Here is a 72089-nt window from a genome sequence, read left to right on the forward strand (position 1 = left end):
CGTCCACAGGGAGTCCGGTCACCACTACAGGTGATTACGAAGTCTGTCACGACTACGGACTAAGTCCTGTCTCACCACTACAGGCGATTTACGAAGTCTGTCACGACTACAGAATAATAAGTCCTGTCACGACTACAGGCGATTTACGCAGTCTGTCACGACTACAGACTAATAAGTCCTGTCACGACTACAGGCGATTTACGAAGTCTGTCACGACTACAGACTAATAAGTCCTGTCACGACTACAGGCGATTTACGAAGTCTGTCACGACTACAGACTAATAAGTCCTGTCACGACTACAGGCGATTTACGCAGTCTGTCACGACTACAGACTAATAAGTCCTGTCACGACTACAGGCGATTTACGCAGTCTGTCACGACTACAGACTAATAAGTCCTGTCACGACTACAAGCGATTTACGAAGTCTGTCACGTTTACTGACACGATAAGTCCTAGCACGACTACAGGCGCAGCATAGGTAGTCTATCATGACCTTAAGCTCGTCCTGTCATAGCAGTAGGCATTGTGTGTACATTATGTCTTCATTATAGGCACGCTTACTTCATCTTCAAACTCAGGCTGAGGGTGTTGGTGTTGCACCTTGTACCGGTCCATCTTCAAGTGAGAGGTACAACAATAAGGCGCAATATATATATAGTCTGTCACGTCTACGGACACAAGTCCTATCACTATCACAGGCGCAGCATACATAGTTATCATGACTTTAAGCTTATTTCCTGTCACAACTGCTAGTATAGTGGGTATGTTTTTTCCTCAGTGCAGGCGACATTAGCTCGTTAATTTCAACCAGCCATGTATTCGTGCTTATGGTTCCCCAGGCCTGGTGAGTCTACACATTTCACTTGATCCATTACTAGAGTTAAACGGCATACGCCATCTTCTAACTTTTGGGTCCTTTATAAAATAATAATAATTAAAGCGGTCGCCTGGGGAATAAGTATAGGTGAAGTATTTGCCACCAGTAACAGTTGGTGTCCAAGCAGGACCCTTAGCGAATGGTTGGACTTCATTTAAGCCCTTCCATCAGATTCACCATTGTTGTTTCAGTCCGCAGCTCTCGGGATTCAGACCTCCTCGTAATATGTTCATATGTTTGTCAACATAGGAGTAAATCGTTCCTGATTACCGACCACTCTTTCAAAAGCATCAACTTTAGCTACCTTCAAGAACAATGTGCCGTCGCACGTGACAAAGAGGTAACGTATATAGAAGTCTCTGATATGTACGGTATTTTCCGCACCTTCATCGTGTAGTGTCTTTTGAGTGCAAAGCGGGTGTCGTAATGGTATGTATATGTTTTACTCTAAACTAAGGTCTACGCTTTTTGGCCACTTTAGGCTGCCCTACCGCAGCAGTTATGGCACAATTCTACTGCTTGTTGTAGATGGGTGTACCCATCCTATCTAACCCGTTCTGATAGCCGATCCGACCACAAGTGTTAAGCAAAGAAGTTTGCTGAATTTGTGGGAGGGGAGGGTCATTACAAGGCTACTTACATGCACCTGTGAGCCCAGGCTGGCTGGTTACTAGGCTATTTATAGGCACCTGTGGGTCCAGACTGACGCCGATGCAGCTGATTTCACCCACCCACCCACTCCATCTTACAGTCACTTCATACTAGGGTGGCCCACTTTAGGCTGCCCTACCGCAGCAGTTATGGCACAATTCTACTGCTTGTTGTAGATGGGTGTACCCATCCTATCTAACCCGTTCTGATAGCCGATCCGACCACAAATAATTTTAAAGAACCAGGCTCCAAGCTGAAGGGAAGGACCTCCAAGGTAGTGTTCTCTGGAATACTGCCTGTGCCATGCGCTACACAGGACAGTCAGCGAGAACTTAGGGAGTTAAATGCATGGCTTAAGTCTTGGTGTAGAGCAGAAGGGTTTGGGTTCTTAGACCACTGGGCTGACTTTTCACTTGGGTACAAACTGCAGATAATTTGCACCTCAAGGGAAGGGGAGAGGTGGGGGAGAGAATTCTGGCTGGGGTGGTAATGCATTTAAACTAGGGACAAGGGGGAGGATATGGCTACAAATATGGAGATAGACAGGTTAGAGAGGGGTCAGAATATATTGGTGGGGAGAATGGATAGTTGGGGGGAGCATTAGAAAAGTGGATAAGGAGATCCGCAAACTAACTCTGAAGGAGGAAAACTAACTCTGAAGAAGGAAAAAAATGATCATAAAAAAAAATAATAATACATTTCCTAAAAGTGAAAAATTTGATGACAACTTAAAATGTATGTTCACAAATGCAAGAATTCTAGCAAGCAAAATGGTACGTGTGGCGAGAGAGGGAGAGGCGCTCATAGGATATTAAGAGAATAAAAGGGTAATTTAAAACAAAAGGATTGCAAGTTAGCGTTCTCCTCGTGCTGCTGAGGCACCCGCCGCGCCGCCCGTATCGCTGACATCAGGTGTACTAACGATCACTTTTGACTTGATCAAACTTTTGACTTGACAAAGTGGTCAGAAGTAGAGTTGAGCGAACACCTGGATGTTCGGGTTCGAGAAGTTCGGCCGAACTTCCCGGAAATGTTCGGGTTCGGGACCCGAACCCAACCCGAACTTCGTCCCGAACACCATTGAAGTCAATGGGGACCCGAACTTTTCGGCACTAAAAATGCTGTAAAACAGCCAAGGAAAAGGCTAGAGGGCTGCAAAAGTCAGCAAAATGTAGTTAAATCCCCTGCAAACAAATGTGGATAGGGAAATGAATAAAAATAAAAATAAAATAAATAAAAATTAACCAACAATATCAATTGGAGAGAGGTCCCATAGCAGAGAATCAGGCTTCATGTCAGCAGAGAATCAGTCTTCATGTCATAGCAGAGAATCAGGCTTCACGTCAGCCAAAACTGGAACAGTCCATTGTCAGATATTTAGGCCACGGCACCAAGACAGAGGAGAGAGGTACCATAACAGAGATTCAGGCTTCATGTCAGCAGAGAATCAGTCTTCATGTCATAGCACAGAATCAAGCTTTATGTCAGCCAAAACTGGAACAGTCCATTGTCAGATATTTAGGCCACGGCACCCAGAAAGAGGAGAGAGGTCCCATAGCAGAGATTCAGGTTTCATGTCATAGCAGAGAATCAGGTTTCACGTCAGCTAAAACTGAAACAGTCAATTGTCAGATATTTTGGCCCCGGCTCCCAGACAGAGGAGAGAGGTCCCATAGCAGAGATTCAGGTTTCATGTCATAGCAGAGAATCAGGTTTCACGTCACCCAAAACTGGAACAGTCCATTGTCATATATTTAGGCCCCGGCACCCAGACAGAGGAGAAAGGTCCCATAACAGAGATTCAGGCTTCATGTCAGCAGAGAATCAGTCTTCATGTCATAGTAGAGAATCAGGCTTCACGTCAGCCAAAAATGGAACAGTCCATTGTCATATATTTAGGCCCCGGCACCCAGACAGAGGAGAGAGGTCCCATAACAGAGATTCAGGCTTCATGTCAGCAGAGTATCAGTCTTCATGTCATAGCAGAGAATCAGGCTTCACGTCAGCCAAAACTGGAACAGTCCATTGTCATATATTTAGGCCCCGGCACCCAGACAGAGGAGAGAGGTCCCATAACAGAGAATCAGGCTTCATGTCAGCAGAGAATCAGTCTTCATGTCATAGCAGAGAATCAGGCTTCACGTCAGCCAAAACTGGAACAGTCCATTGTCATATATTTAGGCCCCGGCACCAAGACAGAGGAGAGAGGTCCCATAACAGAGATTCAGGTTTCATGTCAGCAGAGAATCAGTCTTCATGTCATAGCAGAGAATCAAGCTTTACGTCAGCCAAAACTGGAACAGTCCATTGTCAGATATTTAGGCCCCGGCACCCAGAAATAGGAGAGAGGTCCCATAGCAGAGAATCAGGTTTCACGTCAGGCAAAACTGGAACAGTCCATTGTCAGATATTTTGGCCCCGTAACCCGGACAGAGGAGAGAGGTCCCATAACAGAGATTCAGGCTTCATGTCAGCAGAGAATCAGTCTTCATGTCATAGCAGAGAATCAGGCTTCACGTCAGCCAAAACTGGAACAGTCCATTGTCATATATTTAGGCCCCGGCACCCAGACAGAGGAGAGAGGTCCCATAACAGAGATTCAGGCTTCATGTCAGCAGAGAATCAGTCTTCGTGTCATAGCAGAGAATCAGGCTTCACGTCAGCCAAAACTAGAACAGTTCATTGTCATATATTTAGGCCCCGGCACCAAGACAGAGGAGAGAGGTACCATAACAGAGATTCAGGCTTCATGTCAGCAGAGAATCAGTCTTCATGTCATAGCAGAGAATCAAGCTTTATGTCAGCCAAAACTGGAACAGTCCATTGTCAGATATTTAGGCCCCGGCACCCAGAAAGAGCAGAGAGGTCCCATAGCAGAGATTCAGGTTTCATGTCATAGCAGAGAATCAGGTTTCACGTCAGCTAAAACTGGAACAGTCAATTGTCAGATATTTTGGCCCCGGCTCCCAGACAGAGGAGAGAGGTCCCATAGCAGAGATTCAGGTTTCATGTCATAGCAGAGAATCAGGTTTCACGTCACCCAAAACTGGAACAGTCCATTGTCAGATATTTAGGCCCCGGCACCCAGAAATAGGAGAGAGGTCCCATAGCAGAGAATCAGGTTTCACGTCAGGCAAAACTGGAACAGTCCATTGTCAGATATTTTGGCCCCGTAACCCGGACAGAGGAGAGAGGTCCCATAACAGAGATTCAGGCTTCATGTCAGCAGAGAATCAGTCTTCATGTCATAGCAGAGAATCAGGCTTCACGTCAGCCAAAACTGGAACAGTCCATTGTCATATATTTAGGCCCCGGCACCCAGACAGAGGAGAGAGGTCCCATAACAGAGATTCAGGCTTCATGTCAGCAGAGAATCAGTCTTCGTGTCATAGCAGAGAATCAGGCTTCACGTCAGCCAAAACTAGAACAGTTCATTGTCATATATTTAGGCCCCGGCACCAAGACAGAGGAGAGAGGTACCATAACAGAGATTCAGGCTTCATGTCAGCAGAGAATCAGTCTTCATGTCATAGCAGAGAATCAAGCTTTATGTCAGCCAAAACTGGAACAGTCCATTGTCAGATATTTAGGCCCCGGCACCCAGAAAGAGCAGAGAGGTCCCATAGCAGAGATTCAGGTTTCATGTCATAGCAGAGAATCAGGTTTCACGTCAGCTAAAACTGGAACAGTCAATTGTCAGATATTTTGGCCCCGGCTCCCAGACAGAGGAGAGAGGTCCCATAGCAGAGATTCAGGTTTCATGTCATAGCAGAGAATCAGGTTTCACGTCACCCAAAACTGGAACAGTCCATTGTCATATATTTAGGCCCCGGCACACAGACAGAGGAGAGAGGTCCCATAACAGAGATTCAGGCTTCATGTCAGCAGAGAATCAATCTTCATGTCATAGCAGAGAATCAGGCTTCACGTCAGCCAAAACTGGAACAGTCCATTGTCATATATTTAGGCCCCGGCACCCAGACAGAGGAGAGAGGTCCAATAACAGAGAATCAGGCTTCATGTCAGCAGAGAATCAGTCTTCATGTCATAGCAGAGAATCAGGCTTCACGTCAGCCAAAACTGGAACAGTCCATTGTCATATATTTAGGCCCCGGCACCCAGACAGAGGAGAGAGGTCCCATAACAGAGATTCAGGTTTCATGTCAGCAGAGAATCAGTCTTCATGTCATAGCAGAGAATCAAGCTTTACGTCAGCCAAAACTGGAACAGTCCATTGTCAGATATTTAGGCCCCGGCACCCAGAAATAGGAGAGAGGTCCCATAGCAGAGAATCAGGTTTCACGTCAGGCAAAACTGGAACAGTCCATTGTCAGATATTTTGGCCCCGGTACCCAGACAGAGGAGAGGTTCATTCAACTTTGGGTTGCCCCGAAATATAATGGTAAAATGAAAATAAAAATAGGATTGAATGAGGAAGTGCCCTGGAGTACAATAATATATGGTTAAGGGGAGGTAGTTAATGTCTAATCTGCACAAGGGATGGACAGGTCCTGTGGGATCCATGCCTGGTTCACTTTTATGAACGTCAGCTTGTCCACATTGACTGTAGACAGGCGGCTGCGTTTGTCTGTAATGACGCCCCCTGCCGTGCTGAATACACGTTCAGACAAAACGCTGGCCGCCGGGTAGGCCAGCACCTCCAAGGCATAAAAGGCTAGCTCTGGCCACGTGGACAATTTGGAGACCCAGAAGTTGAATGGGGCCGAACCATCAGTCAGTACGTGGAGGGGTGTGCACACGTACTGTTCCACCATGTTAGTGAAATGTTGCCTCCTGCTAACACGTTCCGTATCAGGTGGTGGTGCAGTTAGCTGTGGCGTGGTGACAAAACTTTTCCACATTTCTGCCATGCTAATCCTGCCCTCAGAGGAGCTGGCCGTGACACAGCTGCGTTGGCGACCTCTTGCTCCTCTTCTGCCTTCGCCTTGGGCTTCCACTGGTTCCCCTGTGACATTTGGGAATGCTCTCAGTAGCGCGTCTACCAACGTGCGCTTGTACTCGCGCATCTTCCTATCACGCTCCAGTGCAGGAAGTAAGGTGGGCACATTGTCTTTGTACCGGGGATCCAGCAGGGTGGCAACCCAGTAGTCTGCACACGTTAAAATGTGGGCAACTCTGCTGTCGTTGCGCAGACACTGCAGCATGTAGTCGCTCATGTGTGCCAGGCTGCCCAGAGGTAAGGACAAGCTGTCCTCTGTGGGAGGCGTATCGTCATCGTCCTGCGTTTCCCCCTAGCCACGCACCAGTGATGGGCCCGAGCTGCGTTGGGTGCCACCCCGCTGTGAACATGCTTCATCCTCCTCCTCCTCCACCTCCTCCTCATCCTCCTCCTCCAGTAGTGGGCCCTGGCTGGCCACATTTGTACCTGGCCTCTGCTGTTGCAAAAAACCTCCCTCTGAGTCACTTCGAAGAGACTGGCCTGAAAGTGCTAAAAATGACCACTCTTCCTCCTCCTCCTCCTCCTGGGCCACCTCCTCTTCCATCATCGCCCTAAGTGTTTTCTCAAGGAGACATAGAAGTGGTATTGTAACGCTGATAACGGCGTCATCGCCACTGGCCATGTTGGTGGAGTACTCGAAACAGCGCAACAGGGCACACAGGTCTCGCATGGAGGCCCAGTCATTGGTGGTGAAGTGGTGCTGTTCCGCAGTGCGACTGACCCGTGCGTGCTGCAGCTGAAACTCCACTATGGCCTGCTGCTGCTCGCACAGTCTGTCCAGCATGTGCAAGGTGGAGTTCCACCTGGTGGGCACGTCGCATATGAGGCGGTGAGCGGGAAGGCCGAGGTTACGCTGTAGCGTAGACAGGCGAGCAGCGGTAGGATGTGAATGCCGGAAGCGCGAACAGACGGCCCGCACTTTATGCAGCAGCTATGACATGTCGGGGTAGTTGTGAATGAACTTCTGCACCACCAAATTCAGCACATGCGCCAGGCCAGGGATGTGCGTCAAACCAGCTAGTCCCAGAGCTGCAACGAGATTTTGCCCATTATCGCACACCACCAGGCCGGGCTTGAGGCTCACCGGCAGCAACCACTCGTCGGTCTGTTCTTCTATACCCCGCCACAACTCCTGTGCGGTGTGGGGCCTGTCCCCCAAACATATGAGTTTCAGAAAGGTCTGCTGACGTTTACCCCGGGCTGTGCTGAAGTTGGTGGTAAAGGTCTGTGGCAGACTGGATGAGCAGGTGGAAGAAGAGGAGGAGGAAGTCGAGTAGGAGGAGGAGGCAACAGGAGGCAAAGAATGTTGCCCTGCGATCCTTGGCGGTGGAAGGACGTGCGCCAAACAGATCTTCACTTGGGGCCCAGCCGCCACTACATTTACCCAGTGTGCAGTTAGGGAGATATAGCGTCCCTGGCAGTGCTTACTGGTCCACGTATCTGTGGTTAGGTGGACCTTGCCACAGATGGCGTTGTGCAGTGCACACTTGATTTTATCGGATACTTGGTTGTGCAGGGAAGGCACGGCTCTCTTGGAGAAGTAGTGGCGGCTGGGAACAACATACTGTGGGACAGCAAGCGACATGAGCTGTTTGAAGCTGTCTGTGTCCACCAGCCTTAATGACAGCATTTCATAGGCCAGTAGTTTAGAAATGCTGGCATTCAGGGCCAGGGATCGAGGGTGGCTAGGTGGGAATTTATGCTTTCTCTCAAATGTTTGTGAGATGGAGAGCTGAACGCTGCCGTGTGACATGGTTGGGATGCTTGGTGACGAAGGTGGTGGTGTTGGTGGTACATCCTCTGTTTGCTGGGCGGCAGTTGCCAATGTTCCTCCAGAGGCGGAGGAAGAAGCCGAGGCGGCGGCAGCAGCAGAAGAGGTAGCAGGGGGAGCCTGAGTGAGTTCCTTGTTTTTAAGGTGTTTACTCCACTGCAGTTCATGCTTTGCATGCAGGTGCCTGGTCATGCAGGTTGTGCTAAGGTTCAGAACGTTAATGCCTCGCTTCAGGCTCTGATGGCACAGCGTGCAAACCACTCGGGTCTTGTCGTCAGCACATTGTTTGAAGAACTACCACGCCAGGAAACTCCTTGAAGCTGCCTTTGGGGTGCTCGGTCCCAGATGGCGGTGGCCAGTAGCAGACGGACTCTCTTGGCGGCGGGTGTTCTGCTTTTGGCCACTGCTCCCTCTTTTGCTATGCTGTTGGCTCGGTCTCACCACTGCCTCTTCCTCCGAATTCTGAAAGTCAGTGGTACGACCTTCATTCCATGTGGGGTCTAAGACCTCATCGTCCCCTGCATCGTCTTCCACCCAGTCTTCCTCCCTGACCTCCTGTTCAGTCTGCACACTGCAGAAAGACGCAGCAGTTGGCACCTGTGTTTCGTCATCATCAGAGACGTGCTGAGGTGGTATTCCCATGTCCTCATCATCAGGAAACATAAGTGGTTGTGCGTTAGTGCATTCTATCTCTTCCACCCCTGGGGAAGGGCTAGGTGGATGCCCTTGGGAAACCCTGCCAGCAGAGTCTTCAAACAGCATAAGAGACTGCTGCATAACTTGAGGCTCAGACAGTTTCCTTGATATGCATGGGGGTGATGTGACAGACTGATGGGCTTGGTTTTCATGCGCCATCTGTGCGCTTTCTGCAGAAGACTGGGTGGGAGATAATGTGAACGTGCTGGATCCACTGTCGGCCACCCAATTGACTAATGCCTGTACCTGCTCAGGCCTTACCATCCTTAGAACGGCATTGGGCCCCACCAAATATCGCTGTAAATTCTGGTGGCTATTGGGACCTGAGGTAGTTGGTTCACTAGGACGTGTGGCTGTGGCAGAACGGCCACGTCCTCTCCCAGGACCAGAGGGTATACTAACACCACCAGGACCATGTCCGCGTCCCTTACTAGATGTTTTCCTCATTGTTACCGTTCACCACAATAAGAAAGAAATTATTTGGCCCAATGTATTGAATTCAAATTCAGGCCTTTTTTTTACAGGCACCTAACACTATCTGGCTATCTATTTAGGTACCGTATTACACTAATACAGGCACAGCAGTAACGACAGATTTAGCTGAATATAAATTGTAGGCCTAGTATTTAGGCGCTGGATGACAGGTATCCCTTTTACGGACAGAATTAGACTTGGAAATGCACGGTAGCGTGTGAAGTTATTGAGGATGACACTATCCGCACCTTAAATCTAATATACCCTTTTATGGATCGATTTAAACTTGGCCTGATACAGCAGAAAAAAATTATTTAGGGAATTGCTAAGTTGGGAATTGTATTCAACCCAGAACAAAAACTGTGCTTTGGCGGACACTAAATAAATTGACCAGCCTCAGCAATAAACACAGATTTAGCTGAATATAAATTTTAGGCCTATTATTTAGGCGCTGGGTGACAGGTATACGTTTACGGACAGAATTAAACTTGGAAATGCACGGTAGCGTGTGAAGTTATTGAGGATGACACTATCCGCACCTTAAATCTAATATAGCCTTTTATGGATCGATTTAAACTTGGCCTGATATAGCATAAAAAAATTATTTAGGGAATTGCTAAGTTGGGAATTGTATTCAACCCAGAACAAAAACTGTGCTTTGGCGGACACTAAATGAATTGACCAGCCTCAGCAATAAACACAGATTTAGCTGAATATAAATTTTAGGCCTATTATTTAGGCGCTGGGTGACAGGTATACGTTTACGGACAGAATTAAACTTGGAAATGCACGGTAGCGTGTGAAGTTATTGAGGAAGACACTATCCGCACCTTAAATCTAATATACCCTTTCATGGATCGATTTAAACTTGGCCTGATACAGCATAAAAAAATTATTTAGGGAATTGCTAAGTTGGGAATTGTATTCAACCCAGAACAAAAACTGTGCTTCGGCAGACAGCAGACAGTATTACAATTGGCTAGCCACAGCTGAAACACCAGATTTAGGGTACTGCTATTTTGGCAATTGTATTTTACCCCTCAATAAAATAGCAAGCACAGCCAAGCCCCTGATGTAGGATATAGCAAAAAAATAACCACACTATTGATGGTTAAATGGACTTGGTGGCAGCTTGTGCTGGCGCACCACAAGACACAAAATGGCCGCCGATCAACCAAGAAAAAAGTGACATAAAAACGCTCTGGGCAGCCTAAAAACAGTGATCAATTAAATAGCAGCAGTTCAATGATCCACAGCTGTAGATCTATCACTGAATTAAGCGTTTTTGCTGAGTTAATCCCTGCCTAATCTCGCCCTAACAGCAGCTGCAACCTCTCCCTACACTGATCAGAGCAGAGTGACGTGCGGCGCTACGTGACTCCAGCTTAAATAGAGGCTGGGTCACATGCTGCACTGGCCAATCACAGCCATGCCAATAGTAGGCATGGCTGTGATGGCCTCTTGGGGCAAGTAGTATGACGCTTGTTGATTGGCTGCTTTGCAGCCTTTCAAAAAGCGCCAAGAAAGCGCCGAACACCGAACCCGAACCCGGACTTTTGTGAAAATGTTCGGGTTCAGGTCCGTGTCACGGACACCCCAAAATTCGGTACGAACCCGAACTATACAGTTCGGGTTCGCTCATCCCTAGTCAGAAGCACCCCGAAATGCGTTGTCGATCATCATCAAATAAAAATATTAGTAATACCCACATCCAGTGAAGTCGTGATTTGCACCAAAAAGGTACCGTGTCTATACTTATCTAGTACATATCCTTCCACTAAGCAAGCAAAATGGGAGAGCTTGAGCTACTGGAGAAACTTATTGATGTAGTTGGTGTTGCTGAGGTTTGGCTGGACTCTTCTTATGATTGGGCTGTAAATCTTCAAGGTTTTACACTCTTTAGAAACAATCGGGCTAAATGCAAAGGTAGTGGTGTATGTCTGTATGCCAGGAGTGATATGAAAGTAATTGATGAAAAAAATTATGAAAAAATAATTCTTGGTGTGATCTATACACCCCCCAATATCACTGAGGAGATAGAAGATCAACTGTATGTGCAAATGGAGCGGGCGGTGCAGGCTGGCACAGTAGTGATAATGGGAGATTTTAACTATTGTAGGAGAGTACCTGGGGTGGTGATAGACGGGAAGTATGTGCCACCGGGGGTCCTGGCCCCGGTGGAGTAAGAGCCGGAAAAGTGCATTTTGCAGCGGTTATGCTGTTAACACAGCGGATCCTGGCCGGCTCTTACTGGGAGCAGGCAGAGATGCGGGTGGGTGCCAGTCTCCCGACGGTCCAGGCCAGGTTTTACAGGAAAGGGTTAAAACCAGACCAGCAACAAGGGTGTGGTGTGTAATGTGGAGGTTTTTGTTCTCTGGCTGTGAGAATGAGAGGTGGAGGTGAGCTGGGCTGTGTGCTGAGGCCTGTAAAGGACTGTGCGGGAAACCGCAGCTGAAGACAAGAGGGATCCGTGTTCCGTGGCTAGAAGCCGGACCCAGGGACTTACTTCACCAAGGAGAAAAAGGTGACATTACTCCTAGCTTTAAATAGATTTTGCTTTATGTGACGGAAACAGGCCTCAAGTAGCCTGCAGCATGTTTGGGGCCCATTCAGGGAAATGCTGTAATTGAGCTATTATTTTGCTGTTGTGTGTGACCACCCTCCCTATAAACTGCACTGCCTTTCACTTGTATGCAACGTGTGAATAAACAAAGCATCGTGTTTTACACCAAGACCGGTCTGTGTTGCCTCTATACTGCACTCGCTACTACTGCCTACCAGAGCGGATCCCCACACTATCCAAACATAGATTGGGAACATGGTTGTTCCCCCCATTGTAGAAACTACACCCCTCAAGTAACTTAAAACTGATTTTACAAACTTTGTTAACCCTTTAGGTGTTCCACAAGAATTAAAGGAAAATGGAGATGACATTTCTAAATTTCACTTTTTGGGCAGATTTTCCATTTTATTTTTTTTTTTTTCTTTAACACATTGAGGGTTAACAGCCAAACAAAACTCAATATTTATTACCCTGATTCTGCGGTTTACAGAAACACCCCACATGTGGTCGTAAACTGATGTAAGGGCGCACGGCAGGGCACAGAAGGAAAGGAACGCCGTATGGTTTTTGGAAGGCAGATTTTGCTGGACTGGTTTTAGATGCCTTGTCCCATTTAAAGCCCCCCTGATGCACCCTTACAGTAGAAACTCCCAAAAAATGACCCTATTTTGGAAACTAGGGGATAAGGTGCCAGTTTTATTGGTACTATTTTGGGGTACATATGATTTTGAATTGCTCTATATTAAGTTTTTTGTGAGGCAAGGTAACCGAAAAATGGCTGTTTTGGCACCGTTTTTTTTTTTTTTTTTTTTTTTTTTTACAAGATTCATCTGACAGGGTAGTCATGTGCTATTTTTATAGAGCAGGTTGTTACGGACACAATGATATCAAATATGTCTATTTTCTTTGTTGGTTTGTTTCAGTTTTACATAATGAAGCATTTTTGAAAAAGAAATTATGTTTTTGTGTGTCCATTTTCTGAACGCCATATGTTTTTTATTTTTCTGCCGATCGTCTTGTGCAGGGGCTCGTTTTTTGCAGAAAGAGTTGAGGTTTTTATTGGTACCATTTTTGGGTACATAGGATTTTTTGATCATTCATTATTACACTTTATGGGGCAAGGTGACCCAAAAATTGGCTGTTTTGGAACAGTTTTTATTTATTTATTTTTACAGCGTTTATCTGAGGGGTTGGGTCATGTGACAGTTTTATTAAGAAGATCATTACGGACGTGGAAATACCTAATATGTATACTTTTTTATTTTTTTTTATTTAAGTTTTACACAATAATAGCATTTCTGAAACCAAAAAAATGATGTTTTAGTGTCTCCATAGTCTGAGAGCCATAGCTTTTTTATTTTTTGGGCGATTGTCTTAAATAGGGTATCATTTTTTGCGGGATGAGGTGACGGTTTGATTGGTACTATTTTGAGGGTCGCTTGCAGTTGCACTTTTTGTGATGTAAGGTGACAAAAATGGCTTTTTTTACACAGTTTTTTTTTTATGGTGTTTATCGGACGGGGTCTATCATGTGATATATTTATAGAGACGGTCGTTACGGTCACGGTGATACCTAATATGTGTATTTTAATTTTTATTTTTTATAGGAAAAGGCAATTTTTTTTTTTTATTTTACATTTTAATTTATTTATTTATTTTTACTTTTATTATTTTCACTTTTTTTTTATCAAGTCCCTCTTGGATCTTGAAGATCCAGTGGGGCTGATGGCTGTACTATACTTTGCAATGCTCTTGCATTGCAAAGTATAATACAATCAGATGCCCTGTAGGTGGCAACAGCGGACGCTTTTGGAAAGTGTCCGGTTGCCATGGCAACCATCGGGCGCTGCAATCGCAGCGCAGCAGCCCCGATGGTGGAGAGAGGGAGCCCCCTCCCTCTATTAACCCCATGGATGCCGCTCCCGCGGCATCTATGGGGTCACAGCAGAGTGTCAGCATAGAGCTGACACTCTCTGCTGATGGCGGCGGCTCAGGAATGGAGCCGCCGCCATCACACACAGCAGGGGGATCGGGGGCAGCGCTGGAAAGGGGGGGGGGGTCGGGGGTGATTCGGCTGCCAGCATTGAGGTAGGCTGGGGCAGGACTAATGTATGGGGCAGGGAGGGGGCAGACCGCATCAGGACAGGAGGCAGAAGATGAGCGCAGGAGGCAGGAGAGGGGCACAGATCAGGGGGGCACCAAGGGCTTGGAGGGGCACAGATCGGGGGGCATGAGGAACACTACCTGCTTTCAGGCTCTGATCTGCAGAGCGCAGATCAGAGCCTGAAACCGGCATTTTTTCACTGCTGCGATCCGATTGGTTAGTCTGCACAGACTAACCAATCGGATCGATTGTTGGCAAGGGGCCACTCTGATTGGTCCCTTGCCGGCATTACTGAACTGTATGCTGTCCGTGACAGCAGCAGTGCAGGGGCAGAAGCTTTAATCCAAGCGCTTTGCAGCGCTTGGATTAAAGAACTGTCTTGACGTTTATAGACGTGATAGCTGCACGGGGCATGTGCAGCTATCACGTATATATACAGATTGCAGTCGGGAAGGGGTTAACATCCATAGTGGGAAAAATGTTTGAGGGCCTTCTACGGGATTACATACAGGATTATGTAACTGTCAATAATATAATAAGTGATAGCCAACATGGTTTTACAAAGAACAGAAGCTGTCAAACTAACCTGATTTGTTTTTATGAAGAGGTGAATAGAAGCCTGGACAGAGTGAACGCTTTTAATATTGTGTTTTTTAGACTTTTCAAAGGCATTTGATACTGTTCCACACAGACGATTAATGGGTAAATTGAGATCTTTTGGTTTAGAAAATATAATTTGTAATTGGATTGAAAATTGGCTTCATGATCGTTTCCAAAGAGTTGTGGTCAATGATTCCTACTCTGAATGGTCCCCGGTTATAAGTGGTGTACCCCATGGTTCTGTGCTGGGTCCGCTATAATTTAACTTATTCATTAATGGGCAAAAAAAATCACAGAAAAAACTAAGATAAAAACATCCTGCACGGTATGATATACAAATGTGCGGATGTCCCTGGCCATATTATTGAAGAAAATCACAGAAATAAGATAATAATGCACTTAGTAAAGTAGATCCAAGCATTATATATGGACAAAGTCCTCACTGTGATATGATAATATCTGAGACACTTAGCCAATATATTTTGATCAAAACACATCTGAGCCCGCCTACCAAGCACCAAGGTGGTCTCAGGTCAGGCGGGTCCTACGCTAAACCTACCTAAGCCATTGGGCTTCTATGTTCAGGAGCACAGACGCTGCACATATGGTGTGCTGCTCCTAGTCACCTCCATGTGGATCAAGCAACCAATGGGAGGAGCAGCAAGCACACCCATATGTTCCACCTAATCAAGGCGCTCTATTGGATAGGAAGGGCAAAAGTGCAGAGGAATGCTACTCCCAAGATAAAATATGTGCGCATTCACACTTGAAGGTGCCACTCCCTCAAGCAAATACTACATAAAATAGACAAAAAAAATCACAGAAAAAACTAAGATAAAAACATCCTACACGGTATGATATACAAATGTGCGGATGTCCCTGGCCATATTATTGAAGAAAATCACAGAAATAAGATAATAATGCACTTAGTAAAGTAGATGCAAGCATTATATATGGACAAAGTCCTCACTCTGATATGATTATATCTGAGACACTTAGCAAATATATTTTGATCAAAACACATCTGAGCCCGCCTACCAAGCGCCAAGGTGGTCTCAGGTCAGGCGGGTCCTACGCTAAACCTACCTAAGCCATTGGGCTTCTATGTTCAGGAGCGCAGACACCGCACATATGGTGTGCTGCTCCTAGTCACCTCCATGTGCATCAAGCAACCAATGGGAGGAGGAGCAAGCACACCCATATGTACCACCTAATCAAGGCACTCTATTGGATAGGAAGGGCAAAAGTGCAGAGGAATGCTACTCCCAAGATAAAATAGGTGCGCATTCACACTTCAAGGTGTCAATGGCTGTAAACAAAGATAAACTTGTAAATAACTCATGAAAGAATAAAGTTACGTTAAAACCAAGCACACCGTTGTTTTTCTTATGAAATTACCAATAAGTTTGATGTGTCACATGACCCTCTTCCTATTGAAAAAACAAAAGTTGGATTCAAAATGGCCGACTTCAAAATGGCCGCCATGGTTACCATCATCTTGAAAAGTTTCCCCCCTCACATATACTAATGTGCCACAAACAGGAAGTTAATATCACCAACCATTCCCATTTTATTAAGGTGTATCCATATAAATGGCCCACCCTGTACAACTAATTAACACTCACACAAAATCAAGGACTTCCTGACTTGCAGCAGCGTAGGTGAGATATATCTAATACAATGTCCCTGTGATGAACAATATATAGAAAGAACAAAAAGAACATTAAAGAAGAGAATATCAGAACACATCAACAATATCAAAACAGGTTTCATGAATCACTCACTAATATTCATGGCAATAGAAAAAGTAACAGAATACTGGAGAGGGGGCAACTACATCAAACATATGTCTCGCTCGGAGTCTAAACACATTTTTGAATTTAACACACTTCTACCAGGTGCCCCTGATTGATGGCGGATAGAGGTCCGGCTGCTTATCAGCACCTCGATCGCCCCTCGAACTTGGGCCCCCACCCCTACTCACCTGCAAGCAAGAACTTTCATAATCTAATTGAATTTTCATCAAATATACCCCCAATCAATTGCTTGCCCGTCCGTGAACAGAAAGACAGCTGATATCTCTCCAATACAAACTTTGACTTGTTTCGTTTTGTATCATCTATACTCAATACAGGGGGAACTTAAACCCCAGCCCATATAGATTCGGTAGAACCAATACACCTATTGGACATACAACATTAATAACAGATAAAACGCACTGATACCGCACCCCAAACAAATCAACTGTAGCGCATCCCTTAGCCTCGATGGGGAGACCCAACTTCCATTTAAGTCACTTGATACCTCTACCTAATGATATCGTTCACCTTTTATTGCCCATAGATGTATGTCTCAAATCAACATAAGAATTCAACCACATCTCCTCCACACATATGGTTATAGTACAAGCAGCTATGATAGAATTACCTCAACCTTTGATAAAAAAAAATGTCAATCACCAATTGTCAACCATAGAGAGAACGCAATGATATATACCTCCAATATAAATGAGGAGATACCTCCTCTATTAACCCTATCCCCACACTGGTGTATCTCACAAAACCAATATTCCATATATCTCCATATACATACTAAGAGACATTTTATGGCACATACTCTTGATTATAATATTTTTGTTGCCACTCCAGACAATATATATATATTTTATTAATATATCAATATATTTTTATAGTGGCCCGCAACCACTATTCATTTATTCCGCACTGTGGTCTGTCTATTTTTTTATCTATAGGCCAAAGCATTTTTTCATAGGCTGAAGCACTTCTAATCAAAATTGTGTACTGCATGCCAAGTGAACCTACTGGGACATGCTTTTGGCAAACACAGGACATCGCAGTTAAGCAGCCAGAAGTGGCTGATTAACGAACCCTCATACCCTGTGACATTACAAGGATTTGCGTGTTGTACCTTCCAAACTACCTTGTCTGGTGTTTGCCTGATGTAAGCCCAATACCTATTAGAATCACACTAAATTCACTCTTTCCATAGTGAATCTGTTCACACCAAATCGTTCTATACATGGTAGTCTAGTGTCTCAATTCAAGACAGCCCAGTGCCAACTTGCTACAGCGCTGCCACCCTCTACACAGGGTCATTTGATGTGCATACCAACACATCCATCTGATATTACTCAAGACCCACAGTATTGAGCAACTTATTTTTAACTACTAAACATTTTTCTAGTTTCTACTAGTTTTTTTAATTTTATTGCTATTCCCGTTACCCATATGGTTAACCATTTTTTTTTTGTTTATTTTAGCTTTAATTATGGATGAGCGAACCCGAACTGTATAGTTCGGGTTCGTACCGAATTTTGGGGTGTCCGTGACACAGACCCGAACCCGAACATTTTCATAAAAGTCCGGGTTCGAGTTCGGTGTTCGGCACTTTCTTGGCGCTTTTTGAAAGGCTGCAAAGCAGCCAATCAACAAGCATCATACTACTTGCCCCAAGAGGCCATCACAGCCTTGCCTACTATTGGCATGGCTGTGATTGGCCAGTGCAGCATGTGACCCAGCCTCTATAAAAGCTTGGGTCACGTAGCGCTGCACGTCACTCTGCTGATACAAGTGTAGGGAGAGGTTGCAGCTGCGACGTTAGGGCGAGATTAGGCAGTGATTAACTCCTTCAAAAGACTTCATTCAGTGATCGATCTACAGCTGTGGATCATTGAACTGCTGCTATTCAATTGCTCAGTTTTTTTAGGCTGCCCAGAGCGTTTTTCAGTCACTTTTTTCTGGGGTGATCGGCGGCCATTTTGTGGCTTATGGTGCGCCAGCACAAGCTGCCACCAAGTACATTTAACCATCAATAGTGTGGTTATTTTTTGGCCATATACTACATCAGGGGCAAGCTGAGCCTGTCACCCAAGTGCATTTAACCATCAATAGTGTGGTTATTTTTTGGCCATATACTACATCAGGGGCAAGCTGAGCCTGTCACCCAAGTGCATTTAACCATCAATAGTGTGGTTATTTTTTGCTATATCCTATATCAGGGTCAAGCTTTCATCAAGTGCATTTAACCATCAATAGTGTGGTTATTTTTTGGCCATATACTACATCAGGGGCAAGCTGAGCCTGTCACCCAAGTGCATTTAACCATCAATAGTGTGGTTATTTTTTGCTATATCCTACATCAGGGTCAAGCTTTCATCAAGTGCATTTAACCATCAATAGTGCGGTTATTTTTTGGCCATATACTACATCAGGGGCAAGTTGAGCCTGTCACCCAGTGCCTAAAAAATAGGCCTCACAATTATATTCATCCAAATCTGTCATTACTGTTTTAGCTGGTCAAGTTATTTAGCACAGTTTTTGTTCTGGCTTGAAATACAATTCCCAATTTTGCAATTCTCAAAATTAGTGGTTTCTGCTGTATCAGGCCTACTTTAAATCTATCCCTAAAAGGGTATATTAGATTCAAGGTGCTGATAGGGTAATTCTCAAGAACTTCACACACACGCTACAGTGCAGATCCAAGTCTAATTCTGTGATTAAACGTATACCTGTCAACCAGCGCCTAAAAAAAAAAGGCCTCACATTTATATTCAGCTAAATCTGTCATTACTGTTTTAGCTGGTCAAGTTATTTAGTGTCTGTCAAAGCACAGTTTTTGTTCTGGCTTGAAATACAATTCCCAATTTTGAAAATTCTCAAAATTTGTGGTTTCTGCTGTATCAGGCCTACTTTAAATCTATCCCTAAAAGGGTATATTAGATTGAAGGTGCTGATAGGGTAATTCTCAAGAACTTCACACACACGCTACAGTGCAGATCCAAGTCTAATTCTGTCCGTAAACGTATACCTGTCACCCAGCGCCTAAATAATAGGCCTCAAATTTATATTCAGCTAAATCTGTCATTACTGGTGTGCCTGTATTAGTGTAATACGGTACCTAAATAGATAGCCAGATAGTGTTAGGTGTCTGTAAAAAAAAGGCCTGAATTTGAATACAATACATTGGCCCGAATAATATTTTTCTTATTGTGGTGAACGGTTACAATGAGGAAAACATCTAGTAAGGGAAGCGGACATGGTCGTGGTGGTGTTAGTGGACCCTCTGGTGCTGGGAGAGGACGTGGCCGTTCTGCCACAGCCACACATCCTAGTGTACAAACAACCTCAGGTCCCAGTAGCCGCCAGAATTTACAGCCATATTTGGTGGGGCCCAACGCCGTTCTAAGGATGGTAAGGCCTGAGCAGGTACAGGCATTAGTCAATTGGGTGGCCGACAGTGCATCCAGCACGTTCACATTATCTCCCACCCAGTCTTCTGCAGAAAGCGCACAGATGGCGCATGAAAACCAAGCCCATCAGTCTGTCACATCACCCCCATGCATATCAGGGAAACTGTCTGAGCCTCAAGTTATGCAGCAGTCTCTTATGCTGTTTGAAGACTCTGCTGGCAGGGTTTCCCAAGGGCATCCACCTAGCCGTTCCCCAGGGGTGGAAGAGATAGAATGCACTAACGCACAACCACTTATGTTTCCTGATGATGAGGACATGGGAATACCACCTCAGCACGTCTCTGATGATGACGAAACACAGGTGCCAACTGCTGCGTCTTTCTGCAGTGTGCAGACTGAACAGGAGGTCAGGGATCAAGACTGGGTGGAAGACGATTCAGGGGACGATGAGGTCCTAGACCCCACATGGAATGAAAGTCGTGCCACTGACTTTCACAGTTCGGAGGAAGAGGCAGTGGTGAGACCGAGCCAACAGCGTAGCAAAAGACAAAGAGGGAGCAGTGAGCAAAAGCAGAACACCCGCCGCCAAGAGACTCCGCCTGCTACTGACCGCCACCATCTGGGACCGAGCACCCCAAAGGCAGCTTCAAGGAGTTCCCTGGCATGGCACTTCTTCAAACAATGTGCTGACGACAAGACCCGAGTGGTTTGCACGCTGTGCCATCAGAGCCTGAAGCGAGGCATTAATGTTCTGAACCTTAGCACAACCTGCATGACCAGGCACCTGCATGCAAAGCATGAACTGCAGTGGAGTAAACACCTTAAAAACAAGGAAGTCACTCAGGCTCCCCCTGCTACCTCTTCTGCTGCTGCCGCCTCGGCCTCTTCTGCTGCTGCCGCCACCTCGGCCTCTTCCTCTGCCTCTGGAGGAACGTTGGCACCTGCCGCCCAGCAAACATGGGATGTACCACCAACACCACCACCTGCGTCACCAAGCATCTCAACCATGTCACACGGCAGCGTTCAGCTCTCCATCTCACAAACATTTGAGAGAAAGCGTAAATTCCCACCTAGCCACCCTCGATCCCTGGCCCTGAATGCCAGCATTTCTAAACTACTGGCCTATGAAATGCTGTCATTTAGGCTGGTGGACACAGACAGCTTCAAACAGCTCATGTCGCTTGCTGTCCCACAGTATGTTGTTCCCAGCCGGCACTACTTCTCCAAGAGAGCCGTGCCTTCCCTGCACAACCAAGTATCCGATAAAATCAAGTGTGCACTGCGCAACGCCATCTGTGGCAAGGTCCACCTAACCACAGATACATGGACCAGTAAGCACGGCCAGGGACGCTATATCTCCCTAACTGCACACTGGGTAAATGTAGTGGCGGCTGGGCCCCAGGCGGAGAGCTGTTTGGCGCACGTCCTTCCGCCGCCAAGGATCGCAGGGCAACATTCTTTGCCTCCTGTCTCCTCCTCCTCCTACTCAGCTTCCTCCTCCTCTTCTTCCACCTGCTCATCCAGTCAGCCACACACCTTCACCACCAACTTCAGCACAGCCCGGGGTAGTTCATTCGCAACTACCCCGACATGTCAGAGCTGCTGCATAAAGTGCGGGCCGTCTGTTCGCGCTTCCGGCGTTCACATCCTGCCTCTGTTCGCCTGTCTGTGCTACAGCGTAACTTTGGCCTTCCCGCTCACCGCCTCATATGCGACGTGCCCACCAGGTGGAACTCCACCTTGCACATGCTGGACAGACTGTGCGAGCAGCAGCAGGCCATAGTGGAGTTTCAGCTGCAGCACGCACGGGTCAGTCGCACTGCGGAACAGCACCACTTCACCACCAATGACTGGGCCTCCATGCGAGACCTGTGTGCCCTGTTGCGCTGTTTCGAGTACTCCACCAACATGGCCAGTGGCGATGACGCCGTTATCAGCGTTACAATACCACTTCTATGTCTCCTTGAGAAAACACTTAGGGCGATGATGGAAGAGGAGGTGGCCCAGGAGGAGGAAGAGGGGTCATTTTTAGGACTTTCAGGCCAGTCTCTTCGAAGTGACTCAGAGGGAGGTTTTTTGCAACAGCAGAGGCCAGGTACAAATGTGGCCAGCCAGGGCCCACTACTGGAGGACGTGGAGGACGAGGATGAGAAGGAGGTGGAGGAGGATGAGGATGAAGCATGTTCACAGCAAGGCTGGCACCCAACGCAGCTCGGGCCCATCACTGGTGCGTGGCTGGGGGGAAACGCAGGACGATGATGATACGCCTCCCACAGAAGACAGCTTGTCCTTACCTCTGGGCAGCCTGGCACACATGAGCAACTACATGCTGCAGTGCCTGCGCAACGACAGCAGAGTTGCCCACATTTTAACGTGTGCGGACTACTGGTTTGCCACCCTGCTGGATCCACGGTACAAAGACAATGTGCCCACCTTACTTCATGCACTGGAGCGTGATAGTAAGATTCGCGAGTACAAGAGCAAGTTGGTAGACGCGCTACTGAGAGCATTCCCAAATGTCACAGGGGAACAAGTGGAAGCCCAAGGCAGAGGAGGAGCAAGAGGTCGCCAACGCAGCTGTGTCACGGCCAGCTCCTCTGAGGGCAGGGTTAGCATGGCAGAGATGTGGAAAAGTTTTGTCACCACGCCACAGCTAACTGCACCACCACCTGATACGGAACGTGTTAGCAGGAGGCAACATTTAACTAAAATAGTGGAACAGTACCTGTGCACACCCCTCCACATACTGACTGATGGTTCGGCCTCATTCAACTTCTGGGTCTCCAAATTGTCCACGTGGCCAGAGCTAGCCTTTTATACCTTGGAGGTGCTGGCCTGCCCGGCGACCAGCGTTTTGTCTGAACGTGTATTCAGCACGGCAGGCGGCGTCATTACAGACAAACGCAGCCGCCTGTCTACAGCCAATGTGGACAAGCTGACGTTCATAAAAATGAACCAGGCATGGATCCCACAGGACCCGTCCATCCCTTGTGCAGATTAGACATTAACTACCTCCCCTTAACAATATATTATTGTACTCCAGGGCAATTCCTCATTCAATCCTATTTTTATTTTCATTTTACCATTATATTGCGGGGCAACCCAAAGTTGAATGAACCTCTCCTCTGTCTGGGTGCCGGGGCCTAAAAATATCTGACAGTGGCCTGTTCCAGTGGTGGGTGACATGAAGCCTGATTCTCTGCTATGACATGAAGACTGATTCTCTGCTGACATGAAGCCTGAATCTCTGTTATGGGACCTCTCTCCTCTGTTTGGGTGCCGGGGCCTAAAAATATCTGACAGTGGCCTGTTCCAGTGGTGGGTGACATGAAGCCTGATTCTCTGCTATGACATGAAGACTGATTCTCTGCTGACATGAAGCCTGAATCTCTGTTATGGGACCTCTCTCCTCTGCCTGGGTGCCTGTGCCTAAATATATGACAATGGACTGTTCCAGAGGTGGGTGACGTGAAGCCTGATTCTCTGTTTTGACATGAAGCCTGATTCTCTGCTGACATGAAGCCTGAATCTCTGTTATGGGACCTCTCTCCTCTGTCTGGGTGCCGGGGCCTAAAAATATCTGACAGTGGCCTGTTCCAGTGGTGGGTGACATGAAGCCTGATTTTCTGCTATGACATGAAGACTGATTCTCTGCTGACATGAAGCCTGAATCTCTGTTATGGGACCTCTCTCCTCTGCCTGGGTGCCTGTGCCTAAATATGTGACAATGGACTGTTTTAGTGGTGGGTGACGTGAAGCCTGATTCTCTGCTATGACATGAAGACTGAGTCTCTGCTGACATGAAGCCTGAATCTCTGTTATGGGACCTCTCTCCTCTGTCTGTGTGCCGGGGCCTAAAAATATCTGACAGTGGCCTGTTCCAGTGGTGGGTGACGTGAAGCCTGATTCTCTGCTATGACATGAAGACTGATTCTCTGCTGACATGAAGCCTGAATCTCTGTTATGGGACCTCTCTCCTCTGTCTGGGTGCCGGGGCCTAAATATGTGACAATGGACTGCTCCAGTTTTGGGTGACGTGAAGCCTGATTCTCTGCTATGACATGAAGACTGATTCTCTGCTATGACATGAAGACTGAATCTCTGTTATGGGACCTCTCCCCTCTGCCTGGGTGCCTGGGCCTAAATATGTGACAATGGACTGTTCCAGTGGTGGGTGACGTGAAGCCTGATTCTCTGCTATGACATGAAGACTGATTCTCTGCTGACATGAAGCCTGAATCTCTGTTATGGGACCTCTCTCCTCTGTCTGGGTGCCGGGGCCTAAAAATATCTGACAGTGGCCTGTTCCAGTGGTGGGTGACGTGAAGCCTGATTCTCTGCTATGACATGAAGACTGATTCTCTGCTGACATGAAGCCTGATTCTCTGCTATGGGACCTCTCTCCAATTGATATTGGTTAATTTTTTTTTATTTTTTTTTTATTTTAATTCATTTCCCTATCCACATTTGTTTGCAGGGGATTTAACTACATTTTGCTGCCTTTTGCAGCCCTCTAGCCCTTTACTGGGCTGTTTTACAGCCTTTTTAGTGCCGAAAAGTTCGGGTCCCTATTGACTTCAATGGGGTTCGGGTTCGGGACGAAGTTCGGGTCGGGTTCGGATCCCGAACCCGAACATTTCCGGGAAGTTCGGCCGAACTTCTCGAACCCGAAAATCCAGGTGTTCGCTCAACTCTAGCTTTAATACATTCCTGCTGTTTCCCCATATCTGAGTGCCGGTCTATACTTTCATTAACAGTTGTCAATCAGTGAGGTTGTTGTTAGGTCAAAAAGTCAGGAGGATGACCAGAGTGAGGAAGTGGAAAAGGAGGTGCTAGCTGATGTAGTCACTGACCCAAACCTGGGAAGGTGGGAAGCCGAGCGAGAACAGCAGTACAGAGGGGGAGGGATCTGCAGCACCGCAACATTCTGGAAGAGGCAGTGGGGTGGCAAAAGGGAGAAGGCAGGCCACACCTAACCTAACCTGTTCCCCGTAGCACCCCCTTGAGGAAATCATCCTTGTCAAGGCGTAGGTGTTCTGCAGTCTGCCGCTTCTTTTAGGAAAGTGCAGACGATAAAAGAATTGTCATTTGTAACCTGTGCCGTACCAAAATGAGCAGGGGCGTGAACACTAGCAACCTTACCACCACATGGCATCAAAGCACCCTAATAGATGGGCTTAACACCTGGGTCCAGAATCAGTGTCTGCGGGTCACACCACTGCCTTCTCATCCCCTGTGTTACTTGCTGGCCAATCCCCTGTCTAAGATGCAGAACCAGATGCATCCCGCCCTGCACCTGGACTTTAGCAAGCACCATCAGCTAGTACATCCACTTATGTCTCCCAGCGCAGCGTACAGATGTCCATACCCCAGGCTTTTGAATGAGAGCGCAAATCCCCAGCCACCCACCCACAGGCCATAGCACTAAATGCGCACCTTTCCAAATTGCTGGCCCTGGAAATGTTGCCATTTAGGCTTGTGGACACTGAGGCTTTCCGCAGCCTGATGGCAGAGGCCGTCCCTCGTTACTCAGTCCCCAGCTGCCACTATTTTGCTCGGTGTGCCGTCTCCACCTTACAGCATGTGTCCCGTAACATCACCCGTGCCCTGACCAATGCAGTTATTGGGAAGGTCCACTTAACGACTGACACATGGACAAGTGCTTTTGGCCAGGGACGCTACATTTCCCTGATGGCACACTGGGTGAACATTGTGGAGGCCAGGAGTGAGTCGTACCCTGGGATGGAACAGGTGCTACCGACGCCAAGGATTGTGGGCCCTACTTCCATCAGGATTTCCGCCACCACCTACATTAGTGGCTGCAACCCCCCCTTCTCCTCCTCCACCTATTTCCCAACTTCCACCTCTGAATTGTCAATTTGCAGCACCAGTCAGCCATCAGTCAGTAGCTGGAAGCAGTGTAGCACTGCAGTGGGGAAGTGGCAACAGGCCTGCTGAAACAAATTTGCTTAGGTGACAAACAGCACACCGCCGCAGATATGTGGCAGTGTATAAGGGACCAGACTGAGCTGTGGCTCTCGCCACTCAACCTACAACTAGACATGGTTGTGTCTGATAATAGCTGCAACTTGGTGGCGACTCAGGAGATTGGCAAGCTCACACACATACCAAGCCTAGCCTACGTGTTAAAATTAGTGGTTCAGCGGTTTCTCAAACCCTACCCCAATTTGCCTGAGCTACTGGTGAAGGTGCGCCGCGTGTGTGCCCATTCCCGAAAGTCACCTACAGCTGCCGCCGTTCTGGCAGCGCTTGCAAATGCTAGCTCACCGACTGTTGTGCAGACCCTCAACCATAATTCTTTCGATGGTCAGCTCAGCAGCAGGCGCTCGCCCCTAATGTTTTAGAGAGTCAGCTCAGCAGCAGACCCTCAACCATAATTTTTTCGATGGTCAGCTCAGCAGCAGGCCCTTGCCCATAATTTTTTCCATGGTCAGATCAGCAGCAGACCCTCGCCCATAATGTTTTAGATGGTCAGCTCAGCACCAGGCCCTCACCCATAATGTTTTAGATGGTCGACTCAGCAGCAGGCCCTCGTCCATAATGTTTTAGATGGTCAGCAGGCCCTCACCCCTAATGTTATAGATGGTCAGCTCAGAAGCAGGCCCTCGGCCCTAATGTTTTAGATGGTCAGCTCAGCAGCAGGCCCTCGCCCGTAATGTTTTAGATGGTCAGATCAGCAGCAGGCACTCGACCCTAATGTTTTAGAGTCAGCTCAGCATCAGACCCTCACCCCTAATGCTAGCTCACCGACTGTTGTGCAGACCCTCAACCATAATTCTTTCAGTGGTCAGCTCAGCAGCAGGCCCTCGCCCCTAATGTTTTAGAGAGTCAGCTAAGCAGCAGAACCTCAACCATAATTTTTTCGATGGTCAGCTCAGCATCAGGCCCTCACCCATAATGTTTTAGATGGTCAGCTCGGCAGCAGGCCATCGCCCATAATGTTTTAGATGGTCAGCTCGGCAGCAGGCCCTCGCCCATAATGTTTTAGATGGTCAGCTCAGCAGCAGGCACTCGACCCTAATGTTTTAGATGGTCATATCAGCAGCAGGCACTCGACCCTAATGTTTTAGAGTCAGACCCTCACCCCTAATGTTTTAGATGGTCAGCTCAGCAGCAGACCTCAACCCCTAATGTTTTAGATGGTCAGATCAGAAACAGGCCCTCGCCCCTAATGTTTTCGAGGCTCACCAGCAGGCCATGAATCATAATTTTTCAAGGGTGTGTATGATGCCTTCCTTTATGTGTAATAAAAGGTGTATTGGAGTGCCGGTTCATTGTAATTTTTGGCAGCCCTTTCACTTAGTGCATAGGCTTTATGAGTGTAGGAGTCCCACTACCTGAACAATTGTACCACAATGTGAATGAGCCCCTCCTTTGTGATATACAGGTTGTATCGGAGTCCCTCTTCCTTGTAATTTTTGGCATCACTTGCACTTTATATACAAGTAAATATACAGGAAAGAATGTTTCCTAACAATTTTTCCTCTAAAATCGATTTTATCTTCGGTTTTGTGCGTATTATTGTCAGTCTGTAAAAGTGGCGTACTACTTGGATATCATCGTTCCTAGCAGCGACCTGGGAGTCCAAGATGCATCCAGACATCCTCCCCATTGTTCCTGAACCATTTCAGTGGTGTTTCCATCAATTCCTGACCTTTTCATGTGAACCAGACACCCTCCCCTCTTCAGAGCAGGGGGTGCCTGGCTTAATGCTCGGGTTCTCCCATTGACTTCCATTGTGCTCGGGTGCTCGGTAGAGCACCCGAGCATCCCGAGGTGTACTTCTCGAGCACCCTAACAAAACTAGCAATAATGCCTTCACTAACCCGGTTATAATTTGCTTTACTGATGTGAAATGCATTTGCTGCTGTGTGCACCCCTTATCTTGCGGCAATGTGCAACACATTTAATAATACGGCTATGATTATTGCATTATGATTGTCATATTGCTGTAAAATAATTGAATGTGTTTTTCAAAGGTTAACACACATTCACTAAAATGTGGGTGTAACAATGAAATTATTTTGCATTGATGATAAAGATATTTTAAACTAGATGCTGTGATGAAATAACGTCATCAATAACATGATCTCATGAAAGGGTAGGGAACAGTGCAGCCTACTGCGCTTGCACCACATTCCCCACCTACTTGCACGATGTGTCCTAGGTGATGGCCCACAACTGAACAACAACTAGACAAAACACCAGACAGACAAAACCAGGACTAGATACAAATCCAAAATCTTATGCAAATACACAGCAAAGTGAAACCAGGAAACGTCAGAGAAAAATTCAGCAGGCAAAGGTGAGGTAAAAAAACAGAAGGTCACATCATAGGCAAAATCATTAATCAGAGCCAAAGCCTAACAGGCAAAAGGTGAGCGATCCAGAGAAGAAAATACACAACTAGCTAGTGAGACTTAGAAAATAAATCACCGACAATTGTGGCCAGCAGCTGCCTGTTTAAATAGCCACCCACAGGAAACATGTGACACTGGCACATAGCCTGATTGTCCCCAGATCCCTTATAGGTCTAGCATCCCCACTGTCAGCGGAGCTGGTTGCCATTGCAACAGAGCAATACTGGCACTATCTTCATAGTGCAGCCGGACTCGCCACTGGAATGCAAACAAGTAAGTGCGTGACACACAGTTATAATTTGCATTACTGATGTGAAATGTGGTTGCCTCTCTATCCAGTGGCTCATGTTGTAGCAATGTACATGTCTAGTAACCATTTACAATGGCAAATAGAAACTGGTTTCTAGAAAACAAAAAGGGAAATTCCTCAGAGCTTGCAAGAATGTAATTTGTATGGAAGTATAGAAATAAACTTTAAAAAAATAATAATAATAATGCACAAATATGTAATGTAGAACTAGTTGCCAGAAGATGAACTGACAGTAGCTTGCCAAGAAATACACCTGATGTTACTAGTTCTTATTCCCTCAACCTTATTTCCTAATTATTCCCCTTACACCCCCAAATAAAAAAAAAAGCTCCTGTTCTCTCCCTATAATCTTCTTATATTGTCCCTATCACATTTTCTCACCCTATAATCTTCTTATACAGTATATCAGTGAATTAAGTCTGCAGCAGACTCTTAGAGCTTTGTTATAGGTTGCAAGTACAATGAATAATGAACTTATGCTCGCTCTGCACCGGCAACTCCCGGCCTCCCCCTGATTGGCTAATCCTGGCTGTTTGTCAGCCTGTGAGCCCATGAGGGCAAGCCACCTCCCCCACTTCCTCCCAGTGTCATTTGACTATCCCTCTTTTTCCTCCCTCGTGGTTTTGCCCACCAAAATGGATATTAAAATGGCACAGCTTGCCGCTTTATGTGATTTGTCCAAAATGAATAAGAAAAGCTTCAGATTCGTTTGTGGGGTGAACTTTTCTGAAAATGTATTCATTCAACCTTACTATGGGTCACTGGATGGATGCCAGTGATAATACACAGCCTGTTTAAAAACACATTGCAGTTTCCGATTTTTTAAAAATTCTAAAACGGTCCCAAAATGATCCAACCATCTATGATGTGTGTGTGTCTCATTTGAAATAATATACCCCTTTCAGTCTTAAAAACAGATCCCAAACAGTAACAATGGTAATTATTCTGATCTTAACTTTGAAAGAAAAGTAAAATGAAAATATAAGACATGCATTTCTGTCTGACACATTAATAGCATAATAAATAACTTTTGTGTTCAGGTTAAGATTTATTTTTTAACTGCTTGCAATTCTATTTATATAGTTATAAAAAGGAAACCATAAGTCACACTATAATTAAAAGATTAATTTTGTTCTTTCAAGTAAAGAGTTTGATCCTAGACAAAGTTGAGGTTTGTCTCTTCTTTGAATTATAGCCTATTTAATGTGCTGGTGGATTAATCAGATTTTATTTGAAAAGGTATTACTGTATTTGTCAGAAATTCCCTCAAGGTGTTTTCTTTTAACTACTGTAGGTATTGTTTGATACTAAACATGAAGGATTACATTAAGGTGACAGGGTTGGTAGCCTACATCTGTCAGGTGTTCCTGAACAAAAGCCAAGAAAACTTAGTGAGTAATACTAGGGGCACATGTCTTTGAAAAACAGCCCATTAATTAAAGTCTATCTATCTATCTTTATTTCTTTATAAAATTAGTAAATAAATTTACATTGTGGTAAAACTAACTTCATGATTTATTTAGATCTTATATACATTATGGGGATTGGCTCTGGTAATTTGGATAACTAGGTGCAGTACAGAGGAAAAATACAAGTTCGTAATTCAAACTTCAGTGTTTATTCACACATGATGCCAAAAACAAAATGTCACTTTTGCAGTTTTGGTGTTTCTTCACACCTAATGGCAAGTTAATAAATAAAAGTCACCTTGGTGGCAGTTCTGCCTCAGAAAGTTCAAATACAGGCTTTAGGCAGCCTGTTCTCCTGACACACGGGTCTCCGCTCTCCAGCCCAGCACAGACCTCAGATCCCAGCACACAGACCTCCTGAGCTCAACTGTCAGACGTAGGTAATCCTCTCCACCTGGCAATGCTGGCTGTTTTTTTATGCCTGGCAAAACCCAGCCTGGAACATGGGGAGTAGTCACCCACCCAGCACTTTAACTACTCCCAGTAAGAGCCATCCCAGATCAGCTATTACAGCCATGCTAAGTGCCAAGGTGTCAAACAGCAACTGCTGCTGACACATAAAAACCGGCTCTTACTCCACCGAGGCCAGGAACCTCGGTGACACGTACCCATCATCTACGATGATTTCTTGTACCTTCTTACAATATTCTTTGTTATCTTCTGAATCTATCTCAGATAAAATGCAAACATGCACCAATTTGCGGCCCCTTGAAATAGACCAATGTCACAATGCACTCCTCAGACCAAAAAGGTTGTGCACCCCTACAAGTGGGACTAAAAAAAAAGAAACATAGAAACATATAATGTGTCGGCAGATAAGAACCATTTGGCCCATCCAGTCTGCCCAATATACTGAATACTATGGATAGCCCCCGGCCCTATCTTATATGAAGGATGGCCTTATGCCTATCCCATGCATGCTTAAATCCCTTCACTGTATTTGCAGCTACGACTTCTGCAGGAAGGCTATTTAAAAAGAAAACAAAAAGATTTTATAAAATATTAAAATAAGAATTTAAAACATTTTATTGCTCCCTTTCCCCATTTTACATAAAAAATAAACAAAAAAATAGATATAATTGGTAATGCCATTTTCAAAAATGTAAACTATTAAAACATTGAAATGTAATTTCAAGTAAAATGAAAGAAAGAGTAGTTATTCCATACAATTAACACCATAACAAAAAAAAATCAAGATGGCCAAATCACTATTTTTTGTGTTGAAAAAGTCATACATACTCCAAAGTAGGATAAATAAAAACTATAGATTGATCAACAAAAAACAACCCTTACGGAGCGCCATAGAAGGGAATTTTACCAAAACATGTTTTCCAAAGTTTTTCTTTCAGTTAATGTCACGGAGCGCCGTGACTTTAAGACTTTATTGATTGCCCTTTTCCCCCCCATTGACTTGCCCTGTGTGCTCCTATGTGTCCCCCTGTCCCAGGACCCTGTTACTTGTCCACCTAAAAGGAAATGTGTTGTATTTCTGTGTATTCCCCACCCCCCAGCGGCCTCACATATCTGAGAGATAGGGAAGCTTCAGATTTCTGACTTCCTTATCTATCAGACTCAGAGGCAGCTGGGAGTGGCTACAATGTTCCATCTGTTTGTGCCCTGCTGTGTCCAGGGGTATATAAGATGTGTGGTTTTTAATAAAAGGAGAGCATTCTGTCTGATTCAAAGAACAAATTAAGTCATGTGCACTTATTTGAATAATTACAGCAGGGATCCAGACTGGCTCATCCTAAGAGAGCTAACCAAGGAAGAAGAAATACTGAGAGCCATTCAGGTTGGAGGAGAATTTTTAAAAGCACAGTGCAAGCACTGTACCCAGACAAGTGAACCCTTTACAGTTAATATTATAACAAAAATATTAATTTGGTGTCACTGTAATCTTACTACCCATAAGATATTTGTCATTTTACCACACAATTCACACCACAAAAGCAAAGCCCATAAAACAATGGTACAACTGCATATTTTCCACCTCATTTAGATTTCTTCCAGTTTCCCAATACAACATATGTAATATTAAATGTTATTAGAAAGTACAACTTTTCTTTAAAAAAAAAAAAGAAGCCCTCATAAGCCTATGTGAATGTAAGCATTAAAAAGTTATAGCTTTTAGAATTAGAATTAAGCTTTTAGAATGCAGGAATTAAGAAATGAAAATGAGAAAAAATAAAATAAAAAAAGTTTATGACAGGAAGGGGTTAAAAGCTGCATTTTCTGTTACGTTGTCATATAATCCCCTCTGACCTCCTAGAACTTAGAATTTTTAGGAAAACTTTTTATCTCTTTTCGTTCATTCTTTAAATAAACTCTGGAACGTAAGGACAAAAAACACTGTGCCGAGGCATGTGTTATGCTTTTTCATATTCCAAAGTTTCTAAAAATAGTCTGGGGATGGTGATATTTAACACACATGGTGTTATGAGATTCAAAATTTGTAGCTTGTCGGGGTCCAAGTGTCCAAAAACTATGCCTGCCCATACGAAAAGCACAAGTATTAATTGTCAAAAAAAGTGGCTTGTTGTGAACAAGTGTAGAAAAATCCCCCCTTTTAATTTGGAGGAGCAGAAATGCAGTGTGGATGTGGAAAGGGTATGGTACAGATATAGTGGCATGTGACAGCAAAAGTAGCAGCAGGAGAAGCATAGCATGGAACATACAAGGTTGTCTATAGGTAGAAATAGCAATAGTAGTAGTAGTGATAGTTGTGGCAGATGCTTTGCATTAATGTTGATGGCAGTAGGGGATTAGCAGCAAGGAACAGCATCAGCTGAGGCAGCAATGGCTGCATCAGCAGCTATATGGTACATGTTAGAAAAGGCAGCAGCAATGATGGAGGCAGCAGCATCCTTACAGAAGATGATGGCCGGCAGGTCGCAGCAGTAACATGATGGCATTTGTGGCACGATGGGGACAGTGACAGTAGCCATACAGAACGTTATGGTTGCCAGGTCACATTAGTGTTATGATGCAGAAGGCAGCAGCTGTACAGAACATGATGATTGGCAGGTCACATTAGCGGCATAATGGTGGTGGCGGCAGCAGCCGTACAAAATGTGATGATAGGCATGTCGCATTAGTGTCATGATGCAGGCGGCACCAGCAGTTGTACAGAACTTCATGGTTGGCAGGTTGCAACTATGGCATGATGGTGGCCGGAAGTCAGGCAGACAACAACAGTGGCAAGATGGGGCACCGCCAGCAAGGCTAGAGCCATTCATCGAAATCAACCATGTGGAGGAGTGTGAAAATCCTACTGAAGGAGGAGGCAGAAAACTGCCTGGTGCTGTCACAGTCATTACCGCTGGCTGTGACCTTCTGTCTATGCTCTCGCTGCAGTTCTGTTCCTTTGTGTTATTTGTGGTTCTGTATGGGTTAACTCCCCTGGTTGCCTATTAGGAGTTAATCCTCTGTCTGCTCCATGGGTGTGGCTTCTCTGCTGCACCCATGGAACCTGTATATAAGGCTGAGGTTTCCTCAGTTCTGGGTCAGCTCTCCTGGTGTGTGTTGTCTTGTCCTGCTCCTGGTTTGTACTCTCTCTCCCATGCTGCTGACCCATGGGATCCGTGTCTGTCTGTGCTCTGTGGGTTTCCCTACTTGTTCATTAACGTCGTCTGTCTGTTATCTGTTCTGCCTGTTATGTTTTAGTTACTTTGTGTTTATTCTGATGTCTGTGTTCAGCAAGCCTTTGCAGCAGAGTGGCATGACAAGGCCATGCAGTTTACTACTGGTGGAGCAAGTCCTTCTCTGCTCATTGCCACTCCTGCTCCCTTGCGTGAACTCCTGCTTGTATTATTAGTTGCCCTGTTTTGTATTTGCCTGTATGTTATGTATGCCTATGTGCCGTCGGTACCTTCTGTTACCTGTTGTCCATTCGCTCCTGCTGTCACTGTCTAGTTCACGCTCCAGAGTGGACCCTGGCAACTTCCTGCGGCAAAGCCTAACCTTACCTTCTGAGGCCCTAGTGAAAACCAGGAGTTGCTTAGTCACGCCCCTCTGGAGTATTACTAGACAGTGGCGCAGTGGGGGTTTTCTCCCACTGTGCTGACGGTACATAGAGCTCATGTTTTCTCTGTGCTGCCTTTCATGTTTTTGTTTGTGCAATAAACTCTTATGTGTCTGTACCTGATTTCTGTTTATTGCATGACGACGCGGTGGTCTCTCCTGGGACCTCCAACTTGTGACAGAATGAACAAGTAGGGAAACCCACAGAGCACAGACAGACAGACACGGATCCCATGGGTCAGCAGCATGGGAGAGAGAGTACAAACCAGGAGCAGGACAAGACAACACACACCAGGAGAGCTGACCCAGAACTGAGGAAACCTCAGCCTTATATACAGGTTCCATGGGTGCAGCAGAGAAGCCACACCCATGGAGCAGACAGAGGATTAACTCCTAATAGGCAACCAGGGGAGTTAACCCATACAGAACCACAAATAACACAAAGGAACAGAACTGCAGCGAGAGCATAGACAGAAGGTCACAGCCAGCGGTAATGACTGTGACAGGTGCGGGAGCCAGGCCGACACAATCATTGAGGGTCAAAACGACCTGGTCTCGTTGCCAGGGTGCTATGAAAAAACATTGACCCATTTGGTCGTGAAAAACATCTTCTGTCCCTACCCAAAAGATCTACTTCAGGGGTCAACCGTGATGTGAACCTTGCGACACAAGAAGCAAGGTTCAGATGAGAGTACAAGGCACGGATGGCTTTTTGGATAAATAAAGCTGGCTAGTAGGGATGAGCGAACCCGAACTGTATAGTTCGGGTTCGTACCGAATTTTGGGGTGTCCGTGACACGGACCCGAACCCGAACATTTTCGTAAAAGTCCGGGTTCGGTGTTCGACGCTTTCTTGGCGCTTTTTGAAAGGCTGCAAAGCAGCCAATCATCAAGCATCATACTTACTTGCCCCAAGAGGCCATCACAGCCTTGCCTACTATTGGCATGGCTGTGATTGGCCAGTGCAGCATGTGACCCAGCCTCTATATAAGCTTGGGTCACGTAGCGCTGCACGTCACTCTGCTGATACAAGCGTAGGGAGAGGTTGCAGCTGCGACGTTAGGGCGAGATTAGGCAGATTAACTCCTCCAAAAGACTTCATTCTGTGATCGATCTACAGCTGTGGATCATTGAACTGCTTCTATTCAATTGCTCATTGTTTTTAGGCTGCCCAGAGCGTTTTTCAGTCACTTTTTTCTGGGGTGATCGGCGGCCATTTTGTGGCTTGTGGTGCGCCAGCACAAGCTACCACCAAGTGCATTTAACCATCAATAGTGTGGTTATTTTTTGCTATATCCTACATCAGGGTCAAGCTTTCATCAAGTGCATTTAACCATCAATAGTGTGGTTATTTTTTGGCCATATACTACATCAGGTGCAGGCTGAGCCTGTGTCACCCAAGTGCATTTAACCATCAATAGTGTGGTTATTTTTTGCTATATACTACATCAGGGTCAAGCTTTCATCAAGTGCATTTAACCATCAATAGTGTGGTTATTTTTTGGCCATATACTACATCAGGGGCAAGTTGAGCCTGTCACCCAGCGCCTAAAAAATAGGCCTGACATTTATTTTCATCCAAATCAGTACTGTTTTAGCTGGTCAAGTTATTTTTAAAGACCGTAAAAGCACAGTTTTTGTTCTGGGTTGAAAAACAATTCCCAAATTTGCCATTCTCAAAATTAGTGGTTTCTGCTGTATCAGGCCTACTTTAAATCTATCCCTAAAAGGGTATATTAGATTCAAGGTGCTGATAGGGTCATTCTGAAAAACTTAACACACACGCTACAGTGCAGATACAAGTCTAATTCTGTGATTAAACATATACCTGTCACACAGCGCCTAAAAAATAGGCCTCACATTTATATTCAGCTAAATCTGTCATTACTGGTGTGCCTGTATTAGTGTAATACGGTACCTAAATAGATAGCCAGACAGTGTTAGGTGTCTGTAAATAAAGGCCTGAATTTTAATTCAATACATTGGCCCGAATAATATTTTTCTTATTGTGGTGAACGGTAACAATGAGGAAAACATCTAGTAAGGGACGCGGACGTGGACATGGTCGTGGTGGTGTTAGTGGACCCTCTGGTGCTGGGAGAGGACGTGGCCGTTCTGCCACAGCCACACGTCCTAGTGTACCAACTACCTCAGGTCCCAGTAGCCGCCAGAATTAACAGGGATATTTGGTGGGGCCCAGTGCCGTTCTAAGGATGGTAAGGCCTGAGCTGGTACAGGCATTAGTCTATTGGGTGGCCAACAGTGCATCCAGCACGTTCACATTATCTCCCACCCAGTCTTCTGCAGAAAGCGCACAGATGGCGCATGAAAACCAAGCCCATCAGTCTGTCACATCACCCCCATGCATATCAGGGAAACTGTCTGAGCCTCAAGTTATGCAGCAGTCTCTTATGCTGTTTGAAGACTCTGCTGCCAGGGTTTCCCAAGGGCATCCACCTAGCCCTTCCCCAGGGGTGGAAGAGATAGAATGCACTAACGCACAACCACTTATGTTTCCTGATGATAAGGACATGGGAATACCACCTCAGCACGTCTCTGATGATGACGAAACACAGGTGCCAACTGCTGCGTCTTTCTGCAGTGTGCAGACTGAACAGGAGGTCAGGGATCAAGACTGGGTGGAAGACGATGCAGGGGACGATGAGGTCCTAGACCCCACATGAAATGAAGGTCGTGCCACTGACTTTCACAGTTCGGAGGAAGAGGCAGTGGTGAGACCGAGCCAACAGCGTAGCAAAAGACAAAGAGGGAGCAGTGGGCAAAATCAGAACACCCGCCACCAAGAGACTCCGCCTGCTACTGACCGCCGCCATCTGGGACCGAGCACCCTAAAGGCAGCTTCAAGGAGTTCCCTGGCATGGCACTTCTTCAAACATTCTGCTGACGACAAGACCCGAGTGGTGCCATCAGAGCCTGAAGCGAGGCATTAACGTTCTGAACCTTAGCACAACCTGCATGACCAGGCACCTGCATGCAAAGCATGAACTGCAGTGGAGTAAACACCTTAAAAACAAGGAAGTCACTCAGGCTCCCCCTGCTACCTCTTCTGCTGCTGCCGCCTCGGCCTCTTCTGCTGCTGCCGCCGCCTCTGCCTCCGCCTCTGGAGGGACGTTGGCACTTGCCGCCCAGCAAACATGGGATGTACCACCAACACCACCACCTGCGTCACCAAGCATCTCAACCATGTCACACGGCAGCGTTCAGCTCTCCATCTCACAAACATTTGAGAGAAAGCGTAAATTCCCACCTAGCCACCCTCGATCCCTGGCCCTCAATGCCAGCATTTCTAAACTACTGGCCTATGAAATGCTGTCATTTAGGCTGGTGGAGACAGACAGCTTCAAACAGCTCATGTCGCTTGCTGTCCCACAGTATGTTGTTCCCAGCCGCCACTACTTCTCCAAGAGAGCCGTGCCTTCCCTGCACAACCAAGTATCCGATAAAATCAAGTGTGCACTGCGCAACGCCATCTGTGGCAAGGTCCACCTAACCACAGATACGTGGACCAGTAAGCACGGCCAGGGACGCTATATCTCCCTAACTGCACACTGGGTAAATGTAGTGGCGGCTGGGCCCCAGGCGGAGAGCTGTTTGGCGCACGTCCTTCTGCCGCCAAGGATCGCAGGGCAACATTCTTTGCCTCCTGTCTCCTCCTCCTCCTACTCAGCTTCCTCCTCCTCTTCTTCCACCTGCTCATCCAGTCAGCCACACACCTTCACCACCAACTTCAGCACAGCCCGGGGTAAACGTCAGCAGGCCGTTCTGAAACTCATATGTTTGGGGGACAGGCCCCACACCTCACAGGAGTTGTGGCGGGGTATAGAACAACAGACCGACGAGTGGTTGCTGCCGGTGAGCCTCAAGCCCGGCCTGGTGGTGTGCGATAATGGGTGATATCTCGTTGCAGCTCTGGGACTAGCTGATTTGACGCACATCCCTTGCCTGGCGCATGTGCTGAATTTGGTGGTGCAGAAGTTCATTCGCAACTACCCCGACATGTCAGAGCTGCTGCATAAAGTGCGGGCCGTCTGTTCGCACTTCCGGCGTTCAAACCCTGCCGCTGCTCGCCTGTCTGCGCTACAGCGTAACTTCAGCCTTCCCGCTCACCGCCTCATATGCGACGTGCCCACCAGGTGGAACTCCACCTTGCACATGCTGGACAGACTGTGCGAGCAGCAGCAGGCCATAGTGGAGTTTCAGCTGCAGCACGCACGGGTCAGTCGCACTGCGGATCAGCCCCACTTCACCACCAATGACTGGGCCTCCATGCGAGACCTGTGTGCCCTGTTGCGCTGTTTCGAGTACTCCACCAACATGGCCAGTGGCGATGACGCCGTTATCAGCGTTACAATACCACTTCTATGTCTCCTTGAGAAAACACTTAGGGCGATGATGGAAGAGGAGGTGGCCCTTGAGGAGGAGGAGGAAGAGGGGTAATTTTTAGCACTTTCAGGCCAGTCTCTTCGAAGTGACTCAGAGGGAGGTTTTTTGCAACAGCAGAGGCCAGGTATAAATGTGGCCAGACAGGGCCCACTACTGGAGGACGTGGAGGACGTGGAGGACGAGGATGAGGAGGAGGTGGAGGAGGATGAGGATGAAGCAGGTTCACAGCGGGCTGGCACCCAACGCAGCTCGGGCCCATCACTGGTGCGTGGCTGGGGGGAAACGCAGGACGATGACGATACACCTCCCACAGAGGACAGCTTGTCCTTACCTCTGGGCAGCCTGGCACACATGAGCGACTACATGCTGCAGTGCCTGCGCAACGACAGCAGAGTTGCCCACATTTTAACGTGTGCAGACTACTGGGTTGCCACCCTGCTGGATCCACGGTACAAAGACAATGTGCCCACCTTAATTCATGCACTGGAGCGTGATAGTAAGATGCGCGAGTACAAGCGCACGTTGGTAGACGCGCTACTGAGAGCATTCCCAAATATCACAGGGGAACAAGTGGAAGCCCAAGGCGAAGGCAGAAGAGGAGCAAGAGGTCGCCAATGCAGCTGTGTCACGGCCAGCTCCTCTGAGGGCAGGGTTAGCATGGCAGAGATGTGGAAAAGTTTTGTCACCACGCCACAGCTAACTGCACCACCACCTGATACGGAACGTGTTAGCAGGAGGCAACATTTCAATAAGATGGTGGAACAGTACCTGTGCACACCCCTCCACGTACTGACTGATGGTTCGGCCCCATTCAACTTCTGGGTCTCCAAATTGTCCACGTGGCCAGAGCTAGCCTTTTATGCCTTGGAGGTGATGGCCTGCCCGGCGGCCAGCGTTTTGTCTGAACGTGTATTCAGCACGGCAGGGGGCGTCATTACAGACAAACGCAGCCGCCTGTCTACAGCCAATGTGGACAAGCTGACGTTCATAAAAATGAACCAGGCATGGATCCCACAGGACTTGTCCATCCCTTGTGCAGATTATACGTAAAAGATAAAAGAAAAAATTGAAGTGGATTTGTGGAGAGGGGGATTGGGACAGGGAGAGGAGAATAGGAGGGGTGAAGCGCCAGAGGAGAACTTGAAACTAGCGTCAAATTACCAGCTTGTGATAGGCTGGCCACAGTGCAAGGCAGCTGCCCACCTAAAAAGAGACAAGGCGCAGGGACATGGACAATGTGCCATACGCAACAGAACAAATACAATATAGTGGGGCGCCAATTACACGTGACCGATATTACAAGGGTGGCTGTAAAGAACAGTATACAGATTATTCACAACCGCTCAAATAGCAGTTTTATTGGTGCTAGGATTGAGCTATATAGAAAACATGCCATAACTGTGATGGAATAATATTATTATAATAAATTGAGTCAAGGGACTTACTTCACCAGGGAGGAGGATGAACAGGATAAGCTCAAGACACCTGTCCTCCTTACCTCCCTCGCCGAGGTCGCCTGTGAGATGGATACACACCCTGTCCTCGTAATGAAAGGAAACTTGAGGGCTTCAAACCAAGGATGCTTGTTTATTCCAATAAAAGAGCTCCACCCGTTTCGGGGATTACAACTAAGTCCCCTTTATCAAGAGCATAAATATAAGCATAACAAAACACTGAAAAAACTCACGGTTAAATAGGGAGAATGCATATGCAATGATATGCATTCTCCCTATTTAACCGTGAGTTTTTTCACACCATTAGCTTCCTAAAGGCAGCAGACCTAACTAATTGATACGGCAACAACTTAGCCAGATGGGACTTAAGCTGCGCACCATCCGATTGCTGGGTGAGTATAGTTGTTTCCTGGTCATGCATTCCAGTTAAAGATGACCGAAGTTATCAAAAATTTGATTCAGCTGCTTTGCAGAAAATCACAAAGAAATTTGATTTGTTACAAATTACTTTGTCACAAATCACATTCCATTGTATGTAGCGGGTGCAATGACCCTGTCACTGAACCCCTTAGATGCCATGTTCAACACTGATCGCGGTATCTCACATTGAGGCTCAGGGGTTATCGGGGGTAAAAAAAATGAAAAAATCCAAACTCACCTCATCCATTTGCTCTCCTAGAGGCCGTCGCGGCCATCTTGATTGAATAAAACACACCAAATCTTGCACGCAATGACAAGATGTTGTCACACGCCTCTACTTAAGCAAATAGATGAATTATTTATATATATATATATATATATATATATATATATATATATATATATATATATATATAGTTTTACTGTCATTTCAGGAAAAATTGATTTGTTGCCACGAAGTGCAAGGAAATTTGGCTTTCCTGAAATTCAGATCGAAGTCCACTTCATCAACTTCGATTCGCTCAACACTAATTCCAGTACTGATAGCTGATGATGGAGCGGAGGATGAGTCTGAGCGGGAGAAGTGGAAAGGGATAATGACAATGTGAAGTACACTGTACTGCCAGTCGATGAGGCCTGATGGCTGCAAGGGGGGCTGGAAAAACAGGGGCTGCCACCTCTGTTTGCCCACGGAATGGAATAATGCCATTTCATGTGGTTCAATAGAGCTGTGGTGCCTATTAGGGATGAGCGAATTGACTTCGGATGAAACATCTGAAGTCGATTCACATAATACTTCGTGCAGTATTAGAATGTATTGGCTCCTATGAACCGAAGTTATTACCACTTGGAACCGAACCCGAATTCGGGAAAAGGTTTTTAACAGTAGAAATTAATTTCTGAAGTTATTTCCAGAAGTCCCGCGAGACTTCGCGAAGTAATAACTTTGAGAAGTAACAACTCCATACAGTGTTCAAACTAAGTATTATGCAAATCGATTTTGGATGTTTTATCCAAAGTCGATTCGTTCATCCCTAGTGCCTACATTTGTATTTGCCTGCTCACGTATTATTTTGCTCTTGCACAGTTTACACGTGCTTTTGTCTTCCGGCAGCGTGGGGAAAAATTGGCAGACGGGAGAAACTCATGCTGCAGAGATAGAAACAGCCGAGCTCAGTTTAGGTCTGGCATGTTTTGGGCCTCACCCACCCACAGCGTCAGTGGCATCACCAGATCCCGAAGCAGACCTGGTCCTGGCTGTTCTTTGGGAGGTTCTTGGTCTCTGCTCTTTATTGCTGCCACCATCACCCTCCTCCTCTGATGTTGCCTCCTACTCACCACCCCAATCTGGCTGCCAGGTCTTGTCAAGCCCACAATCATCATTGGAGTCCTCACCCTCCCTTCCGCTTCTATTAGACTGTGATATCATTGTGGGTTCTTTGACCCTCCTCATCTGCTCTTCCCCGACCTCCACACAGCTATGCCTGGGGTCTTCAGCCTCCTCCTCCACTTCCTCCTCAGAGCAGTACAAACACTGACTGCTCTCACACAAGTCATCAGACTCTCTTTACTATCTATTGGAGGGCGTGGACGGTTTTCTTGCCACTTCTTAGGAAAAAGGAATGGGCAGTAGAGACTGAGAGGACTCTATTAAAAGCCTTCTTTGGGGCTACAAGGAGGAGGAGCAGAAGGAATGCTGTGACCCCAAGGCACGGTGTTGGACTCTGAAGTCACCTCCATGTCATCCTGCTGCGACTGAGAGGAGGAGTGAGCCATCTAATCCATAATCTCATCCTCTTTCTCTTCAACTATAATGTTACGCCTTTCTGAAGCATGGGAAACTGTGGCCTACTACTACTACTTCTGGCCGGTTGGTGCTGCTGCTACTACCCACTTTCAGGCTCTGGGTCTTTCTATTTGAACCCTTACATAGTCTAGACATTTTTGGGCCTCTCGATAATGTTGTGCACTACCATGTGTATTGGTGTAATAATCATGTATATATGCTGCTAGTTTGAATATAATCAACAACCCCCACCCCTAAAAATAAAAAGATTAAAAACGAAAGAATAAAGGGAAACTGATTTGGCCCTAATATGTTATCATTCTCAGATATTTTTGTGTGCTGCCCTGTGTATTGTTGTAATAATCATGTACAGTGGATATAAAAAGTCTACACACCCCTGTTAAAATGTCAGGTTTCTGTGATGTAAAAAAATGAGACAAAGATAAATCATTTCAGAACTTTTTCCTCCTTTAATGTGACCTATAAACCGTACAACTCAATTGAAAAACAAACTGAAATCTTTTAGGTAGAGGGAAGAAAAATATATAAAAATAAAATAATATGGTTGCATAAGTGTGCACACCCATAAACTAATATTTTGTTGAACCACCTTTTGATTTTATTACAGCACTCAATCTTTTTGGGTATGAGTCTATCAGCATGGCACATTTTGACTTGGCAAGATTTGCCCACTCTTCTTTGCAAAAAACACTCCAAATCTGTCAGATTGTGAGGGCATCTTCTGTGCACAGCCCTCTTCAGATCATCCAACAGATTTTCAGGTTTGGGCTCTGGCTGGGCCATTCAAAAACTTTTATCTTCTTCTTTTGCTGATTTGGATGTATTATTTGGGTCGTTGTCATGCTGAAAGATGAAATTCCTCTTCATGTTCAGCTTTCTAGCAGAAAGCCTGAAGGTTTTGTGCCAATATTGACTAGTATTTGGAACTGTTCATAATTCCCTCTAGCTTAACTAAGGCCCCAGTTGCAGCTGAATAAAAACAGCCCCAAAGCATGATGCTGCCGCCACCACCATGCTTCACTGTGGGAATGGTGTTCTTTTGATGATGTGCAGTGTTTTTGCGGCAAACATATCTTTTTGAATTATGGCCAAAAAGTTCAACCTTGGTTTCATCAGACCATAGCACCTTTTCCCACATGCTTTTGGGAGACTTCAGATGTGTTTTTGCAAAATGTAGCCTGGCTAGGATGTTTTTCTTCGTAAGAAAAGGCTTTTCTATTGCCACTCTACCCCATAGCCCAGACATAGAATACGGGAGATTGTTGTCACATGTACCACACAGCCAGTACTTGACAGATATTCCTGCAGCTCCTTTAATGTTGTTGTAGGCCTCTTGGTAGCCTCCCGGAACAGTTTTCTTCTCGTCTTTTCATCAATTTTGGAGGGATGTCCAGTTCTTGGTAATGTCACTGTTGTGCCATATTTTCTCCACTTGATGATGACTGTCTTCACTTTGTTCCATGGTATATCTAATGCCTTGGAAATTCTTTTGTACCCTTCTCCTGATTGATACCTTTTAACAATGAGATCCTTCTGATGCTTTGGAAGCTCTCTGTGGACCATGGCTTTTGCTGTGGGATGCGACTAAGAAAATTTCAGGAAAGACCAACTAGAGCAGCAAACTTTATTTGGGGTTAATCAGAGGCACTTTAAATGATGGCAGGTGTATGCTGACTCCTATTTAACATGATTTTGAATCTGATTGCTTAATTCTGAACACAGCTACATCAACCAGTTATAAAAGGGGGTGCACACTTATGCAACCACATTATTTAAGTTTTTTTGTTTTCTTCCCTCCACCTAAAAAATTTCAGTTTGTTTTTCAATTGAGTGTTACAGTTTATAGGTCACATTAAAGGTGGAAATAGTTCTGAATTGATTTATCTTTGGCCTCATGCACACAACCGTATTTTTTCACGGTCTGCAAAACGGGGTTCCGTTGGTCCGTGATCCGTGACCGTTTTTTCGTCCGTGGGTCTTCCTTGATTTTTGAAGGATCCACGGACCTGGCCGTGCGGAGCCAAACGGATCCGTCCTGAATTACAATGCAAGTCAATGGGGACGGATCCGTTTCACGTTTACACAATATGGTTCAATTTCAAACGGATCCGTCCCCCATTGACTTTCAATGTAAAGTCAGGAGTTAATATACCATAGGATCGGAGTTTTCTCCAATCCGATGGTATATTTTTACTTGAAGCGTCCCCATCACCATGGGAACGCCTCTATGTTAGAATATACTGTCGGATATGAGTTACATTGTGAAACTCATATCCGACAGTATATTCTAACACAGAGGCGTTCCCATAGTGATGGGGACGCTTCTAGTTAGAATATACTACAAACTGTGTACAAGACTGCCCCCTGCTGCCTGGCAGCACCCGATCTTTTACAGGGGGCTGTGATCAGCACAATTAACCCTTCAGGTGCCGCACCTGAAGGGGTTAATTGTGCGTATCATAGCCCCCTGTAAGAGATCAGGGGCTGCCAGGCAGCAGGGGGCAGACCCCCCTCCCTCCCCAGTTTGAATATCATTGGTGGCCATTGTGCGGCCCCCCGCCCCCCCCTCTATTGTAATTTCATTGGTGGCCAGTGTGCGGCCTCCGTCGGCCCCCCTCCCCCTCTATTGTAATTTCATTGGTGGCCAGGGTGCGGCCTCTGTCGGCCCCTCTCCCCACTCTATTGTAATTTCATTGGTGGCCAGTGTGCGGCCTCCGTCGGCCCCCCTCCCCCCCTCTATTGTAATTTCATTGGTGGCCAGTGTGCGGCCTCCATCGCCCCCCCCCCTCCCTGTATTGTATTATCATTGGTGGCCAGTGTACGCCCCCCCCCCCGCTCCCCCTATATTGTATTAATATCATTGGTGGCAGGTGTGCGGCCTCCCCTCTCCCCCCCCCCCCCGCCCGATCATTGGTGGCAACGGAGATTCCGATCGAAGTCCCAGTTTAATCGCTCTGGGGCTCCAATCAGTAACTATGGCAACCAGGACGCTACTGCAGGCCTGGTTACCATGGTTACTTAGCAATATTACAATATTAGAAGCATCATACTTACCTGCTGGCTGCTGCGCTGTCTGTGTCCAGCCGGGAGCTCCTCCTACTGGTAAGTGACAGATCATTAAGCAATGCACCGCACAGACCTGTCACTTACCAGTAGGAGGAGCTCCCGGCCGGACACAGACATCGCAGCAGCCAGCAGGTAAGTATGATGCTTCTAATATTGTAATATTGCTAAGTAACCATGGCAACCAGGCCTGCAGTAGCGTCCTGGTTGCCATGGTTACTGATCGGAGCCCCAGAGCGATTAAACTGGGACTCCGATCGGAATCTCCGCTGACACCAATGATTGGGGGGGGAGGGGTGGCCGCACACTGGCCACCAATGATATTAATACAATAGAGGGGGGGCCGGGGGGGGCGCACACTGGCCACCAATGATATTAATACAATAGAGGGGGGGCGGGGGGGCCGCACACTGGCCACCAATGATATTCAAACTGGGGATGGAGGGGGGTCTGCCCCAGCCTGCCTGGCAGCCCCTGATCTCTTATAGGGGGCTATGATATGCACAATTAACCCCTCAGGTGCAGCACCTGAGGGGTTAATTGTGCGGATCACAGCCCCCTGTAAGAGATCGGGTGCTGCCAGGCAGCAGGGGGCAGTCATGTACACAGTTCTCAGTATATTCTAACTAGAAGCGTCCCCATCACTATGGGAACGCCTCTGTGTTAGAATATACTGTTGGATTTGAGTTTTCACGAAGTGAAAACTCATCTCTGAAAAAGCTTTTATGCAGACGGATCTTCGGATCCGTCTGCATGAAAGTAACCTACGGCCACGGATCACGGACGCGGATGCCAATCTTGTGTGCATCCGTATTCTTTCACGGACCCATTGACTTGAATGGGTCCGTGAACCTTTGTCCGTCAAAAAAATAGGACAGGTCATATTTTTTGGACGGACAGGAAACACGGATCACGGATGCGGCTGCAAAACGGTGCATTTTCCGATTTTTCCACGGACCCATTGAAAGTCAATGGGTCCGCAAAAAAAAACGGAAAACGGCACAACGGCCACGGATGCACACAACGGTCGTGTGCATGAGGCCTTTGTCTCATTTTTTTTACAGCACATAAATCTGACATTTTAACAGGGGTGTGTAGACTTTTTATATCCACTGTATATATACTGTTAGTTTGAATATAATCAACCCCAATAAAAAAAAATAAAAAAATTGATTGGAAACATCTGTGATCACAGAAATAAAGGGAAACTGATTTAGGCCTCAATTAATTATACCTCACAGATACTTCTGTGTATTGGCCAGTGTATTTCTGTTGATCACCTATATGCTGGTTTAATAAAATTTAACAAATCCCCGACAAAATTAAATTCCATACCCCCCCCCAAAAAAAAAAAATAGAACTGAACTGTGTGTGTGTGCAAATAATTAATATGGATGATCAAAGTCGATTCACATAAAACTTTGTTCCCATACTGTACAGAGCAGGAACCGAAGTTATTGCTTCGAGAATGAGCCAAGAGACATAGTACACCAAAGCTTGCACAAAGGAGTTCCCTGGCATGGAAATTCTTCAGGCAGTGTGCTGATCACAGGACACGGGTGGTTTGCATATAGTGCAGTCAGAGCCTGAAGCAAGGCATAAATGTTCTCAAACTGAGCAACAGCTGCATGATCTGTCATCTAACCACAAAGCACTAGCTGCAGTTGAGTAGACACCTCAAGAACCACAAAAGATCAGAGGCTCCTCCTGCTCCCTCTTCTGCTGTGGTCTCAGCCTCTTCCTCCCCCTCTGAAACGACAGGATCACCTGCCACCCCGCAAACAGACAATGTGGCAGCCACACCACCACCAATGTCACCCAGCATGTCCACACCGTCCCATGGAAGCGTTCAGCTGTCCATCCCATAAACACTGGAGAAAAAGAGGAAGTACCACCCTGCCCCCCCACGAGCCCTGGCCCTGAATGCCAGCATTTCAAAACTGCTGGCCTCTGAAATGCTGCCATTGCATCTGGTGGAGACGGACAGTTTTAAAAATGTAATGACAGCAGCTGTACCACAGTACGTGGCGGAAAAATTCAGGTGTGCGCTGTTTAACACCATAAGTGGCAAGGTCACATAACCACTGACACGTGGACTAGTAAGTACGGACAGGGACATTATATCTCTGTAAGTGCCCACTGGGTAATTGTAGTAGTGGCTGGGCCTGAGGCAGACAGTGGTTTGGTTTATTTACAGATGCCTAAACAGGCGTTAGACCTATCTTGACCCAGGTGAAATTTAAAACTTCACTTTTATTACTAGATGGACTAAAAACGAAATGTGAACGTGGTGCATTTGTTTTAAATTTTTTAATTAACGAACCAAAAGAAAGGAGAGTTAAAAATACAGTCACCACTCCACTGGTGTATACAAATGTTAGTCAGTTACACAAGGGCGAGAGCATGTGCACTTTCTCTCACCCTTATCACTTTAAAGGCAAATAAACTGCCGTCACACCGTTTGCATTGCTACTGCCAAGTGAAATGGGTCGTCAATCCAACCGTGTATTTGTGGAAGCAGAGATACGTCATCCCACTATGATATCAGCACATTGGAACATCACTTGTTCTCTCAGACTGACATCTATCCTAATGGCAGTTGGCTCTGCAAACGGAACAAGCACAGCTTTGATGCCTTGTCTAACTGCTTAGTTAACCTAGCTTTGAAATGTAGGCCAGCCGGACTACTATTAGCTAATTAACAGTGGAGTGAGGCGCTGAGTTTAAAAACTAAGACTGCCCCCCGACATGTTTCACCAGATTCTGGCTTCTTCAGGGGTAAATGGGCAGCAATGAGTGACCCTATCCGACTGGAGGATTAAATACATTGTGTTTAGATTGACAAACCTAACATCCTATGAGATATAAGGCAAAAAAATCAGCCAACCAATCATGTCCAAGACCACACACCCACTCAGGGAGTGAAGCGCCAATCCAAGTAGTCTGCTGGATTCGTCATCACTGACACGCTGTCATCATCACTGATGCGCTGTCAGAGTCGCCTGCTAAGTTCGTCATATGTGACGCGCTGTCCTCCAGATGCCTACGCGGACACTTGGAGCATAGGAGCTGATATTATTAAACTGCGCATGCGCACAGACTCTGACCCTGAAAGGCGAAAGTACTGCGCGATCTGCGGCTGCGCTGACACTTGGAGCATCGGAGCTGATATTATTAGGCTGCGCGAACACTTAGAGCATCGGAGCTGGTATTGTTAGACTGCGCTTGCACAACGACTCTCACTCTGAAAGGGGAGAGTGCTGTGCGAACTGTGGCTGCGCTGATACTTAGTGCAAAAGCTTAATATCATTAGGGCACATTTAAGGCATATATACTATGCCCTATGGTTGCGCTGCGCTGAACAAGGCTGCGCGTGAGCTTTGAGGTGAATGAGTATTGAATGAACACTCGGTTGACCATCTAATGCACCAAAAAACTGCAAAAAACAGACCCTGAGATCACTCAGCCCTATAGATGTATATTGCATGCATATCTGTGGTACGGATGCTGTAAGGTGCTCCTTACTGTATTGAATATAATATATATATCATCTACAATATCACAGCTACATAATTAAAGGGATGGCATTAGTATTTACAGTAGTGGTACATATTGGGTTTTTGCCAAAAGGATGTATCCATGTTTCTATTACTGATAAGTGGACACTATGTATTCCAACTGTAGAGATAATTAATAATCAACACAGTACTTGGGGTACATAGAAGTTTTGGCTCTGTAAGTATACAGTTATATAGATGTCAGATGACACTTGAAAAGTGAAAATAATAAAGTAAATATACAAAAATATACAAAAAGTAAAAAGCAACAGCTTTTAACCACACAACTAACCTCCTTCATTCTCGAAGAAAAGCAGTGAAGGCGAAGCCCTCGTTAAGCCCTTTTGGATTGAGACTATCAAGACAGTAGATCCACCTAGTCTCTTCTTTCAGAAGGATGGCATCCAAGTCACCCTTTCTTACTCCTAGGGTTTTTTTGCAGATTCCCCAGAATTTGAGCACCTTATGATCTCCACCATGATAGGCCCTTACATGCCTGGAAATGGAAGTATCTGCCTTATTGTTGATGCTACTAATATGTTGGGAGATCCTTCTCCTAAACTCTTGCGACATAAATCTTAGGACATGAACATTGAATGGCATATATAATGCCTTTGGTCTTACAGTTGATGTATTGCCTAATGTGGTACTCTTTCTCATCCACAGGGTTGACAAAGGATCAACATCTTCTCACAAGGGGGCAGAAGACACAGTCCCCACACGGGTAAGTGCCCATTATATTTGATGTTAGCCAGGTAGTTTTAGGCGTTACAGAACGATAAAAACTGTGGACCAGTGTGTCCTTTAAATTCCTACCTCGACCGCAGGTGACACTGGGGTTCTGCGTAATAACTGCCCTCAGGTCATTGTCCGCTCACAGGACATGCCAGTGTTTCTTCAGAATTCGGAACACCTGATTGTTTTGGGCATCAAAGGTGCCAATGTATCTCACAACATTTGTGTTGGAATCTTTAGGTGTGGCATTTAACAGTTCTGTCCGGTTAGTGCTACTTGCCCTGGCATATGACTGGTGTAAAACCTTTTTAGGATATCCTCTTGCACGAAAACGGTCGTATAGATTTTTGCTCTCTTTAATAAAACTGGCGTCATCTGAACAGTTCCTGCGGGCCCTAATGTACTGTCCCACAGGTATTCCCTTTTTGAGTGGTCTCGGGTGGTAACTGTGCCACTGTAATAAATTATTTGTCGCTGTGGGTTTACGATGAATCTAAGACTGGATGTGGCCATCAGGGTCCAGGGTAAGTTTAAGATTCAGAAACATGATAGTGTTTTTGTGAATCTCAGAAGTGAATGTCATACGAATGGAGTTGGTATTAAGTGTGAGAACAACCTGGTGAAACTTATCAGTGGTGCCTTCCCAAAGAATTAGTACATCATCGATGTACCTACCCCAGAAAAGTATATGCTGTGTAAAATCAGAGAGATCGTGTGTGAAAACAATGGTGTCCTCCCACCACCCTAAAAAGAGATTAGCGTAATTTGGTGCAGACTTACTTCCCATTGCGGTGCCAACCGATTGTAAATAATAGTGTCCGTGATCTCAGGGTCTGAGTGATCTCAGGGTCTGTTTTTTGCAGTTTTTTGGTGCATTAGATGGTCAACTGAGTGTTCATCCAATGCTCATTCACCTCTAAGCTCACGCGCAGCCTTGTTCAGCACAGCGCAACCATAGGGCATAGTATATATATGCCTTAAATGTGCCCTAATGATATTAAGCTTTTGCACTAAGTATTAGCGCAGCCGCAGTTCGCACAGCACTCTCCCCTTTCAGGGTGAGAGTCGGTGCGCAAGCGCAGTCTAACAATACCAGCTCCGATGCACTAAGTGTTCGCGCAGCCTAATAATATCAGCTCCGATGCTCCAAGTGTTAGCGCAGCCGCAGATCACGCAGTACTTTCCCCTCTTAGGGTCAGAGTCTGTGTGCATGCGCAGTTTAATAATATCAGCTCCGATGCTCCAAGTGTCCGCGCAGGCATCTGGAGGACAGCGCGTCACATATGACGAACTTAGCAGGCGACTCTGACAGCGCATCAGTGATGATGACAGCGTGTCAGTGATGACGAATCCAGCAGACTACTTGGATTGGCGCTTCACTCCCTGAGTGGGTGTGTGGTCTTGGACATAATTGGTTGGCTGATTTTTTTTGCCTTATATCTCATAGGATGTTAGGTTTGTCAATCTAAACACGATGTATTTAATCCTCCAGTCGGATGGGGTCACTCATTGCTGCCCATTTACCCCTGAAGAAGCCAGAATCCTGGTGAAACATGTCGGGTGGCAGTCTTAGTTTTTAAACTCAGCGCCTCACTCCACTGTTAATTAGCTAATAGTAGTCCGGCTGGCCTACATTTCAAAGCTAGGTTAACTAAGCAGTAAGACACGGCATCAAGGCTGTGCTTGTTCCGTTTGCAGAGCCAACTGCCATTAGGATAGATGTCAGTCTGAGAGAACAAGTGATGTTCCAATGTGCTGATATCATAGTGGGGTGACGTATCTATGCTCCCACAAATACACGGTTGGATTGACGACCCATTTCACTTGGCAGTAGCAATGCAAACGGTGTGACAGCAGTTTATTTGCCTTTAAAGTGATACGGGTGAGAGAAAGTGCACATGCTCTCGCCCTTGTGTAACTGACTAACATTTGTATACACCAGTGGAGTGGTGACTGTATTTTTAACTCTCCTTTCTTTTGGTTCGTTAATTAAAAATTTAAAAACAAATGCACCACGTTCACATTTCGTTTTTAGTCCATCTAGTAATAAAAGTGAAGTTTTAAATTTCACCTGGGTCAAGATAGGTCTAACGCCTGTTTAGGCATCTGTAAATAAACTAATTAAATAACCTTACCCAGGTAATGTTCCAATCATGAATATGGACAGCGGTTTGGCGCATGTCCTACCGCCACTGAGGATTGCTGAACATTTCTCAGTGCCTCCTGTTGCCTTTTCCTCCTACTCCGCTTTCTCCTCTGGTTCCTCCTCTACCGCCTCCTCATCATGTCAGCACCACCAACTTCAGCACAGCCAAGTTTGGGGGAAAGACCCCACACCGAGCAGCAGCTGTGGGAAGGCATGGGAGAATAAACCGAGTTGCTGGTGCCACTGAGCCTCAAGCCAGGCCTGGTGGTGTGCAATAATGTGCAAAACACACATCCCTTGCCTGGCGTATGTGTTGAACTTGGTGGTTCAGAGGTTCTTCAAGAATTACCCAGATATATCACAGCTGCTGCAGAAAGTGAGGGCCGTTTAAGAGCATTTTCGACATTCTCTGCTCGCCTATCTGCGTGGAAGCAAAGTCTTCGGCCTTCCCGCTCACCGCCTCATAAGCGACATACCCACAAGGTGGAACTCCAACTTGCACATGCTGGAGAGCAGCAGGCATTAGGGGAGTTTCAGCTTCAGCACGCATGGGTGAGTCGCTCTGCGGAACAGCAACATTTCACCGCCAATGAGTGGGCCTCCATGCGGGACTTGTGTGCTATGTTGCGCTGCTTCGAGTACTCTACGAACATGGCCAGCGGTGATGACACCGTCAGACTTACTATCCCACTTCTATGCCTCCTTGAAAAAACGCTTCAGGTGCTGATGGATGAGGATGTGGCACAGGAGGAAGAGGAGGAGGAACAGGGATTATTCCAACGGTTATAAGGCCAGTCATCCACAGATGGCTCCGAGGGTGGGTTCTTGCACCAACAGCGGCCAGGTACCCAACTGTCCGGACAGGGCATGGTTTTTGAAGATGATGAGGAGGAGGAGGAGCAGCATCTCCGTTCACAGCAGGGTTGCACCCAAATCAGCTCACTGGCATCAAAGGAGCATGGCTGGGAAATACACAGGACAAAGACGATACACCTCCCACTAAGGACAGCTTGTTGTTGCCTCTTGGCAGTTTGGCACACACATGAGCAAATACATGCTGCAGTGCATGTGCAACGACAGCCGAATTGCCCACATTCTAACTGGTGCTTATTACTGGGTGGCCGCCCTGTTGGATCCTCGCTACAAGGACAATGTGCTGTCCTTACTTCCGTCATTGGAGCATGAACGGGTGATGCCCGAGTACAGGCGTATGCTGTTAGAGGCACTACTGATCGCGTTCCCAGCTGACAGCGGGGGATCAGTGGAAGCATGAGGTGGAGACGCAGGAGGAGCACCGTCAGCAATTCAGAAGGGAGGGTTAGCATGACCGAAATGTGGAAAATCTTTGTCTACATGCCACAATATACAGTATCACAATCTGAAATGGACCATCTTAGCAGGAGTAGTCCACACGTCTGCATGTACTGACTGATGGGTCTGCCCCGTTTAAAAAATATATATATAATAATAATAAGGTTGGTGACCTCCTCCGCCTCTTCTGCCTGCCCTGCCACGTCCGCCTCCTCCTCCACTGGGACATCTGCCTCCAGATTGTTATGTCTTATATTGACAGAGTAGAGAAGTGTTTTGGGCACACCTAGCCATTGTTGTACTTCGGCGCAGTTTGTGCATTCCCTTTGCTATTTCCCAATGTTTTGGGGCCTCCACAAATAGTGTTGGTCGCGAATATTCTAATTGCGAATTTTTATCGCGAATATCGGCACTTCGAGAATTCGCAAAGATGTACATGGTGGGCCATTTATATGGATACACCTCAATAAAATGGGAATGGTTGGTGATATTAACTTCCTGTTGGTGGCACATTAGTATATGTGAGGGGGGAAACTTTTCAAGATGGGTGGTGACCATGGCGGCCATTTTGAAGTCGGCCATTTTGAATCCAACTTTTGTTTTTTTCAATAGGAAGAGGGTCATTTGACACATCAAACTTATTGGGAATTTCACAAGAAAAACAATGGTGTGCTTGGTTTTAACGTAACTTTATTCTTTCATGAGTTATTTACAAGTTTCTGACCACTTACAAAATGTGTTCAATGTGCTGCCCATTGTGTTGGATTGTCAATGCAAGCCTCTTCTCCGACTCTTCACACACTGATAGCAACACCGCAGGAGAAATGCTAGCACAGGCTTCCAGTATCCGTAGTTTCAGGTGCTGCACATCTCGTATCATCTGAAGGCAATCGTCTATGCTGTGAAGATACGAGATGTGCAGCACCTGAAACTACGGATACTGGAAGCCTGTGCTAGCATTTTTCCTGCGGTGTTGCTATCAGTGTGTGAAGAGTGGGAGAAGAGGGTTGCATTGACAATCCAACACAATGGGCAGCACATTGAACACATTTTATAAGTGGTCAGAAACTTGTAAATAACTCATGAAAGAATAAAGTTACGTTAAAACCAAGCACACCATTGTTTTTCTTGTGAAATTCCCAATAAGTTTGATGTGTCAAATGACCCTCTTCCTATTGAAAAAACAAAAGTTGGATTCAAAATGGCCAACTTCAAAATGGCCGCCATGGTCACCACCCATCTTGAAAAGTTTCCCCCTCACATATACTAATGTGCCACAAACAGGAAGTTAATATCACCAACCATTCCCATTTTATTAAGGTGTATCCATATAAATGGCCCACCCTGTAGAATGTAGGGCTATATATTCGTAATCGTGAATATTTAGGATTTTTTTTTTCATCAGTAACCTCCCTTCTTGCTTGTGGGCCAATGAGAAGGTGCAATATCTTTGATATGCGCATCATTAGTGCAGATTTGCGCAATCACAAAAATAATGACTGGAGATCACGAATTCTAGAATTCGCTAATTTATTGCCTATGCTGTTCATCACTATCCACAAAAAAAAAAAAGGAAAAAAAATAAAATAAATAAATAAATAAAATAAGGTTGGTGACTTCCTCCGCCTCCTCCACCTGCAACACCACGTCCGCCTACTCCATCTGCACCACCATGTCCGCCTCCTCCTCTGGGACCTCTGCCTCCAGGCTTAATATTGTTATGTCTTATATTGGCAGAGTAGAGAAGTATACCAGACGCACCTAGTCATTGTTGTACTCCAGCGCAGTTTCTGCGTTCTTTGCCATCTCCCACTGTTTGGTGGTTGACAGTTACCAACCCCCCCCCAAAAAAATAAAAAAATAAAAATAAGACTACTAGTAAGACAACCCATTTTGAATTCATCTAAATGGGAAGAGGAAATTATTCTATGTAGCGTGTCTGTGAAAGTCATGAATGTTTAAAAAAAAATCCGGAAACCCCTTCATCCGTCTTAACTGTTGAAGGAGGAGAGTAAATTCTTCTGTGGAGTGTGAGATCTATTACTGAGACAATTTTTTTACCCAGTTTTAACCCATGACAAACTAGCACTAAACTGTCATGCCGTGGCCCTTAACAACCTGACACAGAATTGACACATGGAAAGAAAAAGAAAACAGAAAGAGTGTTGGCTTCCTCCCCCACCTCCGCCTCCTCTTCCACCTACACCACCATGTCCACAGAGTCCTCAACTTCCTACTCCATTTGGCCTCTTGGTTCAAGATTGTAATTTTAAATTTTTATGTATTTTATGTCATTTTAATTCATTTCCCTATCCACTTTTTTGCAGGGCAATTGTACTGCTTTTACACACACTTTGCAGCCCTCTATCCCTTTTATTACTTTTTTAAAGCCATTTTAGTGCTCCAAAGTTTGGGTCCCCATTGACTTCAATGGGGTTTGTTGTTCTGGGTCAGCTTCCCTGCTGTCAGCTTCCCTGTTTGTCCCTATTCTACACATACATTTCTTCTTCTTCTTTGGAATCCTAGCCTTTCCCTTCACTTTCCCTCCCATAGTCTCACTGCTTTTACAGTAAAGAATTTTCTTCAATGTTGACAGAAAATCCTTACCAGCCTTTAGTTTCCAGGCCCTCTTTTTTACCACTTTTAAATATTGGCATCACATTTGCATATGTGGAACAGATACTGTCATTAGAGAGCCCTTAAGTATCTGAAATAAGGATCTGTCTTTACCTAACTTAATTCTCTTAGAATACAAAGGTGTATGCCATCTGGATCCGATGATTTGTCAATTTTAATCTTTTTAAGGATACTTTCACACTCGCGTTTTGCCTGATCCGGCAGGGATCAGCAAAATTGCTTCAGTTTCTGAAAACACAACCAGCTGCATTCGTTATGAACGTATCTGTCACGAGAAGGAGGTCCCAGGAGAGACCACTGCATCGTCAAGCAATAAACAAACGGAAATCAGGTACAGACACACAAGAGTTTATTGAACAAACAAAAACCAGGGAAGGCAGCAGACAAAACATAAGCTCTATGTACCGTCAGCACAGTGGGAGAAAACCCCCACTGTGCCACTGCCTAGTAATACTCCAGAGGGGCGTGACTAAGCAACTCCTGGTATTCACTAGGACCCCAGATGGTAGGGTTAGACTTTGCAGCAGGAAGTTGCCAGGGTCCACTCTGGAGCATGAACTAGACAGTGACAGCAAGAACAAATGGACAACAGGTACCAGAAGGTACCGACGGCACATAGGCATACATAACAGACAGGCAAATACAAACAGGGCAACTTATAACACAAGCAGGAGTACATAGCAAGGAAACAGGAGTGACAATGAGCAGAGAAGGACTTGCTCCACCACTAGTAAACTGCATGGCCTTGCGCATGCCACTCTGCTGCAAAGAAAGGTGCAGCAAGGGCTTGCTAAACAGAGATATGAATACACACAAGGTAACTAAAACATAACTGACAGAACAGATAACAGAAACACAGGAAAGAGGACATCAAAGAGGACGGGAAAGAGGACGTCAATGAACAAGTAGGAAACCCACAGAGCACAGACAGACAGACACGGATCCCATGGGTCAGCAGCATGGGAGAGTGAGTACAAACAGGAGCAGGACAAGACAACACACACCAGGAGAGCTGACACAGAACTGAGGAAACCTCAGCTTTATATACAGGTTCCATGGGTGAAGCAGAGAGACCACACCCATGGAGCAGACAGAGGATTAACTCCTAATAGGCACACAGGGGAGTTAACCCATAAAGAACCACAAATGACACACAGGAACGGAACTTCAGCGAGGAGTGCCGAACGAGCAAGGACGGAAGATCACAGCCAGAGATAGTGGCTGTGACAGTATCCTGTTCCATTATTTTTAAAATAGCAATGACGGATCCGGTATGAACACCTTTGAAAGTCAATGGAGTACGGATCCGTTTTCTATTGAGTCTGAGAAAACAGATTTGGCACCATTAACTTCTTCCCGACCGCCTAACGCACAGATGCGTCCTGGCGGCGGTCGATTCATTCCTCCTGGACGCATCCGTGCGTCATCTCGCGAGACGCGAGATTTCGGTAAGAGCCGGCCCGCGCATGCACATTGCGGGCCGGCAAAAGTTAAAGGACAATTTCGACACCAGCCTGCCAGCCAATGATCATCGCTGGCAGGCTGGCGATTTTCAAAAAAACTAATCACAAGCCATATAACAACTTATATTTATAAATATAAGGTGTTAAATGACTTCTGTGCTCCTCTGCTGGTCCTTTTCGTCGGTTGGTCCCAGCAGAGGAGCACACATCACAGTGAGTAGCTACCAAACACTACACTTAGCCCCAGATCACCCCCCATCACCCCAATTAACCCCTTGATCACCCCTTGATCGCCCCTGTCAATCACCTAGTGAAAGGGAAAAAAGTGATCAGTGTAAACTGTCACTTTTTTTTCTCACTGGTATTGACTGATAGTTTTAGGATAGTTTAGGCCCCTTGGTTAGGTAGTTAGCGATCGTTTAGCGCCCAGCCCACCGCACCGCAGTCGCTGATTAGCGTATCGCTAATCAGCTTTTGTACTTTTATAGTATCTGTAAGTGATCAGAACTGATCACAGTCAAATCTATAATAATATTAGTGTCACCTTAGTTCGCCCTCCACCCAAAACGCAGTGTTTGCCCGATCAGGCCTGATCGGTCGCCCACACGTGCGTTCACCCACGCCCGCCCCGCCGCAGAGACAAAAATTATTATTTTTTTCCATCACTGCACAATCACTTTACAAGTGCTGGGGCGATAAAAAAATCAGTTTTGATATTTTTTTTATCAATCGCAGCGGCCTCCGGTACTTCGCTAGCCTCCCATTTGTAAGACAGGCTTGCTTTTTTTCTTGGGTAGTCTCAGGGAATACCCCCTAAATTTAGTTGACCAAATGGCAAACAAGGGGTATTCTTCTGAAGAGGCCTACAGGATTCTGACCCAGTCGGATGAGGAATGGGAACCCTCATCTGACGAATCTAGCGGGTCAGAATATGAACCTGTAGAAAGCAGTGGCAGTCTGACCCAAAGTTCGGACAAGGAGGTTGAGGTACCTGATAGCACCAGGCGTACCCGGCCCGTGTTGCTAGACCACAGGTTGCGCAGGATCCGCTTCAAGGGCAGCAGAGTGGGGCTGGCGCTGTCGGAATACGTGGTGAGGCATACACCAGCAGCGCAGCCCATCCTGGACCTAGTACCAGCACTGCTGTACAACATGGTGAAGTGGCGAGCACCAGAAGGGCAGTTGAAGCTGGTACAGTGGCACGTGCAATAGTTACCCCGTCGCAGCCACCGCAGACAGGCCCGTAGAGCCCCTAGAGTCCCTGAGGTGCTGGCAAACCCTGATTGGCAGTCCCCAACTTCAGCCGCACCAATAGTTCCTCCTTTCACCGCCCAGTCTGGAGTTCGGGTTGAGACAGCTCAGATCGGTTCTGCACTGGGATTTTTTGAGCTGTTCTTGACTGCGGAGCTTTTGGGCTTAGTCGTGGCAGAAACAAATCGGTATGACACTCAATTTATAGCCGCCAACCCGGGAAGCTTTTATACCCAGTCTTTCCGGTGGAAACCCGTCCAAGTTTCCGAAATTAAAATTTTTATGGGCCTTCTCCTCAACATGGGTCTAACCAAAAAGCATGAATTGCGGTCATATTGGTCCACAAACCTAATTCATCACGTCATGCCCATCGTGCCCATGTTCTCTGCTGCTATGTCCAGGACACGATTTGAGACCATCCTGCGTTTCCTGCACTTTAGCGACAACAGCACCTCTCGTCCCAGAGGCAACCCAGCTTTTGACCGGCTCCACAAAATTCGGGCCCTCATAGACCATTTCAACAACAAATTTGCAGATTTGTATACCCGTGAGCAAAACATCTGTGTAGACGAGTCCCTTATACATTTTACCGGGCGTCTTGGCTTCAAACAATACATCCCAAGCAAGCGCGCCCGGTATGGGGTCAAATTGTATAAGCTCTGTGAAAGGGCCACAGGCTATACCCACAAATTTCAGATGTATGAGGGTAAAGATCAGACCCTGGAGCCGGTCGGTTGCCCTGACTACCTGGGGAGCAGTGGGAAGACAGTCTGGGACTTGGTGTCACCCTTATTTGGCAAGGGGTACCATCTTTATGTGGAAAGTTTTTACACAAGTGTGCCCCTCTTCAGGCATTTGTTCCTAGAACAGATTGGCTGCTGTGGCACCGCGCGACCTAGTCGCCGGGGCTTCCCCCAACGGCTCGTTACCACCCGTCTTGCAAGGGGGGAGAGGGCTGCCTTGTGTAACGAAGAACTGCTCGCGGTGAAATGGAGAGACAAGCGTGACGTTTACATGCTCTCCTCCATTCACGCAGACACGTGTCCCATGGGGAAGGAGAGGTTTGTCCTATAAAGGTAAAAAAAATTAAAATCACCGGTAAGCAAAAAAGTTAACGTTCTGTTCAAAAAGTTTAATAAAGTTTATATGTTCCGTTCAAATGTTATTATAAAGTTAATAAATTTATTGCGTTGCGGCCTGGTTTTTTCTTTTTTGTTTTGTTTTTTTTACCTTCCAGGTAGACCAACCGATCGATTAGCTGCAGCACTGATGTGCATTCTGACAGAAGCATTGCGCTGTTGTCAGATTACACAAAAGTCGGTGTATGCGGCGCTGCAAGACGAGATTTCTACTCTGCAGTAAAAGATACGTTTGCCGAGGCTTATGAGCTGAGGGGGCGGCGGTGTTCATATGCTTTGGCAAACACTTTGTATATAAAAAAATATATATAAATCCCGCAAATGATTTTTTCATCCACATCGATTGATGTGAATGGAGAAATCGGGTTTGCCAGGGCATACGGGCTAAGTGGGTTTGGATGTTGGGCGGAGCTTCTATGTCCTGGCAGATGCCCTTTTTTTTTTCCGTTCAGCCTCTGGGCTGAAAGAAAAAATGAACGGCACAGATTTCTTCATTCGCATCGATTAATGTGGATGAAAAAATCTCGGCCAAAAATGTGGTCACTTGTGGGGTAGTTATACTGCCATGGCATTTTAGGGGCCCTAATGTGTGAGAAGTAGTTTGAAATCAAAATGTGTAAAAAATGCCCTGTGAAATCCAAAAGGTGCTCTTTGGAATGTGGGCCCATTTGCCCACCTAGGCTGCAAAAAAGTGTCACACATCTGGTATCGCCATACTCAGAAGAAGTAGGACAATGTGTTTTGGGGTGTCTTTTTACATATACCCATGCTGGGTGAGAGAAATATCTTGGCAAAAGACAACTTTTCCCATTTTTTTATACAAAGTTGGCATTTGACCGAGATATCTCACCCAGCATGGCTATATGTAAAACCCCAAAACACATTGCCCAACTTCTCCTGAGTACGGCAATACCACATGTGTGACACTTTTTTGCAGCCTAGTTGGACAAATGGGCACACATTCCAAAGAGCACCTTTTGGATTTCACAGGGCATTTTTTACACATTTTGATTTCAAACTACTTCCCACACATTAGGGCCCCTAAAATGTCAGGGCAGTATAACTACCCCACAAGTGACCCCATTTTGGAAATATGAGTGAGTGAGTGAGTTCATGGAAGTTTTTATTTTTTGTCACAAGTTAGTGGAATATGAGACTTTGTAAGAAAAAAAAAAATCATCATTTGTGACAAAAAATAAAAATTTCTATGAACTCACTATGCCCATCAGCGAATACCTTAGGGTGTCTACTTTCCGAAATTGGGTTATTTGTGGGGTTTTTCTACTGTCTGGGCATTGTAGAACCTCAGGAAACATGACAGGTGCTCAGAAAGACAGAGCTGCTTCAAAAAGAAGAAATTCACATTTTTGTACCATAGTTTGTAAACGCTATAACTTTTACCCAAACCATTATTTTTTTACCCAAACATTTTTTATTTTTATCAAAGACATGTAGAACAATAAATTTAGAGAAAAATTTATATATAGATGTCGTTTTTTTTTTAAAAAAACTTTACAACTGAAATTGAAAAATGACATTTTGTTGCTAAAATTTCGTTAAATTTCGATTAATAACAAAAAAAAGTAAAAATGTCAGCAGCAATTAAATACCACCAAATGAAAGCTCTATTAGTGAGAAGAAAAGGAGGTAAAATTCATTTGGGTGGTAAGTTGCATGACTGAGCAATAAACGGTGAAAGTAGTGTAGTGCAGAAGTGTAAAAAGTGGTCTGGTCATTAAGGGTGTTTAAGCTAGGGGAGCTGAGGTGGTTAACTTGCATTGTGTGCCAGACTGGATCCATTTTGCTCCGCATACCATGACGGGAAAAAAAAACGTCAATTTGCTGCACTTTGCTGTCCGGTATAGGAACGCACCCAAATGGAACAGAATGCAATTTGGAGCATTCCTTTCTGTTTAGGTTTGGCCCCATTATCAGTGAATTGATACAAAACGGAAGAGTTTTTCTCCGGTATTGAGATCATATGCCGGATCTTAGTACCGGAATACCTAAACACTAGTGTGAAAGTAGGCTAAGATGCCACTGCACTTTTTCCAGGGTGATACAGGCTACATTTATTGGGGAGTTAACTTTGACACTCTATCTATCTGACATCTCATTTTTAGGGTTGAGCGAACCCGAACTGTAAAGTTTGGGTTCGCACCGAACTTTACGGTTTCTTGTACCAAGACCCGAACCCGAACATTTTCGTAAAAGTTTGGTTTAGAGTTCGGTGTTCGGCGATTTAATGGCTCTTGTTAAAAGGCTGCAGGGCAGCCAATCAACAAGTGTTTAACTAGTGTGCCCTTAAAAGCCATCACAGCCATGCCTACTAATGGCATGGCTGTGATTGGCCAAGTGCAGCATGTTACCCAGCCTCTATATAAGCTGGAGTCACGTAGCACCGCACGTCACTCTGCTCTTACTAGTTGTAGGGATAGGATGCTGCTGCTGTGAGGGAGAGATTAGGAAAGACTCTGATCTACAGCGTTTTTTGTTTTGGGGGTGCAATGCAACATTTGTGTACCCTGCCCTGAGCCCAGTGAGATTAAAAAAAAAGTTTTAATCCGTCTGTTAGTTAGGTGGGCGTCGGCTACCATTTTGTGCAACAGCAGTGCACCAGCACTGCATATGTGCCAGGGACAATCATTTAATCCCGTTCTTGTAGTTCAGTAGCCGACATATACCCATTTTTAAAGTGCACATGCACTGCATATGTGCCAGGGAAAGAGAAAATAATACTGTCAGTGAGTTAAGGGACACAGGGGGTGACATATCCCCATTTATTTTTTGTAAAGGACCCCTGTGCTGCATTTATGAGACTGAAATATAATCAGTTAAATCCATCTGTTCCATTATGTGGTGACATATTTACATTTTTTGCTGTAAAGTACCTCTGAGGCCTGCACTGCATATGTGACAGGCAGGCACATAAATTCAGAAAATCCATCTGTTCCATTGTAGGGGTGACATATGGACCATTTTTTATGTTAAAAACCCCTGTGCTTCATTCGTGAAAGTGAAATATAATCTCAGTTAAATCTATTTGTTTCATTTAGGGTTATTTTTTTTTTTTTTTTAGGGCAATAAAGTGCATTGTTGCCCTGTGCTGCATTTCTGACAGTCCAATAAAACCGCCAAATACTGCAGTTACATTTTATGCTGAAAAATTCCAATTTTTATTGCTATAAAGTACATTTGTGGCCTACACATTGTGTTCCTGTCAGTCAAATAAAACCATCAAATACCGATGTTACACTTTTGGGCTTCAAATTCAAATTTTTGGGTGTAAAGTACTTCTTTTTATGTAAAAAAAACCTGTGCTTCATCTGTGAGAGTGAAACACAATCTCAGTTAAATCCATCTGTTTCATTTAGGGTTAAAAAAAAATGGGGGAGCAATAATGTACCTTTTTGCCCTGTGCTGGCATTTCTGGTAGTTAAAGAAATACAATTAAATTCATCTGTTTCATTGTGTGTGAGAAAAAAACCTTTGTTTTGGCAATAAAGTACCTTTGCTGTCTGCACTGCATAGCAGACCGGGCAATAAGTTTAAAAAAACTCATCTGTTCCATTGTTGGGTGACATTAACCCATTTTTCTTGTCCAAAAACCACTGCTCTGCCTAGGTGACAGGGACCTAAATTTCTGAAATTCGTCTGTTCCATTATTGGGTGACATTAACCCATTTTGGCCGTAAAAAAAAACCCTGCTCTGCATTGTTCACAAGAAACTTAATTTAGTAAAAATGTCTGTTACTTCGGTGGGTGACCGCAAAAAATGAGAAGAGCGTCAAACAAATGATGTGGCCGTGGTCGTGGTGCTGCTGGTGTTGGTGGAGCTCCTGTTGAAGGGAGAGGACGTAGTCGATCTGTGCCAGCTACACGCCCAAGTAAAACACCTTCCTCAGGTGCGAGTAGGCGACAGAACCTTCAGCGTTATTTGGTCGGGCCGAATGCGGCTCTACGAATGGTGAGGCCAGAACAAGTACAGGCGATAGTAGATTAGGTGGCTGACAGTTCCTCCAGTTCCTTCACATTGTCTCCCACCCAGTCCCCTGCTGAAAGATCAGAGTTGGCACCTGCAGACCATGGCCATCAGTCTTTCACCTCACCCCCTTGAAAATCAGCCAAACAGTCTAAGCCCCAAGTCATGCAGCAGTCTCTTCTGCTTTTTGATGACTCTGCTGGCAGGGTTTCCCAGGGCCATCCACATAGCCCTGCCCCAGAAGTGGAATATATTGAATGCACCGATGGCCAACCATTTATGTTTCAAGATGAGTACATGGGAGGACCATCGCAACACCTCTCAGATGATGACGAAACACAGGTGCCAACCGCTGCGGCTTTCTGCAGTCTGCAGACCGACAAGGAGGGCAAGGGTGAAGACTGGGTGGAATATGATGTGGAGGACGATGAGGTCCTCGACCCCACATGGAATAAAGGTAATGCGAGTGACCTGTGTAGTTCGGAGGAAGAGGCAGTGGTGGCACAGAGCCACCAGCACAGCAAAAGAGGGAGCAGGGTGGAAAAGTGGAGCGGCCGCCCCCTAGATAGTACACCTGCTACTGCCACCACACCAAGGGACCGAGCACACCAAAGCCAGCTCCAAGGAGTTCCCTGGCGTGGCAGTTCTTCAGAAAATGTGCTGACGACCAGGCTTCGGTTGCACAGCGTGCAAACCACTTGTGTCTTAAGTGAGGCATAAATGTTCTAAACCTGAGCACAACCTGCAGGACCAGGCATCTAAGTGCAAATCACAAGCTGCAGTGGAGTAGACCTTAAGAACCTCTTCCTGCTTCCTCTTCTGCTGCAGTCTCGGCCTCTTCATCCCCCTCTGGAGTGACAGTGACAGAGAATGTGCCAGCAACGCCACCACCTAAGTCACCAAGCATCTACACAATGTTCCAACGAAGTGTTCAGCTTTCTATCTCCCAAACACTGGAGCGAAAGAGGAAGTACCAAATTCCTGCCCTTTGATATTCTGTCATTTCGTCTGATGGACACGGACAGTTTTAAGAATCTGATAGTGGTGGCTGTCCCACAGGACGTTGTGCCCAGCCGCCACTACTTTTCCAGGCGAACCATCCCTTCCCTGCACAACCAAGTGGGGGAAAAAAATCAGGTGTGCACTGCGCAACGCCATCTGTGGCAAGGTTCACATAACTACGGATACGTGGACCAGTAAGCAGGGACGTTATATCTCCCTAACAGCACACTGGGTAAATGCAGTGGCGGCTGCGCCAGAGGTGGATAGCAGTTTGGCGCATGTCCTTCCACCACTGAGGATTGCAGGGCGTTTCTCTTTGCCTCCTGTTGCTTCCTTCTCCTACTCTGCTTCCTCATCCTCTATCGCCTCCTCATCCGGTCAGCGTAACACCTTCTCCACCAACTTCAGCACAGCCAGGAGTAAACGACAGCAGGCAGTTTTGAAACTTATCTGTTTGGGAGGCAAGCCCCACACCGCGCAGGAGCTGTGGACAGGCATGGAACAACAGACCGATGAGTGGTTTGTGCCAATGAGCCTCAAGCTCGGCCTGGTGGTGTGCGATAATGGGAGAAATTTCATAGCAGCTCTGGGCCTAGCCAGTTTGACGCACATCCCTGGCGCATGTGCTGAATTTGGTGGTGCAGAAATTCCTGAAAAATTACCCCAATATGTCAGAGCTGCTGCAGAAAGTGTGGGCCGTCTGTGCACGCTTTCGGTTTTCTCACCCTGCTGCTGCTCGCCTGTCTGCGCTGCAGCGTAACTTTGGCCTTCCCGCTCACCTCCTCATATGCAACGTGCCCACAAGGTGGAACTCCACCTTACACATGCTGGCCAGACTGTGCCAGCAGCAGCAGGCAATAGTGGAGTTTCAGTTGCAGCACGCACGGGTGAGGCCAGTCATTCACAAGTGGCTCAGAAGGTGGGTTCCTGCACCAATATACGCCAGGTACACAATTGTCCAGCCAGGGCACAGTTCTGGAGGATGACGAGGTGGAGGAGATGGAGGAAAATTAACCGTATTTACAGCAGGGTGACACCCAAACCAGCTCATGGGCATCACTGGTGTGTGGCTGGGGGAATACACAGGACAAAGATGATACACTTCCCACAGAGGACAGCTTGTCATTGCCTCTGGGCAGCCTGGCACATATGAGCGATTACAGGGTCAGCTCACCTCCAGGCCCGCAACTCATGCTGCCTTGCTTTGAAGTAGTAGCCGAAACCATTTATCAGGCTCCCTCTCCGAAATCGAACAATGATTCCCCGTTACCGGTGGTCACCATGTTAGGTGCATAAAACAACATCGAAAGTTGATAGGGAAGATATCCAATTGGATCGTGGACGTCACGGGGACGTGCGATCAGGTAGAAGTTATCTAGAGTCAACAAAGCAGCAGCAGGGCCTCTCCTGTATAACGTTTCCTCATCCAAAATACCACAGTGACATTCCCTGTAATTTTTATATTACTCATTCCAATAACAGGGCATCTTAAGAGTCCTGTATTGTTATTTATCGTCACTACCTCCCTGAGTTGGGAGTAGGTAATTGCCGCACGCCTCCTGCCTTCCTTCAATTTTTCTGCTTTAATAACTTGTCCCACCATCTCCACCCAATCAGATTTCAGCCATTAAACTCCCTTGGATGTGGTATCCCTTTCTGAGACTCCCTCTCCGGCATGGAACCCTGATTCCCAGTTACCCGTGATCACCATGGTAGGCGGATAAAAGAACATCAAAAGGTGATAGGGAATATATCCAATTGGATCGTGGACGTCACGGGGATGTGCGACATGGTGGAGCAGTATGTGTGCACACGTCTACACGTACTGACTGATGGGTCTGCCACTTTCAACTTCTGGGTCTCCAAATTGGGCACCTGGCCTGAGCTTGCCCTTTACACCTTGGAGGTGTTGTCCTGCCCTGCAGACAGTGTATTGTCTGAACGTTTGTTTAGCATGGCAGGAGGGGTTTATCACAGACAAGCGCAGCCGCCTGTCCACAGCCAATGTGGATAAGCTCACGTTCATTAAAATGAACCAGGCAGGGATCCCACAGGACTTGTCCGTACCTTGTGCAGAATAGACATGTATACTGGCTTTCCTACTCCATATGGACCTCCTCTTCCTAGATCAAGATATATATATATATATTTTTTTAGCGTATTTTATATTTTTTAAAGTCATTTCTCTATCCACATTTGTTTGCAGAAAACTTGCCATGCTCTTAACAACATTTTTCAGCCTTTTGTAGCCCTCCAGCCCTTTCCATGACTTTTTAAAACCATTTTAGTGTTCCAAAGTTCGGGTCCCCATTGACTTCAATGGAGTTTGGGTTCAGGGTCAAGTTCAGGTCAAGTTCGGTTTACAAACTCAAACTTTTTTGCGAAGTTAGGCCGAACCCGTCGAACCCTAACTTCCAGGTGTCAGCTCAACTCTGCTCATTTTGCTCAGTAAATACACTCTGTACAACTTCTCCCTCATCACTCCTTAACCCCTTAAGGACTCAGCCCTATTTCACCTTAAGGACTTGGCCATTTTTTTGCAAATCTGACCAGTGTCACTTTAAGTGCTGATAATTTTAAAACGCTTTGACTTATCCAGGCCATTCTGACATTGTTTTTTCGTCACATATTGTACTTCATGACACTGGTAAAATGAAGTAAAAAAAAATCATTTTTATTTATAAAAAAATACCAAATTTACCAAAAAATTTTAAAAAATTGCATAATAGAAAACACCCAAAAATGACCCCATTCTATAAACTACACCCTTCAAGGTATTCAAAACTGATTTTTACAAACTTTATTAACCCTTTAGGTGTTCCACATGAATTAATGGAAAATAGATACAATTTCAAAATTTCACTTTTTTGGCAGATTTTACCATTTAATTTTTTTTTTCCAGTTACAAAGCAAGGGTTAACAGCCAAACCAAACTCAATATTTATGGCCCTGATTCTGTAGTTTACAGAAACACCCCATATGTGGTCGTAAACCGCTGTACGGGCACACGGCAGGGCGCAGAAGGAAAAGAATGCCATACGGTTTTTGGAAGGCAATTTTTGCTGGACTGTTTTTTTTTACACCCATGTCCCATTTGAAGCCCCCTGATGCACCCCTAGAGTAGAAACTCCATAAAAGTGACCCCATCTAAGAAACTACACCCCTCAAGGTATTCAAAACTTATTTTATAAAACGTCGTTAACCCTTTAGGTGTTCCACAAGAGTTATTGGCAAATGGAGATGAAATTTCAGAATTTCAATTTTTGGGCATATTTTCCATTTTAATCCATTTTTTCCAGTAACAAAGCAAGAGTTAACAGCCAAACCAAACTCAAGATTTATGGCCCTGATTCTGTAGTTTACAGAAACACCCCATATGTGGTCGTAAACAGCTGTACGGGCACACGGCAGGGCGCAGAAGGAAAGGAATGCCATACGGTTTTTGGAAGGCAGATTTTGCTGGACTGTTTTTTTTGACACCATGTCCCATTTGAAGCACCCCTGATGCACCCCTAGAGTAGAAACTCCAAAAAAGGGGATAGGGTGGCAGTATTGTTGGTATTAGTTTAGGGTACATATGATTTGTACATATTACACTTTTTGTGAGGCAAGATAAGAAATAGCTGGTTTGGCACCGTTTTTATTTTTTGTTATTTACAACATTCATCTGACAGGTTAGATCATGTGATATTTTTATAGACCAGGTTGTCACGGATGCGGTGATTCCTAATATGTATACTTTTTTTATTTATGTAAGTTTTACACAATGATTTCATTTTTGAAGCAAAAAAAAAATCATGTTTTAGTGTTTCCATAGTCTGAGAGCCATAATTTTTTCAGTTTTTTGACGATTACCTTGGGTAGGGTATGATTTTTGTGGGATGAGATGACGGATTTATTGGCACTATTTTGGGGTGCGTGTGACTTTTTGATAGCTTGCTATTACACTTTTTGTGATGTAAAGTGACAAAAAATTGTTTATTTAACTCAGTTTTTATTTTAACATTTTTACGGTGTTCATCTGAGGGGTTGGGTCATGTGATATTTTCTTAGAGCCGGTCGATACGGACACGGCGATACCTAATATGTATACTTTTTTTTATTTTTGTAAGTTTTACATAATAATATAATTTTTGAAACATAAATCATGTTTTAGTGTCTTTATATTCTGAGAGCCATAGTTTTTTCAGTTTTTGGGCGATTATCTTAGGTAGGGTCTCATTTTTTGCGGGATGAGATGACGGTTTTATTGGCACTATTTTGGTGGGCAAATGCCTTTTTGATCGCTTGCTGTTGTACTTTTTGTGATGTAAGGTGACAAAAAAATTGTTTATTTAGCACAGTTTTTATTTTTTATTTTTTACGGTGTTCATCTGAGGGGTTAGTTAATGTGACATGTTTATAGATCTGGTCGATACCTAATATGTATACTTTTTTTTTTTTTGAAGTTTTGAAAATGAAGTTTTGGTTTATTTTTACTTGAAACTTTAATTTTTTGGGGGGAAACTTTATTTTTTTAACTTTTTTTTTTCAATTAATTTTTTGTCCCACTTTGGGACTTGAACTTTGGGGGGTATATTCCTTTACAATGCATTCCAATACTTTTGTATTGGAATGCATTGGCTGTATGAGTAATACTGTGTGTATTACTCATACAGCTTCCGGGGCCAGTGAGATCCAGGGGGCTGGATCTCACAGGCTCTTCACCGGAAGGCAGCGCAATGCCTTCCTTAGACATCGCGCTGCCTTCCATGCCATCGGGTCCCCCCTACAGCTGCATGGGGACCCGATGGCACCGCCCGATCGCCGCCGCAAACCGCAGGTCTGAATTGACCCCCCCCCCGGCGTTGTGACAGGATGCATCCTGTTCCGATTAACCCCCTAAGGGGTTAAAGAAGAATTTCAGGTTTAAACTTTTTACCATTTATACAACTGAAGAATAGGGTTGAGCACTTCCTACCGAACTTTGGGATTTTTGGACCCCGGACCCGAACCCGAACATTTCAGTAAAAGTTCGGGTTTGGTGATTTCTTAGCGCTTTTTGAAAGGCTGCAGAGCAGCCAATCAACAAGCGTTTGACACCCAGTTCACACATGAGCGAACGCGCTGTAAAACGCATATCCGATGCAAACCAATGCTTCCCTATGGGACTGGTTCACATTTTCGTGTTTTACAGCTGTTGTCAAACGCCACCTCCACAAATGCTGGGCTGTATTTTACTTGCTGGAGCCTGTGCAGGCATGCATGGAGTTGGATTTTAGCAACAGCTAGAGGGATGCAGCATCACCATCCCTGTTCTTGTATATGGGCACTCAGTGGCCTTAGTTTACAAAGAATGATGTGCACATTACATGTTGTATAGTGTCCCCTCAGCCCTTTAGTTTTTATTACTGTCCTGGTTCACCCTCCCCCACATTCTGGTACAATGCAATGGCCCAGTATGTTCAATTTGCAGTGGTTCCACTGTCTTGTGCCTGACTGCGCTCTCTCAATCCGCAAATGTAGTGGCATTGTGAAATGTAGGCCTAATTTTGGGTTGAGGGATTTGAATCCTAAGTTGTTATTGATATTGTGTACTTTTTCAAATTACACTGCTTGTGGGCTATGGGTGGGCTGGCATATTTTAGGTGCTTCTGTTTCTAACATGCCAGTATTGGGCACCTTGATGGGATCCGTTATTTCACCCACATTGGCTTATATTCTACTGGCCGAGTATGGGGCACTTAAATGGGACACATGATTTCGGCCACATTTTTTAACAGTGTTAACGGGCGACTATTGATGGCCACTACAGGGGCATCCACAAGGGGCACTATATAGGTGAAAAAACTGAAATGGCCAAAAGTTCGTTTCAAATTTTGTCATTTAGGCATAGTAATAAGCAACCAAAATGGAAAATTAAATAAAATTGAAACACTCTTTTCAGACGAAAAATATAAATTAACCTAAACTTAGATGGCTTCCAATTGCCAGGGTAACGCCCCATGTGGTGATAAAAAATATGCGGTGAAGTGGTCCCGGACAGCCGCACTGTGTCTGCTCCCACGCACACCGCTCGGATTAGGACTCTCCAAGGAATGGCTGAGGGAATCTTCAAAATTAAAGCCTTCCCGTACACGTACAAAATTATGCAGAGCACACACTGCCTTCACGGCCGAGATGGCGGTCTCCAATTTTAAATGAATCGGAGAATGGAGAAAGCGCCATTTGTTTGCTAAAATGCCGAAGGCACACTCCACCACCCTGCGTGCCCTTGTCAGCCGGTAATTAAATACCCGCCTGGCAATGGAGAGTCCCCGGCTGGAGTACTGCCTCATCACATGCTCCCCCAGTGCAAAGGCCTCGTCCCCCACAAAAACAAAGGGCATAGCCGGATAAGTGGTCCCAGGCAGTGTGGTGTTCCCCGGGAGGTCCAGCTCATTATTATTGAGCATTTGGCCAAAGGCAGAATGTCCGAAAACAGCAGAGTCTGAGCTGCTGCCGTAGGACCCCACGTCAATGTACCTGAAGCAATAGTTTGCGTCACACACCGCAAAAAGAACAAACGAGAAATATTTTTTATAATTAAAAAATTGACTCCCGCTCCTGATGGGCTTCTGAACGCGGATGTGCTTGCTGTCTATTGCGCCGACACAGTTTGGGAAATTGCAGGATTCTAAAAAATGATCCGCAATTTGCAGCCAGTCCTCCTTCTGTGGTTGGCCCATCACAGCAGGATGAAGGACGTCCCAAATTGCCACGCAGGTTTCCCGGACGACCATACTGGCTGTGGACTTCCCGATGAGAAAGGCGAAGTGTAGACTGGTCAATGACTGTCCGGTAGCTAAATACCTTAAACAAATGTATGAAAATAAAGAGACATTAACTTATGTTTTTTTTTTGTTTTTTTTTTCGAAGTCAACACTATCAAAGGCAAATGGAAAAGCCTGAAAGACGCCTTTATCCGCCATAGACGCAAACAAAGGGAGCAGAGGAGCGGATCGTCCCCAAGTGCACGCTCCAGTTACGTACATGCCCAACAGATGTCTTTTTTGATTCCATGCACGGAAATGCGGAGGTGAGTCAAGGGCATACACATTGAGGAGAGGCTGTGGTATGACATTACATACATTCAATTTCATATGGGGAACATACTTACCTAGATTTTCCACTTCACAGCACCGATAGTAGCTGGGAACCCAGCCAGGCACGAGATGACGAAGAAGAGGACGAGGGCACAACCAGGGACAGTGAGCCCGGACCATCTATGGGGCCAATGAGTCCTCCAGACCCCCCACCCACTCCGAGTTTGGTGAGCCCCATGCAGACTGTCCCAGCCGTCCCAGAAGCAAGTCAGCAGCCCCGACATAAAAGGAGGAGAACAGAGAGGCATGAGGACAGGCTAATAGGCTGCCTGGATGCCCTGGCACATCCTGTGCCAAAACTTTCTTCGGATGCCTATTTTCTCCTCAGTCTAGAGGAGAAAATGCTACATGTGCCCAGAAATATGGTCACAAAAGTAAGGGAGGAGTTGACGAAGACCATTGTTAAATATTGCATCCCATATGAGATACCAACATCTATCAGTGCCCCACTGCAGGCCCCACTGCAGGCCCCACAGCAGGCCCCACAGCAGCCAGCACAATATGGGC

The sequence above is a fragment of the Bufo bufo genome, chromosome 5, assembly GCF_905171765.1.
Source record: "Bufo bufo chromosome 5, aBufBuf1.1, whole genome shotgun sequence".
NCBI lineage: Eukaryota > Metazoa > Chordata > Amphibia > Anura > Bufonidae > Bufo > Bufo bufo.